The sequence below is a fragment of the Marmota monax genome, unplaced genomic scaffold (assembly GCF_021218885.2).
Source record: "Marmota monax isolate L192 unplaced genomic scaffold, Marmota_monax_Labrador192_F-V1.1 WCK01_AAM20220418_F8-fsc00038, whole genome shotgun sequence".
In the NCBI taxonomy this organism is placed as follows: Eukaryota; Metazoa; Chordata; class Mammalia; order Rodentia; family Sciuridae; genus Marmota; species Marmota monax.
Genome location: NW_026692498.1, coordinates 13,717,460 through 13,789,548, shown reverse-complemented (window position 1 = coordinate 13,789,548; position 72,089 = coordinate 13,717,460). Strand labels below are relative to the sequence as shown.

The window sequence follows — 72,089 nt, the reverse complement described above, 5'->3', positions numbered from 1 at the left end:
CTGAATGTCTCCATCCATGTTGGGGAATCGTTCAGTCTCTCCTTCTGTCAGTCCAATGTGGTGCATCACTTTTTCTGTGATGTTCCAGCAGTCATGGCTCTGTCTTGCTCTGATAGACACGTCAATGAGATGGTTCTTGTTTATGTGGCCAGCTTCAATGTCCTGTTTGCCCTTCTAGTCGTCTTGGTATCCTACTTATTCATATTCATCACCATCCTGAAGATGCGCTCAGTTGCAGGATATCAGAAAGCTTTGTCCACCTGTGCCTCCCACTTCACTGCAGTCTCCATTTTCTATGGGACAATTATCTTCATGTACTTACAGCCCAGCTCCAGTCATTCCATGGATACAGACAAATTTGCCTCTGCCTTTTATACGATGGTCATCCCCATGCTGAATCCAGTGGTCTATAGCCTCAGGAACAAGGAGGTCAAGAGTGCATTCAAAAAAGTTATTGGAAGCACCATTTATTGAAGAGGACGTTCCTTTGGCCATATGATCTTTGCACCTTTGTCAAAAATTGGCTCTGTGTATGCATATGACTTAATTTCAGAGTTCCCAGGTTCTGGCCCATTGGTCTACATGTAATGCCAGGAACATGATAATCTGCTATCACCAAAGTTTTAGTTGTAACTTACATATTTTGAAGTCAGTTATTGTGATAGCTCCAACTTTTTAAACCCCACCACCAAAGCTTAGGATTGTTTTGATTGTTCTGTTTCTTTTGTGGTTCTATCACATTGTTAGTTTTGAAGTCTAATTATTTATGCATATTAATTATGCAAACTTATGTTTTTTACCACGATATTTCAATAAATGCATATTTCGTGCTTTCATCTTACTCCTGCTACTCTTTTATATTCTCCTTACTCACCAGTCCTCTTTCCCTTCCCTAAAAGTCTCTCTACTGCTTTCAGGCTGTCTCCCCCGCCACCTCCCGGGCTTCCACATTAAAAGAAAACAAGTATTTCTTGTTTTCGCTTTCTGATTTATTTTGCTAACATGATAATCTCTTATTCTATCCATTTTTCTGCAAATGGCATGATTTCATTTTTTGGTGGATAACACTCCTGTTTGTGCATGTATGTGTCTATCATATTTTCTTATTCATCTTTGATGGAGCATATATCCTGATTCCATAACTTGGTAATTATGAAATATACACAGGAAACATGGATACGCAGGTACCTCTTTTGCTTGGTGACTTTCCTTTAGGTATATACCGAGATGTTGTACAGCTGCATCATATGGTAGATCTATTTTTAATTTTCTGAGAAACAACTCACTCTACAGTTTTTCACAGTTTTTGTACTGTTTTACATTCTCACCAAAAATGTGTGAGAATTTCTTTTTTCTCTAAAATTTTCTAGAATTTGTTGTTGTTATTATTATTATTTGTTCTAAGATATGCATGACCGTAGAGTGCATTTTGACATATTATACATACATGGAGTATAATATTCTAATTAGGATCCCATTATTGTGGCTCTATATGATGTCACTTGTGGAATATTCATATATGAACACAGGAAAGTTATGTCTGATTCATCCTACTATCTGTTGTATAACCATTCTGACTAGGGTGACATAGAATCACAATGTAGTTTGAATTTGCATTTGATTGATGGCTAAAACTTTTGAGATTTTTTTCACACATTTATTGACCATTTGTACTTTTTTTGAGAAGTGTGTGTCTAGATCATCTATTATTTTGTTGTTTGGATTACTCAATTTTTGTTGCTACATTTTTAAAGTGTTTTTTTAAAGCAGTATTGTTATACATGCATGGAATATAATTTGCTCCATTTCAGTCTTTAGTACTTCAGTCTTTAGTACTTTAGTACTTTAGTACTTTTTTTCCTCAATTTTCTATCGCAATTCCCCCTTCCTTTTCTCACCTCTTCTGGTCTTCCTTCTATATACTTATTTATTTTTTCAAATTAGTACCTTTTAGACATACAAAAGTTGAAAGTCTTATTTTGGTGCAGTTCCTGCATATGAGATAAAAATTTTAACACTTAACTTTCTTTCTTTTTTTTTTCAATCTTAGTTGCTTTTTTATTGATATACATTTACAAAAATGATCTTAAATAAATGTATTACCTACATTTATGTGAGTTATAAAGCTATAAATCTAACAAAAAATCTTATGTTCATATTTCTTAAATATCAGACCATTTCATTAAAAATGTGATATAATCTCACTTCAGTTCAGAAGAATGCAATATATTGTGGAATCTAGAACTAGTGGAGTCCTGTACTTCTTTCTTATTAGGGGACTGTAGTTACACATAATACTGGGGTTCATTTTGACATAATCATACCAGCATGGAATATAATTTTCTCCAATTAAGTCCCCACTACTTTCTCTTTCTTTTCTCTCTGCCCTGTTCATTTCTTCTACTGGTCTTCTATTTATTTATTGTTTTTAAATTTTTTTTACAAATATACATAAAGGTGAAATTCACTGTAGTATATACATATATACACATAGGATAGATGTGTCCCTCCTCTTTCTCCCACAGCCCCCTCCTCTCCTCCACTGATTTCTATTTTCATAGGATTCATCCCTCCATTTTTTATCCTTATTTTGTTTTGGCTTCTACATATGAGAAAACATTTGACCCCTGATTTTTTGGGTCTGGCTTATTTCATGTAACATGATATTCAGCAGTTGTGTACATTTATCAACAAATATCATAATTTAATTATTCTTTATGGCTGAGCAAAACTCCAATGTGTATATATGCCACAATTTCCTTATCTACTCCTCTGTTGACTGGTACATGGGTTGATTCCATAACTTGGCTATTATGAAGTGTGCTTCTATAGACACTGATGTGTCTGAATCACTATACTGTGCTGATTTTAGTTCTGGATATATATCAAAGTGTGGGTTAGCTGGGTCACATGGTGGTTCCATTCCTAGTTTCTCGAGGAATCTTCATAATGCTTCCCAGAGCAGTTGTACTAATTTGTAGTCCCACCAAAAATGTATGAGTGGATATTTTTTCTCCACATCCTCAACAGCATTTATTGTTATTTGTATTCTTGAATGCCTTTTTAAAGTGGAGTGACATGAAATGCCAAGGTAGCTTTGATTTACACTTCCATGATTGTTAGAGACATTGAACATTTTTTCATATTTGTTAGGCATTTGTAATTTTGGAAAAAATACCTGTTTGATTCTTCTGTTCACTTATTAATTGGGTTATTTGTTTCTCTGGTGTTAATTGTTGATAATATTCTTGAATTCTTTATGTGTGTGTGATATTAATCCATTGTCATATGAGTAGCTGTCCCATTCTGTAGATTGTCTCTTCACTCTGTGGACTGCTTCCTTTGCTATGCAGAAGCTTTTTTTGTATTTTATTTATTTATTTTTAGTTTTATTGATTTATTTTTTTAATACATGATAGCAGAATGCATTACAGTTGTTACTACACATATAGAGTACAATTTTTCATATCTTTGTATATAGAGTATGTTCATGCCAATTTATGCCTTTATACATGTACTTTGGTTTTTTTTGCACTATACAATTCTTATTACACATATATACCACAATTTTTCATATCTCTTTATATATAAAGTATGTTGCCACCCAATTTGAGTCTTCATACATGTACTTTGGTTAATGATGTCCGTCACATTCCACTGCCCTTTATGCAGAAGCTCTTTAACTTGGTATAATCTCATTTGTCAGTTCTTGCTTTTATTTCCAGAACTGTTATTCCTGTCCAGGAAATAACGGTCTATGGGTCTTTCCTGTGTGTTTCTTGTCATAATTTCAGAGTTTCAGATCTTACATTAAGGTTTTTGATCTAGTTTGAATTGATTTTTTGTACACGATGAGACCTAGGGATCTAGATTCAAAATTGTGCAAGTGAATATACAATTTTCCCAGCACTAATTTTTGAAGAGGATGTCTTTAATCCAATGTATGTTTTTGTCACCTCAGTTGAGAAACAAATGGCTGTTGATTCATGGGTTTATATCTGTTACTTCTATTCTAGTCTGTTAATCTACGCATCTATTTTATGCCAATGTTATGCTATTTTGTTTATATGCCTCTATAGTATATTTGAAGTCAGGTATTGAGATGCTTCCAGCATTGCTCTCCATCTGTGTGGGATTGCTGTGGTCATTTGGCATCTCTTGTGCATTGGCACGTTTCGAAGACTGTCTTTGGAATTTTGATAGTAATTTCATTGATTTATTTATTCCTGTTGACAATATGATCATATTAGCAATATTAATCCTTCCCATTCATGAACAAAGGGGATCTTTCCATCTTCATTTATTCTTTCATTGTTTTTCAGTTTTTCATAATTTTCATTGTAGTGGTCTCCCGTATCCTTGGTTAGGTTTATTCCTAGGTAGTATTGCTTTTTTGGAACAATTGTGAATGGGATTGTTTTCCCTTCTCATTTCTCAGTCAATTCACAGTTGGCATAGGGACCAGCTTCAAATATTTATATGTTGATATTAACCTGCGACTTCACTGAATTTGTTTATTATCTGCAAGAGTCTTTTGGAGGAGTCTTTAGAGTCCTCTAAACACAGAATCATATTATCTGCAAACAGGGATAATTTAACTACTTACTCTACTATTTATATCCCCTCTATTTCTTTTTCAAGCCGCAGGGGCTCTGTCTAAAATTTCGAGTATTATATTGTATAAGATTGGTGAGAGTGGGGACTTTGTCTTGTCCCTGATATTAGAGGAAATGCTTTCAGTTTTCCTCCATTCAACATGATGACGGTTATAGGGTTTTTCATATCATAGCCTTTATTATGTTAAGGTGTGATACTTCTATACTTAGTTTCTTCAGGGTTTTTCAGTATGGATGGAATTGTCAATAATTATGATAAGTACAATAAACAAAGCACAGAAAGACACATATCACTGGATATACTTGTATTCCATTTATATGTGAAACCCCAAACAGTTGATCTCCTAGAAGTTGATAGTAGAGTGTTAACTACTAGAGTGGGGAGGAGGGAGCGAGAAAGAGAGAGGTTAATCAGTGGGCACTAAGTTGCAGTTAGATGACAGCAAGAAATACTGCTGTGCGGAGCAGGTGACCACACAGAACAGTGATGTGCTGTACATCCCAAGAATCTAGAAGAATGGACTTTGAATGTTTATACTATAAAGAAATGACAAAATGTGAGGAGGTGTGTTTAACCTGATTTAAACATTATACAGTGAATATATGTATCACAGCATCATGGCACTCTATTAATATGTACAGTTTTCATGTTTTTATTCATCATTTAAAAGTACATGTAATTTATAAAAAGATAATCATACTATATACTGTCAATTTGTGCAATTAAAAATAATTAATAATAAAGAAATAAAAAGACAGTTATTACAGCTAGTGAAAGATCACCATACAGATGGTAGTGAATATTCGTGTCATATCACACGGCATAAGAAGTACTAACTTCAGCACTTTAGCACATTCAAATATCATCTTACAAGTACTGAGTAGTGAAAGGCACTAACTGTGTAGAGAATGTAAATTAGACATGAGTGCACATTCCCTTGAATAAGTTTTGTGCTATATAGAGATCTCTGGTGATTAAAAATTACAAATATTGTTCCCTATGTCAGCATATGGAATGTATGTTATTGTTACAGCTGACAGATATTGTTATGCTCTGTTTTTCATGAATATTTAAAATAATTTCACTTGTTTAATTTATATGGATGAAGTAATTTTACAATGTGATCAGGTATTAAACCTTTAATCTTATAATTTATATTTTTTTAAACAGTTATCTAATTGCCATGTTACTTGTCAGTTAATGAGACCATTTCTAAATACGAATTATGAGATAGTTTCAAATGAATTAATTGAGGAGGAGATTTCCAGAAAAATCATCATTTCAAAAAGTGGGAAGGGAAAGAGGGGCTGGAAATGCAAATAACAATATTGATGCAAAGCAGAAAAATCAATGTACCTCCTGAAATTTTCTAGAAGTATACCTACATGGCTTTTCTTATTGCTGATAGCGTATAACCATAAATGATTCAAAGATTCAAAAATATTGATACAATTGAACTCAAAGCTTAATTATTTTATTCATTTAACAGATATTTGTTGAGAATCTACTATGAAACAAACATTCACTTAAGTTTTGAAAATAATGAATATGGAACAAAATAAAACCACTGTACCCATGGGGTTTTAATTGTAGTGGGAGAAATAAACAAGAGAACAAATAAACAGATACAATGTGTGAGGGTTGATAAGGGGTATGAAGATAAACGTAGGGAGAAGGGACAGCTTACATGGTGAACAGAAAGTGACAATTTTATAAAGGTAGTTAGGGAAGGACTCTGTAGTAAGGCAATATTTAAAAAGACCCAAGTGGAATAAGAACATTCTATGTAGTAACTGCAAAAGCCTTGAAGTGGTACATGGTTGGAGTTGTGAAGAAATAGCAAGGTTGGCAGTGAGAATAACATGAGGAAATAGAAGACTGTAGGGATGTCAAAGATATGCAACGCAACTAAAGTATAAATGAATGAGCATCATTACCAAAGTCAAGTCATTTGAAAAGAAAAAAAAATGTCTAGCATTATTGGTACCCGCTGTATATTTTGAATAGTGTGAAAGTTGATGTTTATATGAATATGTTGAAAATATTTTTATTTTCCTCCAATTTTCTGGTACTCTGGCTATTTTGATTTTGAAAATTAAACTTGAGTAGGTTGGTTATATAAAATGACTCAGACAAGACAGAAAAATCAATTCATTTAATATGTAATATTTTTGAATCTCTAGGTAAAATGTCAATTTTATTCTTACACCCAAACTCCTAGAACGCTTACTCAACTAAATGAATAAATAACATTAGTCAAATTAATTCTCTAATATCTCAATTACTTATTTTTTATCAAATTTATTCACATTCCATTTATGTCTGGTAAATTTTCTCCTCATTTAGATGTGCTCATATGGGTATATTTATGAATTAATAAACGTAAATTTATGTTCACAGCCACAAGTTTGTTCTGGTGGAGTAAGTGAATACTGATCAAGTAAATTAACCAAATATCCTTAATAAGATTTTTTTTGATAAGCCAGAAGCAAAATAACTTGTGACTCCTGTCACCATTGTTGTACAGATATTATATTTCTGGATATATTTCCTTGTTCTACACAATAAACTGACTTTTAAGGAGGTAAGTATTTGACTTCAGGAGCTTGACTTTGATATGCACCTTAATATGTGGTTCAACACATGGAGAAGATCTGAGAAGCATGACATTAAGTTATTATTCATCCTACAATTTTTAAATCAAAATTTTAGAAACACTTTTCCCTCTAAAACTATCTTCTTGAATGCCCTCTTGACCTCCTTGTTCCTGAGGCTGTAGACTACAGGGTTCAGCATGGGGATGACCATAGTATAAAAGACAGAGGCAACTTTGTCAGTGTCCATGGAGTGACGGGAGCTGGGCTGTAAGTACATGAAGATAATTGTCCCATAGAAAATGGAGACTGCAGTGAGGTGGGAGGCACAGGTGGACAAAGCTTTCTGGTATCCTGTAGCTGAATGCATCTTTAGGATGGTGATGAATATGAATAGGTAGGACACCAAGATAACTAGAAGAGCAAAAAAGACATTGAAGCTGGCTACATAAACAAGAACCAGCTCATTGACATGTCTATCAGAGCAAGAGAGAGCCATGACTGCTGGAACATCACAGAAAAAGTGATGGACCACATTGGACTTACAGAAGGAGAGACTGAATGTTTCCCCAACATGGATGGAGGCATTCAGGAGACCACAGACATGGCAGCCTATGACCAGACTCGCACACACACTTGTCGTCATGGTGGTGGAATAATGAAGGGGTTTGCACACGGCAGCGAAACGGTCATAGGCCATAGATGCCAAGAGGAAATTTTCCATAGTGGCGAAGACTGCAAAAAAGAACATCTGAGCAGCACAAGCATTGTAGGAGATGACCTTGTGTCCTAGAAGGAGCCCAGCCACGACTGTGGGAGTGACAGCTGAGGAGTAGCCAAAGTCTACCAGAGACAAATTGCTGAGGAAAAAGTACATGGGAGTGTGGAGACGAGAATCAGTGAGAATCAAAACAATCATCCCCAGGTTTCCAACGACATTAATGAAGTAGATGAGGATGATCATGATAAAGAGGGCGACTTGGAGTTCTGGGGCACTGGTGAGTCCTAGGAGGATGAACTCTGTCACTTCTGTCCTGTTCTCCATGTGTGTTATTTGGGAGTCAGGAGACGCTCTTAAGCAAACAGAATTGGAGGACAAAAGAGTGAAGAAGTTTGTGAAATAGATATTGCCCTGAACCTGAACCATATATGTACATCATGTGAATTGTTTTATTAGCATAATAATACACATTTCAAGCTTCACTACATGTAAATGTAAGCTTAACCACAAATTTTAATGCATTGATTATTTATGTAGTTACAAACTTTTGAATTTTAAAATTCAACCCAATTCAAACCCTATTTGTCAAATTTTATATAATTTAAATTAACATTTACTAAATTTTATAAATCTTATGACATGTGGGTAAGCATGTATATAATTTTACATACATAATTATAATACATATAATATAGTATAATATGTATCATGCTTCACACACACATGTGTACAGATACGTATACAATTGTCTGCCAATTCTGTTTTCTTGCTCTAGCTTATACATTTGAATTGATCACTTGATAGGATTGCTCTAGATCCTTTATATTGAATTCTTGGTTTAATAATTTAGTTATGTTTACAATGTGTTAATAACAATTAATAACATGCAATCTTCAAATCCAAGCAGAGTGTTTCCCAAGTAAAATTGTCAAAATCACATATAAATCTAATTTTTTTAGCTGAATTTGTAGTTACTCATTGTCTTCATTAGTGTAACTTAGCATTTGGGGTTTCACAGTGCAGTCACTGAGGTATGTGCACAGTTCATGTCGTCAGGCACCCGGGGCAGTGGGAGCATGCACAACCAGCAGAAGATGTGGCATCTGATAGATGTGTGGGTTCTAGAAAAAGTTACAAATTAGACCTGCCATTTACCACCTATGAGTCAATTTTCCTAATCCAACTCTGCCAAGCTCATCCCTTCAATGTGCAAAATAAAGAAGTGAATGGTATTTAACTCAAAATAGTATTGTGAGAATTAAATGTGAAAATGCACAAAAATAATATCTCAATTCTGGGTGATTATGATTTTGTAAGTGTCAGCTATAATAATATTCAAATACAATGATAGACTTTATATATACAGGCTTAGAAGTAGGTGGTCATATGCCAAGGTTCAGTAGTGTGTGGGCTCTGTAGTCTTGGAGTCTCCCTCTTGATTTGTATTTTCTCTCACAGAGGGTTGCTGAGATTTTTGATGCCTTCTAAGTAACTCTTTCTCTGTTGTTCCCCACCCATATGATTGGCTGCCCTAACACTATGACATAGCTGGTTTTTCTGTTGTTGTTCAATTTCTTCCTTGAAATTCATATTTTAGCTGATGCTGAAAGAATATCCATGTCTTATACCAAGTCTTTATCTCTATGGTATATTCACACAGTTGAATCACTGAGATTGAGGGTTGAAAGTTCATAGTTTTGACTTGATGTTAATCTGCAAAGCTTTTTTTGTAGCAAACTGAGTGTTGTAAATTAAAGCACCACATGTACTCCTTAAGTGTACACAATTATATGTTCATTAAAATAAAATTTTAAAGAATACTCAAACTTTAAAGAATGTTCTTTGAATCTCTTTCTATGTAGGATCAATGCTTTAATTCTTTGTATTTAAATATAAAATCTTTGGAAGGTAACCACCCAATGCTAACTAGTATTCCCTACCATCTTCTTCTTAACCTTCAGCAAACTTACTGCATCAACTAAACACTTGAAGGCATTGTGTTTGTCAGTTTTAACACATGTGACCACTTTTTAGCATAAGTTTTGTTCTATGACAAGTGGGGAGGGTCTTTATACAGGAGTGTGTGTGTGTGTGTGTGTGTGTTATGCATGTGCAAGTACTTTTATTTTACTGGTAAGGCAAATGTATATTTGTGCAATTATGTGATGTGAGGCTATATTATTATACATCTGGAATGAGGAAGATTTAATATTTAACCCAGTTTGGACCTAATCACCAGTCTGTTGTTTTAGTCACATTAATGTCAATGTGTATAGATGTGTTAGAAATAATGACAGTTATGGAGAATATATTAAAACGAAAAACAGAACTTACTTAATTTGTCTGGTTTCTTCTGTAGATAAAATAGGGGCCATTTCACTTGTCTATTTTTTGTTTATCTCCAATAATAAACTTACATACACTGAAAATGAAATTACCACCTAATTATCCAGAGCATCATTCTATACTAATGTTTATGACTCAAATTTCTTAGTACAGAAAAAATAATGATATTTCCCAAGTATCACAAATCTCTACCAATGTGACTTTTGACACATATACCCCACATCCACATCAGTTTTAAAGAAAAGCATTCAAAATCCATTTCTGTGTCAGTAAGTCATAGTGAGTATAGGTGTCCTATGACTTTGTTAGAATTACAGTTTTTACTGAGTCTTTATTGAATATAGAAGCTTACCTTCCTCCTTAGAAACATGCAACAATCTTGAACAGGGAGCTTGAAATCTGAAATTCATCCACAGATTAATGCTTCCATTAAGTTAGAGAAGCTCTCTGTCTCAGGTAATGGTTAATGGTCCCAAGCTGCCTAAGGCAGGAAGGAAACAATGGAAGCAATAGTATTAACAGGGATTCAAGTCCTGAGTCTCCCATGCATTTTTTCTAGGTTTTTGGAGGAGTCCTTTACGTCCTCCTCAATTATAAAATAAATGCACTAAAATGACCTCTTCCACAAAATTCATGTAATTATTCTTTTAAGTAGAAAAGAAGGAGCTGCTTATAAAATAACTTATCATTTCAAGTCATTTAATATAATTTTTATTTTGAGGTATTCCCTTAGTTATGTTGCAGGCTCATAGCGGATCCCCAAATTAGGATAAAGCCTATGTGCATGAGCAACTGTCAACATTCAGATAGATAAATAATGAATGGTCATAGGCAGTAGAATTGAAATCTAGTCCCTCTGAAATGAAGTCACCTGAAGTCATGTTGAATTTCAGAAACTAATATACAGGGACCAAGAGTAAAATATGAACACATGGATGTCTCAGAGGATGCCCCTCAAGGGAGCATTTATAACTCCTTTTTCCTCTTTCCTAGGGAAGAAACAATTAAACTGTCTCTGGGGACCAATTTGGATTTTTGAGTATGCACCTGATTTTTGTATTACACGTTTATATAATAAATGTGATATGCATACATTTTAGCATAGAGTTTGTACTTTTTGTTAAATATATAGTTATGTTACCACTACTCAAATCACCTGAACTAATTTTCCAAGCTTCTTGGTGGCCAACCTCTTCTTTCACCCAGTGTCCTGGAAACCACTCAACAAAATTTCCATCTGATTTTTCTTTTGCAAGAATGTCTTTCACTAGAACACGTGGGTTTTGATTCTGGTATCTTTCACTTAGCATAAATTTGTTTGGAGGTCCATGAATGTTGTTAACTGTATCTTTAATGGCACTTTTAACTTTTATGAACTTATGTTTCATAAGATCAACTGTGCACATTGTTTTTATCGTTTCCTGATGCAGGACCATTTTTGTTGATTCCACCGTTTAGTGATTATGAATGAAGTTGATCTAAACATTGGCTGACCTTTCTTGTGCAAGCATAGGCTTTTATTTCATTAGGGCAAATACCTAGGATTTGGATCTCTTCATCATATGGTAAATATGTTTAATTGAACTATTTCAATTATTAGCATTCAGATAAATGAAGGATGGCCGAAGGGAGGGAAATTGAAATCTAAGTCCTTCTGAAATGAAGTCACCTGGAGTCATGTTGAATTCCAGAAGCTAATACATAGGGACTAAGAATGTTTACAGAAAATCCCAAATAGTTTAACTGGACTGTTTCTATCAGTTTTAATTCTCAAGAGCAATTCACTCCAATTTCATCATATCTTTCTTTGCACTTAATTTAGTTTTTATTTTACTTTCGTGATTTTTGTTTCTCAAAGATGGCTCAAGCTTTCCCAGAAAAATCTTTATTTTGTGCCTTTTTATTTTTTATTTGACAGATCATAGCTGAGTATCATTTGGGGTATGTAGTGTGATGTTTATATTTAGACACTGTGTCTCAAACTTATAACACAAGTTATCCATCATTTAAAATAATTGTTAACTCTTTGTGAAGGGTAGTATGCAAAATATCTTCTACTAATTATTTTTGTATTTTTTATTTGTTCTAATTAGTAATACAGTAGAATGCACTATGATACATCATACATAAATGGAGTGTAATTTCTCATTCTTCTGCTTGTACACAATGTAGACTCACACCAGTCGTGTACTCATATATGTACATAGGGTAATAATGTCTGATTCATTCTACTGTCTTCTACTGCTATACCCTTTCCCCTCTCTTCACTCCCTTTTCCCTCATCTAAAGTAACCCTCTTCTTCCCTAGTCCCCCACCACTTATTGTGAATCAGCAGAAAACATTTGGACTTTGTTTTTGGGGGATTGGCTTATTTCACTTAGCATGCTATTCTCTAGCTCCATCCATTTACCAGCCCTGCCATCATTTCATACTTCTCTCAGGCTGAGTAATATTCCCTTGTGTATATAAATCACATGACATGATTCTGTATTTAGAAGATCGGAAAAATTTCACCAGGAAACTTCTAGAACTAGTAAATGAATTCAGCAAAGTAGCAGGATATAAAATCAACACCCATAAATAAAACGCATTTCTATACATTAGTGAATATCATTCTTCAACTCTACTGGTCTTCCTTCTACATATTTATAGGGTTTTTTAAAAATTAATGCCTTTTAGACATAGTAAAAGGTGAAACTCTCTGTGGTATATTCATATACGTACATAGGATTGTGGGTCAGCGTCATTACACTCTTCCTCCCTCGTCTCTTCCCTCCTCCCTTTTCGCATCTCTCAACCCTCCCCTGGATCCCCTTCCTTGGCTCCACTGGAGTTCCTTCTAGTTTCATGGGAGTCCCTTGCCCTTTTCCCCTTATTTTGGTCTAGTTCCTTATATATGGGAGAAAAAAAATGACCCTTGACTTTCCTTCTTTTTTTTTCAGACAATCTTAGTTGTCTTTTATTGATCTACATTTAAAAAATGATTTTAAGCAAATCTATTAGTTACATTTATGTGAGTTATAAAGCTATAAGTGTAACAAAAAATCTTACGTTCATGTTTCTTAAATATCAGACCATTTCATTAAAAATGTGATATAATCTCACTTCAGTTCAGAAGAGTGTAATATATTGTGGAATCTAGAACCAGTGGAGTCCTGTAATGCTTCTTCTTAGGGGACTGTAGTTAACACATAATACTGGGGTTCATTTTGACATAATCATACCAGCATGGAATATGATTTGCTCCAATTCAGTCCCCACTATTTTCACTTTCTCTCTTCTCTTCTCTATATAGTAAATAATATAGAACATATATAAATAATATAGACCTATATAATAAAAATTATAGAACACTGGAGTGAGATGGATTCTCAGTGTAGTTTTAATTTGCATTTCTCTAATTGTTGGAGATGTTGGACATTTTTTTATATATTTGTTGATCATTCGTTTTTCTTCTTTTTGAGAATGGTCTGTTCAATTCCTTTGCTTATTTATTGGGTGGGTTATATGTCTTTTTTTTTTGGTGTGTGTGTGTGTGTGTGTGTGTGTTAAGCTTTTTGTGTTCTTTGTATATCAACAATTTCTCTGAGGTGCAGGTGGCACAGATTGTCTCTGATTGTGTAGACTCTTTCTTCATGCACTTGATTGTATCTTTTGCTGTGAAGAAGATTTTTAGTTTGATGCCATACCATTTATTGATTTTTTATTTTATCTTTTGCTTTAGGAGTCTTATTCAGGAAGTAATTTCCTGTGTCATATGTTGAAGCATTGGGCCTAGCTGTATTTCTGGTCTAATTCCTAGTCTAATTCACTAATGCCTAAGTGATCCCACCATTATGCCCAATCACAATAATGGTATCCTAATTAATATAAGATATTTCCCATGCTTATATAATTTTATCAAAGTGGATTTGTGTCATACATAACTAAGAAGAACTAATAAAACAAAAATATAGAACTTTAGGGAATAGAAATTGAAGACTACCTTGGAGGATGGAAAGACTGAAAGACTTCTCATGTTCTTGGATAGACATAATTAATTTTTTTCTACTTAGAGTTGATTTTTGTGCAGGGTGAAGGATAAGGGCTAACTTTAATTTGATTACATATGAATTTCCATTGGTTGAGGAGGCTATCTTTTACCATTGGTTGAGGAGGCTATCTTTTATTCAGAGTTTGTTTTTGGCACCTTTGTCTAGTATGAGGTAACTGTATTGGTGTGGATTTGTCTCTGTGTCTTCTATTCTGACTTGTTGGTATTCTTGTCAATTTTGGTGCCAATACCGTGCTGTTTTTGTTACTGTACCTCTGTAGTGCAATATAAAGTTTGGGATTGTGATACCTCCTGGTTCATATTTCTCACTAAGAATTGCTTTGACTATTCAGGGGCTCTTATTTTCCAAATGAATTTCATGATTGCTTTTTCTATTTCTATGAAGCATGTCATTGCAAGTTTGATGGAAGTTGAGCATTGAATCAGCAACCCCTCTGGAAAGCAGCATGGATATTCCTCAAAAAAACTAGGAATGGATCCACCATTTGACCTGGTTATCCCATTCCTTGGCATATATCCAAAAGATTTAAAATCAGTGTAGTACAGTGACAAGCTTGTTTATATCAATGTTTATAGCAGCACAGTTCACAATAACTAAACTATGAAATCAACCTAGATGCCCAGCAACACATGAATGGAAAAAGATATTGTGGTATTTATACAGAATGGAATATTACTTATCCATAAAGGAGAATGACTTTATGACATTTCCAGTAAATGGATGAAACTGGAGACTATCATGCAAGTAAAATTAGCCAATCCCCCCAAACCAAAGGTCAAATACTTTACTGATATGTGGAAGCTGAACCATAGTAAAGGCAGGGAGGGTAAGAGAAGAAGTTCAGTAGGAAAAAAATGAAAGGAAAGGAGTGGTATAAGAATACCAAAGATAGTAAAATAAATCTAACATTGTTTTCCTACGTACACATATGAAAATACCTAAGTGAATCCCACTATCATGCCCAATCACAATAATGGAATCCTAGTTAGTATAAATATTTCCCATGCTTGTATAATTTTATCAAAGTGGATTCTACTGTCATACATAACAAGAAGAACTAATAAAACAAAAAAATAGAACTTTGGGGTATAGAAATTGAAGACATCCTTGGAGGTTGGAAAAAGACTTCTCATATTCTTGGATAGACAGAATTAAATTGTTTAAATGGTATAACTTAAAAGTGATATATAGATTCAAAGCAAATCTCCATCAAAATACCAATGTCATTCTTCAGATTAAGGAAAAAAAGAGTCCTAAAATTCACACAGAAGAATCAAAGACCCAGCAAAGCAATCCTGAGCAATATGAACCAGACATCGCAAGACTTCACCTTGAGTTATACTGCAGAGCTGTAAAACCAAACCAGCATGGAACTGGCATTTCAGCAAACATGAAGACCAATGGAGTAGAGAACACAGAGCAAAGCCTCACAGATATGTTCACTTTGTCACTGATAATGTCGCCAAGAACATAAGGGGGAGAAAAGAACATCTTTTTAACAAATGGTGCTGGAAAAACTGGATAGCTATTTGTGGAAGAATGAATCTGGGAAGCTAGATCCCTATCACCCTGCAGTAATGTCAACGCAAAGTGTGTGAAAGACCTGGTCACAGATACCACAAAACAGAGGTTCCACACTGCAACATAGAGGCACAGTAATCATCTTCATCTTCACCTTCCTCAGTAAGACACCCAAAGAATAAGAACAAAACCAAGAACCAATGAGTGTGATAACATCCAAATGGAAAGCTGCCTATCTCTTGAGTTGTTTTTGTGTTTCCATACCTTTTCTTTCTAAACTGTATTTTGAAAGTTTAAAAATCTAACTTGTATATGATAATTCTAAATTTAGTTTCATCTAGTTTAATATTTATGCTTTCCATCAAGGTATTTTATATATTTTATATAATTGTTAATATGCATATATTAGTTCATGATTTCTCATTTATAACCTTTTAATATATCATGTTTTATGTTGTTCACTAAGAATATATATAAACATATATATTTATATATACATATATATTTATGTGTATATATGTACATATATACATACATATATATTTATGTGGTATATATATATATATATATGTACATATATACACATATATATTTATGTTAGCTTATATACATATATACATATATATTTTGGTTGTACTAAGGATTGAACGTAAGTGTGCTCTAACACTGAGAAACATTGAACTCAGAGGCACTCTACCACATCCTGAGCCCTATTTTGTATTTTATTTAGAGTCAGAGTCTTACTGAATTCTTAGTGCCTCACTTTTGCTGAGGCTGGCTTTGAACTTGCAATCCTCCTGTCTCAGGCTATAAGCTGTTGGGATTACAGAAGTGCACCACTATGCCTGGCTTATTATTATTTTCTGAGACAGGATTTCTTTAAGTTGCTGAGGCAGATCTCAAGTTTGCAATCCTCCTGCATCAGCCTCCTGAGTCTCTGGAATTATAGACATGTGACACCACACCTGGCAATAACAATATATTTTGTTTCATTTATTTTCACAATTTAAGTGAAATTATGTTTTAACCAGCCTTTTCACTGCTGTGACTGAAAGACATGATAATAACAATTGTAGAGGAGGAAACATTTATTTGAGGGCTCATGGTTTTAGAGGTATAAGTCCATATACTTCATTCCATGACTTCATTCCTCTGAGCTCCAGGTGAGTCAGAACATCATGGAAGAAGAATGTGGTAAAGGGATGCAGCTCACAAGATGATCAGAAGAGGAGAAACAGAGACTCCACTTGCTGGATACAAAATATATGCCCCAAAAGCATGCCCCCAATGACCCATCTTTTCCAGCCACATGCTACCCACTTTCAGTTATCACTCAGTTAATCCCATCAGGGAATCAATTCACCGATTGGGTTAAGGCTGTCATGACCCAATAATTTCTCCTCTAAAACTTATTGCATTGTCTCACACATGAGTTTTAGGGGTATACCTCACATCCATCCCATAGCAAGTTAAAACTCACGTAGCATGCTCTAGAATTCACAGTCTTTACCTGTGTCTGTTAATTTTTTGTAACAAATCCACTAGGATAAAGTATATACAGAAAGCTGGTAAAACCAAAGGTCGAATACTTTTACTGATATGTGGAAGCTAAACCACAGTAAAGGCAGGGAGGGGAAAAGGAAAAGTTCAGTAGGATTAGACAAAGGAAAATGAAAGGAAGGGAGTGGTATAAGAATACCAAAGATAGTAAAATAAATCTAACATTGTACACATATGAAAATGTGTACATATGTACACATATGAAAATGCCTAAGTGAATCCCACCATCATGGTAATACAACAAAAGAAAGTGACATCAGAATGTCAGAAACATCTGCACACCTGTGTCCATTGCAGCACAATTCACAACAGCCAAGAAACGGAAACAAAGTGCCCATCAACTGATGAAAAGCCAACGAAATGTGACATACATACACAATGGAACACAATACGTTCATAAAAAAACACGTTTCTGTAATTTGCAACAAATATGGATGGAATTGTAGATAATTATGGTAAGTCAAATAGGCAAAGGCACAGAAAGAGAAATATCACTGGAGACACTTATATTCATATTAGTATATTTATGAATATGGTCATAACCCAAGTTTGTTCTTGTTTTACATGTGTGCTTTTTACTGGTGTGTGCTAGAGAAAATGTATATAGATCAAATGAATCAATCAAATATCCTTAATGAGTTTTTTTTTTGATAAGCCAGAACCAAAACAACTTGTGACTCCTCTCACCATTGTTGTACAGATATTGTATTTCTGGATATGTTTCCTTGTTTCTACACAATAAACTGACTTTTGAGGAGGTAAATATTTGACTTTAGAAACTTGACTTCCGTACGCACCTTAATATGTGATTCAGCACATGGAGAAGATCTGAGAAGCATGACATTAAGTTATTGTGCATCCTACATTTTTTAAATCCAAATTTTAGAAACACTTTCCTTCTAAAACTATCTTCTTGAACGCACTCTTGACCTCCGTGTTCCTGAGGCTGTAGACCACAGGGTTCAGCATGGGGATGACCATGGTGTAGAACACAGCGGCAAATTTGTCTGTGTCCATGGAGTGACTGGAGCTGGACTGTAAGTACATGAAGATAATTGTCCCATAGAAAATGGAGACTGCAGTGAGGTGAGAAGCACAGGTGGACAGAGCTTTCTGGTATCCTGCAACCGAGCGCATCTTTAGGATGGTGATAAATATGAATAGGTAGGATATGAAGATAACCAAAAGAGCAAAAAAGATATTCAAGCTGGCTACATAAAAAAGAACCAGCTCATTGTCATGCCTATCAGAGCAAGAGAGAGCCATCATTGCTGGAACATCACAGAAAAAGTGATGGACCACATTGGACTTACAGAAGGAGAGACTGAATATTTCTCCAACATGGATGGAGCCACTCAGAAGACCACAGACATGGCAGCCTATGACCAGACGGGCACACACACCTGTAGTCATGGTGGTAGAGTAATGTAAGGGTTTGCACACAGCGGCAAAGCGGTCATAAGCCATAGATGCCAAGAGGAAATTTTCCACAGTGGCAAAGGTTATAAAAATGAACATCTGAGCAGCACAGGCATTGTAGGAGATGACCTTGTCTCCTAGAAGGAGCCCAGCCATGGCTGTGGGAGTGACAGCAGAAGAGTAGCCTAAATCCGCCAGAGACAAGCTACCAAGAAAAAAGTACATGGGAGTGTGTAGACGAGAATCAGTGAGAATGAGAACAATCATCCCAAGGTTTCCAAGAACATTAATGAAGTAGATGAGGGTGATCATGATAAAGAGGGCCACCTGTAGTCCTGGGGCATTGGTGAGTCCTAGTAGGATGAACTCTGTCACTTCTGTCCTGTTCTCTATCCATGTTATTCGGGAATCAGGAGATGCTCTTTAGCAAAGAGAAATGAAGCACAAGAGTGTCAATAGGTGTTATGAAATAGATATTTTCCCCAAAATGAAACATTTATACAACAGGTGAATTATTTTCTTACAGCAATAATGTAGATTTTAAGCTCAAGAATGTGTAAATATGAGCTTAACCACAGAAGTTAGTGCATTAATTATTTTTGTAGATACAAACTTCTGAATTTGAAAATTCAATCCAAGTGAAACAGTATTTGTTAAATTTTATGTAATTTAAATTAATATTTGACAAATTTTATGAACATACAACAAGACATGCTGAGAAACATGTATATAATTATATATGTGTGTATAATTATATCGTATGTTATTGTGTGTGTGTGTATATATATCTCCTACATCACACACAAAAAATGAAGAAAGTGATGGTATCTAACTCAAAATATTATTGTGAGAATTTAATGTGAAAATACATAGAAAATAACATCTAAATTCCTGGTGATTAAGACCTTGTAAGTGTCAGCTATGATGATGTTATCCAAATGCAATGATGGACTGCATTGGTATTGGCTTAGAAGTAGGTGGCTGTATGCCAAGCTTCAGGGGTGGGTGATCTTAGTTTAGCAAAATAATGATAATTTCCAAGTATCACGAAACTCAACTGATGTAAACTTTGACACACACATCCCAGATCTATTTCAGTTTTAAAGAAAAATATTCAAAACCCATTTCTGTGGTCAGTAAGTCATAGTGAGTATAGCTGTCCTACTATTTTGCTAGAATTTCAGTTTTTTTTTAACTGAGTTTTATTGAAAATAGAAGCTTACTTACCTCCTTGGAAACATAACAATCTTGAACAGGAAGCTTGAAATCTGAAATTCAACCATAGATTAATGGTTCCATTATGTTAGAGAAGTTGTCTGTCTCCCGTAGTAGTTAATGGTCCCAACCTGTCTAAGGCAGGCAGGAAACAATCAAAACAGTCCTATTCTCAGGGATTCAAGTCCTGAGTCTTTCATGCATTCTTCTTGGTCTTTGGAGGAGTTAACTAACCTCCTTCTCAATTGTAAAATAAACACAATAAAACTATCTATTCCACAATATTTGCAGAATTGTGCTCTTAAATAGCAAATAAGGGAATGGCCATGAAACAGCAAGCTAACAGGGGGTTATCATTTTCAAGTCACCTAATAAAAATTTTATTTTCAGGTATTCCTTTAGCCATGTTGCAGCCTCAGAGAGAATCCCCAAATCAAGAGAATTCCTGTGCGCACAAGGAACTATCAAAAATAAGATGAATAAAGGATGGTGGAAGGGAGTGGAATTGAAATCTTGCCCCTCTGAAATAAAGTAACCCGGAGTCATGTTGATTTTCAGAAGCTAATACAGAGGGACCAGGAGTAAATTATAAAGACATGGATGTCTCAGAGGATGCCCCTCAAGGGAGCATCTGTAACTCTTCTTTCCTCTTTCCTAAGGAAGAAACAATTAAAGTGCCTGTGGGGACCAATTTGGAAATTTTGAGTATGTACAAGTGTTTTGTATCACATGTTAATATATCAATAACAGTGATATGCACACTTTTTAGCATACAGTTTTGACTTTTTGTTAAATACATAGCTATGCAACCATTACCAAAATCACTTGAACTAATTTTCCAAGCTTCTTGGTGGCCAACCTCTTCTTTTACCTAGTGTCCTGGAAACCACTCAGCAGATTTTCCATCTAATTTTTCTTTTGCAAGAATGTCTTTCACTAGAACACGTGGGTTTTGATTCTGGCATCTTTCACTTAGCAGAAATTCATTTGGAGGTCCATGTGTGTTGTTAACTGTATCTTTAATGGAACTTTTAATTTTTTGTACTTATGTTTTATAAGATCAACTGTATACATTGTCTTTGTCATTTCCTAGTGCAGGACCATTTTTGTTGATTCTGGTATTTTGGTGATTATGAATAAGGTTGATATAAAAATTGGGTGACCTTTCTTGTTCAAGCAGAGGCTTGTATTTCATTAGGGCAAATACCCAGGAATTGGATCACTTTATCATATGGTACGTATATTTATTTGAACTGTTTGATTTATCAACGTTCATATAAATAAAAAATGGTCAAAGCGAGTAGAATTGAATTCTAGTCTCTCTGAAATGAAGTCACCTGGAGTCATGTTAAATTTCAGAAGCTAATACATAGGGACTAAGAATGTTTACAGAAAATCCCAAACAGTTTATAGAAGTGGTTCTATCAGTTTTAATTCCCAAAAGTACTTCTTTCTAATTTCATCATATCTTTTTTTGCGCTCAATTTGGTTTTCATTTTACTAAAATAAATTAATTTCCTATTTGCGGTTTCTGAAAGATGGCTCAAGTTTTCCCAACAAAATCTTTATTTTGTGTCAAGTTATTTTTATTTTTTAATGTTTCTTTTTATTTTTTAACTGAGCGATCATAGATGAATATCTTTTGGTATATATAGTGTGATTTTTATATCTTGACCTTGTTTCTCAATCTTAGAACACAAGTTATCCATCATTTAAAATATTATTATTTCTTTGTGATGGCAATATGCAAAGTCTTTTCTTCTATTTTTTGTATTTTTAATTTGTTCTAATTAGTTATACCTGACAGTTGAATGCACTATGATACATCATACATAAATGGAGTATAATTTCTCATTCTTGTGGTTGTATATGTTATAGAATCATACTAGTCTTGTAGTCATATATGAATATAAAGTAATGATGTCTGTTTCATTCTACTATGCTTCTCACCTCTATATGCCCTCCCCTCCCTTCACTTACCTCTACTTAATCTAAAGTAACTCTATTCTCTAGACCCCATTGTTGTGAATTAGCATCTGCATAGCAGAGAAACATTTGGGTTTTGTTTTTTGGGGGATTGGCTTATTTCACTTAGCATGATATTTCTCAGCTACATACATTTATAGGCAAATGCCATCATTTCATTTTTCTTTAAGGTGAGTAATATTCCATGACATATATACACCACATCATGTGATTCTTTATTTAGAAGATCCAAAAATTCCACCAAAAATCTTCTAGAACTAATAAATGAATTCAGCAAATAGCAGGATATAAAATCAACACCTATGAATAAAACCCATTATTATTCATCAATAATGAATCTACTGAAAGAGAAATTTGGAAAATGATCTCATTCACAATAGCCTCAATGAAAATAAAATACTCAGGAATAAATCTAACAAAAGAGATGAAAGACCTCTACAATGAAATCTTCTAGATATTTTTAATGATATAATATTGTTAATTATTAGCTATAATTATCCCCAGGGTAATATATTTTCCATTTTTCTCAAAGATATCTCAAGAGTCTTTTCATCAAAATATAAAATCAAACAGACTTACCATATCATCCCATAAAAGATCTGGGAGTATTTTTATTTTATCATATATTTTTACCATATAGAAAATTGATCTATTTTCTCTTTTACAGTGTACTCTGAGCCTTTAATTCCAGGCATGTGCCATGGTTACATGTTTGTCCTGTTTGTTAGATTGCCTGAATTCATACCAAGTAATTCCACTTTATCAAATTTCAGTGTCTTATCGATAATGAAACTTATAATGTCATATCTCATAGGATGGTGAAGAAGATTATCAGATCACATATATATCAACTGCAGAACAATTTCTTACATGTATCAGGTATTCCATAAATTTCAATATATTAATATTTTATTTTTTATAAAAATTGAGGTATCAGGGGTCATAAAAATAGTGTTGCCCAAGACTTTCAGCTACCTCTCTGCATGTTCTTGCCCTCTGCAGTATGACAGAGACAGGTACTAGCTGTGTCATTTCTGGGTAGGTTGGAGCACATGCATTACCTCCAGGTGTCTCTCTTCTGTCATGGATATTGAAAAGGCTTCATAGTCCAGCAGGTGTAATTGCAGATGATGAAGCCCTTATCAGCCTAATGACTACATAGGGAGAGCCTTTATTTCACTACAAAACCTGTGTTCAAATTCTAATAAATTTTTTTCCATCAGTGGAAAAGTTAACAATAAAATTTACATGTAAGGGCCAAGGATCCTGAAGAACCAAGATAATCATGAAAAAGATTTCTTGATTTCAAAGCTGAACACAAATAAAAACAAATTAAAGCAATTTAGTATTGTCTTAAGAATATAGGTCTAAGTCAATGAAATACAATTGATGCTCTTAAACCTATATGACTGTAGACAATTGATTTTTCTTATATGGCTGGATTTCTATTTAATAGGAAAAGAATAATTTTCAACAAATAGTTCTGGGGCAACTGGATAATTGTGTACAAAAGTATGAAGTTGGTTATTGTATATTGAATATTTCACAAGAGAGTAGACTTTGAGTAGCCTTAACACACACACAAAGGAAAAACGACAGTATCAAATGATGAATAGGTTAATTTTCTTGATTATAATAATCACTTCACAATGTGCTTATACATTGTACATATAAATCACATTGTATGATTATATCATATACATCATATTATATACCTTAATGAAATAAAAACAGTGAAGCTTCATTCCTACTTCATATCATTTACCAAAATCAACTCAAAATGAACAAAACTTATATTTGAAAGCCACAGACCTAAAACATTTACAAAATTTTGGTAAATATTCTAGACTTTAGGCTTGGCAATGATTTCTTGTGTATGACACCAAAACCCAAAAGAAAAAAAATACATAAACTTAACATTACATGTTTGTGCCTCAAAGTATACTATCAAAAATGTGAAGATGAAACTATGGAATAGTAAAAGAGATATTTGTAAATCATACATCTAATAAGGGTTTATCATAGAGAATATATAAAGGATTTATACACCTCAGCAGCAGCAATGACAAAAGAAACTTCAATTTAAAAATGGGCAAAGCACTTAAATAGACATTTTTGCAAAGATTTGAAAAAGACCAATAAGTACTAGAAAAGATTTTCAAACTCATTGGTCAAGAGGTAAATGCAAATCAAAACTACAGTCTGATACCTCTACACACCCATTAGAATAACTATTTATATGTATAAGCCCCAACAGAACAGAAACTAAAAGTGTTGGCAAGAATGTAGAGAAATTAAAATACTTTGACATTACGGATGGAAATACAAAGTTTTCCCATTGCTTTGGAAAACAGGATTGACTGTAATTGTCTTCAAAACAAACAGAATTACCACATTCATGAGCCATTCTACCCCTAATTATATATCCCCAAAATGGGAGCAAGTTCATAAACAATATTTGTATGTAAATGTTCATAGCAACATTGTTAACTATTGACAAAATATAAAATGACCCAAACATCCATCAAGTAAGAATACATGTAGAAAATGCATCACAACACAAATCAAAAGAAATCAGAGCAATTTGGTATTGCTTTAAGACTAGAGATACAGTAATGAAACATATTAAAAGTCCAGAAACACATGCATTTATCTGTGGACTATTGATTTTTCCTAAGTGTGGCATGTTTCAATAATGGGAAAGGAACAGGAACCCAATACAATGGAACATTGACACCCACTATAATACAGATGAACCTTGAAAGCATTATGCTTGGCTGTGATGTGGCTCAGGGGTACAGCACTTGCCTAGTATGTGTGAGGCCCTGGGTTTGACCCTCAGCGTGACTAAATAAATAAATAATAGGAATAAAAAGGAAGAAAACATTGTGTTAAGTAAATGACATAAAAGTTTACATACTGTATGATTTCTTACATATGGCATATCCAAAATAAGTAAATCCACAGAGATTGAAAGTAGATTATTTGTTCACAAGATTAGGTGGAAGAGGGAGTGAGAAGGTATGATATATTTGTGAGTGAAAAAACAACTTTTGGAATTAGAAACATGTGATGGTTAAAGGACATTATGAATGCAACAGAAACTACTAAGTTGCAAACTAGTAAATTTTATTTTATGTAAATTCCATATAGGCCATTGCAGTCAAAAGGTAACTTTCCAAAGTGGCAAAGAGTACAAAAAAGAAATCTGAGCAGCACAAGCATTGCAGGAGATGACCTTATCAAGTGAAGATTATGGAGAGGGGAAGCTGCAGTTCTGGGGTGCTGGTCAGTAACCCAGGAGGATAAACTCACTCATTTCTGTGTTATTTTCCATGGATGGTATGTTAGAACCACCAGGTGCTGTGTAGCAAGAGGAAAATTTTGATTTTGAAGAGAAAAACTCATTTGAACAGAAATAGAAAAGTGTAAGCATTACTTTTTATGATAATCATATTTTTCAGTAGTCTCTGTTTTCTCTGCACTTTAGTAAAAGCATTATCCTTTCAGCAGGAAAGGACATAATTTTTATTTCGGCATGTTTCTCCTGCCTACAGTTGCTGAATCACTCAAAATACTCCATTTAGGGAAAGGCCAGGGTGTGTACTTGAAGTTTCAGCAATTCACTTGGGTAAATGATGGACAAAAGGGCTCTAATTAGAGTTTTCTCTCTTTAAAATAATGTCATGTGGGACTATGACATGATTTCAGAGCCGAATGGATACAACTAGGAAAATTTTTGCAACCATGGTCTTCTCTGGGGAACAGACTCCCTTTTTAACATTTTCATCTCCTTATCATTACTTATATGTGTGAAGCTTTTGAGCTTTTGAGCTAGTTCTTGGTGGGACACACGATGGGTTATTATGAACTATACTCATGCCACAGTTCTGTAGGACATTAGACCTTATGACTTCTACTTAACATGTTGTGGCAATACTGATGCTCAAAATCATCAAACCCAATTGAAAGACATTAAATAAAATCTAAATTAGGAAAGACATCTTTTGTTCATGGCTCAAAGTCCTAAAGTTGGAAATACTCTTCAATGTGTCTTCAGTGTTGATGTCTTCTCTTTCCACCTTCAGCTGGCTTTGCAGAATATAGTAAATGGATCATAAAATTCATATTGGAAAATTGGGGTTACAGGTGTGCTCCTCTGTGTCTGAACACTTTTTTGTTTGTTTGTTTGTTTTTTGGGGGGCTTTTCTTCTTAAGTATTTCAAGTGTTTTCAAAACAAGCCTCTTGGGACCTCTAGATTCAAGTATGCTCCCGGACACTGTCACAGTTGCAAGAGTCTTAGGGAGCATTATATATGTGCTTGGGTTATTTATTCACCAACATTAAACCCCAGGACCAAAGATGTGAGAAAGCAGGACTCCTTTCTCTATGTTGATTGTAGAGGCAAAGGTGGTCAATGTGAAAAGCAATGGAATTTTCCTTGGAACTGGGCTGTGATGAGAGGTGCCTACCATGATCATAACCTATTGTTTCCTCCCCAGTCCCTTCCTTCCAGTTTCTGCAGGCAGGAAATAATCTTCTCTGAAGACACTTGATAACAGTCCCATCAAATGAAAATACATCCTTCCAATGCACTGCTTTCAGATATTCTGGGTTTAGTTTAGCTGCTAGATATGCTGATTGATGCCTTCACCCCAATATCCAGGCAAGCCCATCTTCTTAAGGAAGCCCACTCTATTTCTGGTAACATCATGGGCCACAGAGAGGTGGAAAGGGGCCAAGAACATAGTGATCTCCCAGAAATACTCCTCCAGGAAAGCAATTTTATGAATGAGGTCTTCCAGACAAATGACATCAAACCCCTGGAGCCGCTCAATCAATGTGCTGTCTCTCAGCGGGATATTTGTCCATGTTTTGTCTTTGCTTGTCCTTGTTCAAGATGAGTTCCAGGGCAGATCTCAGACCAGATCTCAGATTTGGAAATCCCCAGGTCACATAAGTCTCTACTAAGCATTTTTAGGCTTTGAGAGGTGACTTTTAAGAAAGACACCACTAAAGATTTCCTTCAGATGAAGTCTTGCAATGGTCTTCTGCACCAGTGAACTCATCCCATCAATCCTTTGGATGCTTACAACAAAGGCCAACAAGTGTCTATCAGGCATTTCCAAAGCACAAGATTTTACTTCTAGTCATGTGATATGCACTTGGTCGCGTTTCTGATGCCAGGAATCATGTAGGAATGATTCCAGTCACTTAAATCTGAAGCCTTTTCCTTCTCTCTCCTTCTTTATCCAATGTGCCTACTTTGCCTGGGTAGCTTTAAGGGCCTGCTAATTGTTCCTCTTTTTCAGGAGATTTTCTGGAACCAGGGAGATCTTTTTACTTCGCTTTTCTTCCACCATCTTCCCAGGGCTGTGATTACTGCTCATGTGCCCTGAACACTTTTTTAATGTAAAAAAGCCATAGAGGAGTCTTCTAAAGGCACAAAAGAAGTATTGGCTCATCTGCCATATGAAGTAGACTTTCAAGCTATGATCCAAGTACTTCCTATAGGAAAAAAGTAATTGGAAAATGGGAAGGGTCAAGAGAAATGGAAGATGGCCAAGTAGAGGACAGCTGCCTTCCAAGTTTTTCTGAGTCTCAGGACCAAAGCAGGAGGGTGCAATTTTTCAATGAGATGATTGAAAGATGGATTTTACTACAATTCAATATTGGACATTCAAAGTGGCTTAGGGACTCAGATATTTGGGTACAATAAACATGGGAACCAACCCAGATTTCACATCAGCACTGAACAGTGGACGTTCACCACAGACAGAGGGAGGGAGAATACAGATTTCCTATGGAAAAACCTGAGATAAAAAAATGCTGTGTAATCTTAGCTGATCCTGCAGCTTCACTGTGCACTCCCTTCATGGAGCTGAGGTGGAAGCCATCTTAGGGCAAGTGGGCTGCTGAGAGCCATAGCCGAGTAGGATGGCATTTTTGGTTGAAAGGTGACACCAGCAAGCCATTGAGATGATAATGATTATGTTAAAATGTGTATTCAATTGGATATTAGACCCCTGCTGTCCGCCTTGGCCTGCTACTTTGGAGCTCTTGCGGGGATTCCCGGAGAGTTCCCATTGGTTGGGGATGTGCGGTAAGAGGGATTTCCGGAGGAGGGATTTCCTGTTGGTGTGGTGTGTCCCGGGAGAAGGCCGCATGCATGGCATTTGCGGGAGTTTTGGAAATAAAGTTCGTTCCTGCTTGAGTGGCTTGTGATTTTGTGCCCAGCCAGACTGCGGCAGTGGGCCACAGAGGTGGCTCTGGGAGATGGGAGATCAGAGAAAACACTACTGCGAATCCAACCAGGTGACTATCACATGACCTAGGGTGTGCCTGGTGGGATGTGAGTGAAACAGGTGCCAAATGGACTCTGCCCTGGGATGTGAGTTGGAAGAGGGAAGGGAGCTTGATTCACTTCCCCTTTGGGTCTGCATCTCTCATGAGCAGCTGAAGCAGGCCAGAGGTCTGAGTGGGCAGGATGATACACTCAGGGACTAAGCCAGGAAAGGGTGTGCTTGTGGGCAGCAGTGAGTGGAGGATTGGCCCCACCCTGCCCCACAGTGGAATCCTTGGAAGCTCCTGAGTTCCAAACCCACCTAAGAGATTGGTTACTGTCTTGGGATGGGTCAATCTTGTCTCTCCAAAGAAGGAACCGCCCAACAATGTTCCTGAGAGCTGTCTAAGCCTCACTCACAGAACTCAGAAGCTGTACCCTGGGAGCTCATTGAACTGGTCTCAATGGACAAAATAACAACTCATACTGGTGAGAAGGGAAGTTGGGTCTTATATCAAACAGCTTCAATTTTAGGCCACTCCAACTGACAACTCAGAGAGCAGCAGAGAAATGGAAATGGGTTAAGAACTCCCACTGCTTGCTCTCTTAATGGTACAGAACTGAAGAAGAATTGGAAAGAAAACCTGTTGGATAGAGACAGTGCCACCCAAACTGGCCTTCTTGGAGGGTTTTTTTCATTCTTTATTAAAAAATTTTTTTCTCTCTCTCTGTATGTTTGTGTGTATACATGTGAATTCTTGCTGTGCTGATTACTTCAGGGACATAAATACACACATTTATTTGTTTCATTTTTAGAGTATTTAAAATGTAGTCAATTTTCCTTGCCTTGTTTTTGAGGATTCAGGATTTGGGGATTTGGTTTTGTATTATTTTCCTTAGTTTATGTCTCTTGTTTTTCTTCTCCTGCTAATGGCCAAATTCTATTGTTCTCTCTTCCTCTCTCGCAATACTTGATTCTCCTGTTTGTCCCCCATTTTCCATGTAAACATCACCTGCTACATCTCTTTATCATTCTGTTTACTTTTTGAAATCATGTACTCCTTTTTAACTTCCTAACACATTTTCTTTTTTCCTAATTAACCGTACTTTTACCATGTTTTAGAACTAATTGGTTTATATAACTCTGCCCCCATCATCAATGCTGATGAAATCATTACTGCTATGGATGAACATAATTGACACCTGCTGTTTCCTTTAAAGTCTGATCTAGCTCATGGTTATTAATTTTACTGTTGACAATTGCTGAATCCACAATTCTTGTTTAGTGATGGTAATTATTATTGAGGGTGTCATAGTAGGGGCTGGGTATTTACTGTAATGCTGTGTATTGTTTGCAATGGTTCTTTCTATTCTTTATTTATCCCCATTATGTGAGGTGCTGGAAACCTACAGGGACAGTAAAAGTTCACATATCACATATGCACTAAACTCAACCGAAAGACAGCACACCTTCACACACAAATTAATGACACCCAATTTCCAGCTATACTTTAATAAAATAAATACAAGAGACAAAAACCCAAACTACTTCCTAGACTATACAATTCCCACCCCATTCAAGTTGAGGAGATCATTAATACACTAGACATCTTCTTAGACACCTATTGCTGAATTCATGTTCTAGTTCCCAGCTTTTTGTTGTTGTTGTTGGTAATGTTGTCAAATGCTGACCCCACCATTCTTATATGGGTGACAAATAGTATCACAGACATCAAAGTAGACACCAGACCTTTAACACAGAGTTGTATATTTGTTGACAGCATTAGCACCACTCCTGGCTCCCCCTCCCTCTACAGGGGCTGGAAAAGAGATTGGACACTTAAGGATCCCAGAGTAGAGACCTTGCAGCTAAGATATACATCTCAGTGAAACCACAGTGAATGTCACCCCTACCTAGTCTTATTCCAAATAAAAGAAGTGAGGAGATAAAAACGTCAAACCAACAACAAAGAACCAAAGAGGAAGAACCAGAGAGGGAACTCAGGTCATATCCCTTGGCATCACATATGTCAAAAGCAGAAGCCCCAGAACAAATGAAATAAGTACACACATAAGGACAAGTGTAAAAAATTGGTGGGGGGATGCAGCTCCATTGATGCCCAAGTCTAAAACCTCTGAAAACATGAGGAAATGGGCAAATAAATCTCCTCCCCCAAATCCACAATTCTCCCACAAAGGATCCCACTGATAGAGAGTTAGATGAAATACTAGAGAAAGATTATAAAAACTGATTACCAAAATGTTCAATGAATTAAGAGAAAATCTCAAAAAGGAATTAAGATAACAATTACATGAGATTAAAGGCCACTTTCATAAAATACTAAACATAGTGAAAAGAAACCAAGCAGAACTCCTAGAAATGAAAGACACCATCAATGAAATGAAAATCTCTCTGGAAGGCATCACCAGCAGATTAAAATGTGTAGAAAATAGACCCTGAGCCCTTAAAGATGGAACTTCAGGCCTTGAAGACAGGTTGGTTATATGATCTTCAGAACACAGAAGGCAATAAAGAAACAAAAAAATTATAGAACCTGACCAGAACATACAAGAATTCTGAAACCACATTAAAAGATCAAATTTAAGAATCACTGGGATAGAAAAGAACAGGGAGATACAAATTAGAAGCATAAGGAACAATTTCAAAGACACCCACAGGCTAAAGGTACAAGGATGGAAAAATATTTTCATGCATTCAGACCATGAAAATAAACAGGATTGGCTACTTTCATATCTGAAGAAGAAAATTTGAAGGAAAAATTAATCAGAAGAAACAAAAAAAATGCCACTACATGCTAATAAAGGAAAAATTAAACAAGGACATACAGTGATAGTAAGGATTTATGCCCCAAATGTCAGTGCAACCAAATACATAAAAAATTATATTCCATGACGTTAAGTCCCACATAAACACCAACACAATATTGGGGTATTTTAATACCCTCTTATCACCAATAGACAGGTCATCAAAACATAAAATCAATAAAGCTATTTCCAACCTAAAGAACACTATAAATCAAATTGACCTAATGGGCATCTACACAATACTGCATCCCCAAAAAGCTGAATTTATCTTCTTCTGAGATGTGCATGGGACTTTATCCAAATTAGGTCATATTCTAGGCTACAAAGTAAATCTTATCAAATATTTAAAAAATCAATATAATTTCATTTATCCTATCAGATCATAATGAAATTAAACTGAAAATCAACAGCAGAAAGATAATAGAAATTGTATAAAGACAATGTGGGTATGTTAAATATTAACATATTTACAGGGTCTGGAAAGAGACTGGACACTTTAGGATCCAAGAGTAGAGACCCTGCAGCTAAGATATACATCTCAGTGAAACCACAGTGAATCTCACCCCTACACAGTCCTATTCCAAATAAAAGAAGGGAGGAGACAAAAACTTCAAACCAACAACAAAGAACCAAAGAGGAAGAACCAGATGGGGAACTCAGATCACATCCCTTGGCATCAACACATATGTCAACATATGAACAGTACACTTAAAATTGTTTAGATGATGTTTACTGTGTTTATCATACCAAAATCAAAATAAGCAAATGAAATACAGACACACACAGACACACACACTCATATACACACAATTCAATTTGAATTCATTCTAGTCCAACTTCCTCAAGGGAGTTCTGAGGGCCAGATGTCCAAAATCAGTATCATTGAGCTGAAATCAAAAAAGAGGGCTATGTTCCTTCCAGAAGCCTCTGGGCAAATTGGTCCTTGTCACCATCTTGAGGTGGCTGCCCTCATTCCTTAGCTTCTGCCAGTGCAGATCCTATCTGTCTCCACTGCCACCTTGCTTTCTTCACTTTGTCTTCTTTAACTTCCCTTTTCCTTGATCTTTTTAAATGCCCTGAAATTCACAAAACATATGAATTACTCCCTTTGAATGTACAACGTGATGACAGTTAGCACATTCACACTGAGGTGCAGCTACCTCTATCGATCAAATTGCAAACATTTTCATTATCTATACAGTGCACACAGAGTTGCACATTTAAACACATTAGTATATAACTGTTTTATCCTATGTCCTCTGTCCAAGGTGATCACTAATCTGCTTTTGTATGGATTCATCTATTCTGAGCATTTTGTTTTTTTTTTTTTAATTATCAAATAGGTGACTTTTATCTAACTAATTTCAATTATCATGATTTCAAGGGTCACCATTACTTCAGCATTTTATGGATACTTTACTTTTTTATGACTGAAAAATATTCATTGTATTGATATACCATATTTGTTTTTCCATTCCTCAGATGACAAGTATTTGATATAACAATTGTGAATAATTCTACTATGAAAATCATGTACAAATATTTGTCTAACTACTTTCAAATCTTTGAGCGCATAGTTAGGATCTTAATGGTTGAGTCATGGTAATTTAGCTTTTTGTGGAACTGCCAAACTGTTTTCCACAGAGGGTGCACCATTGTATACCCCCATCAGCAATACACGAGGTTTGTTTTTTCTCCACATTTTTAACAACACATGTGCCTCATTTTTAAAAAAATAAGTCATGCTAGCAATGGTAAAGTACTATTTCATTGAGCTTTTGATTAGAAATTTCATAGTGACTACTTATATTGCTCATTGGCCATTTGCATATATTCTCTTCCTTTTTTGTTGTTGTTTGTGTTTTATTTATTTATTTATTTTTGTTCTGAGTTTTTTTTTGTTTGTTTGTTTGTTTGTGTTGTTGTTGTAGTTTTGGGCTGGGGCCTCTGGCCTTCTAGCCAGGTTCTCAGGTACCACAGAGCTCCATCCCCAGCCTGGTCATTTGTATGTAGTCTTTAAAGAAATGTTCATTCAAGTCTTTTGCCTATTTTTTAGTAGGGTTGCAAGTCTTTTTGTTGTTAATTTGTGGAGGTTCTTTATATAATCCAGACATTAAAACCTATCAGACATAAAATTTGTAAGGAGTTTATTCCTTATTTTGTAGGCTGCCTTTGCAATGCTTGATACCCAGTGATGAACAGAAGTTTTAAGTTTGGATGAAGTCCAAGTCATCAAATTTTTTCTTTCGGTTCTTACTCTTTAAAAATGTTTTTATGGGTGCATTATAGTTATACATGACAGTGGGACTCATTGGGACGTACTCATAAATGCATATAACATAGCTTCATTTCACTCCCAGTACTTCCCCTCTTCTTCCCTTCTCCACCCTGCTTCCTCTACTCTATTGGTCTTTCTTCTATCTATTTTTTAATTGGTTAATTATATTTGTGTATGAAATCAGAATACACTGTGATATATCCATACATGAACATAGAATAATTTGGTCAAATTCATTCCCCAGTTCTTTCCTTACTTCCCTCCTCCCTCCCTCCCCCTTGCTTTGTGGGAAAGTGCTAGCCTCCAGCAAGTAAAAACTGGATTTCCACACATTCAGGAGCCTCTTAAACTTTTCTGTTTAGCACAGACCGACAGCTCACCTCCTGCAAATCTGAAGCTATAATAAAGTAAATAAGTGTATTCAGTGAAACTCCAGCAACAATGCTCTGACAGTCCATCTCTGACGCTCAGCACAACCACATCTCCCACACAGAGGTCATTATGATACACTGTTGGGGTTGGTTCTCATCATTTAGTTTGTATCCTAGAATCCATTACGAAATCCAAAGTCATGAATTTTACCCATGGTTTCTTCTAACAATTTTATGGTTTTTCACTCTTGTTTCAGTTCCTGATATATTTTGAGTTGATCTGGTATTTCCACTTGTCCTAATGTTATTTGTTGATGAGAATGTTTTTCTCCATTGAGTAAAATCGTCACCCTTGTCAAAATTCAGTTGACCATGGACACATGATGTTTTCCTGAACTGTTAATTCCATTCCATGGGTTTGCATAAGCCAGTGCCACATTGCAATGACTGAGGGTTGAGGAGTGCATTTTGAATTTGGAATGAGTGTGTGCTTCTACTTTGTTCTCCTGCAAGATTACTTTGGCTATTGAGCGTCCTTTGAAAGTCAATACGACTTTTTGTATTGGCTTTTACATTTCTGAAAACAAGGCATTAGCATCTTGGTAGAGATTTCATTTAATCTACAGATTACTTTGGAAATTATTGCCATTTAAAATACTCACTCTTAAAATCAATGAAAATTTAAAGTGTAGGGGTTTTGCACTTCAGCAACTTTTTTTTTGTACATTCAAGATATATGTGTGTAGCTTTTTGGTAAAATCCATTTCTGAATATTTGATTGACTTAGATGCTGCTATCAGTGGAATTATTTTGTATATTTTCTTTTAAGATTACTTATGGCCAGTATGTAGAAGTGCAGTAGAATTTGGTCAATAAATCTTAAATCCTGTGATATTACTGATTAAAATTATTAGGTAATACTTTTTAAATACATATTTAAGATTTTTATTGCAGAATTTCATGTCATCAGAAAATAGATATAGTTTGCTTCTTTCCAATTTAGTTTCTTTTATTTCCCTTGCCTATCGTCTGGCCTGAACTTCTGGTACAAATTTGAGTATAAGTGATGAAAGCAGAAATACTTGCATCTGATGTTTTTGGGAAATCTTCAGTCTTTCACTTTGGATTATGATCTTAGCTATGGTTTGTGTATGTTCTTGTTAGCTTCTATATGTTCACTTCAGTTTCTATCTTCCTGAATATTCTTTATGAAAAGAAGTGGAACATTGGCAAATGCTTATTCTGGATTACAGAAATGATCTTGTTGCTCTCTTCATTATAATAATATGGTTTATTACATGGATTACTTTTTGTATACTGAAGAAGCTTTACATTTTTGGAGTAAATTCAACTCAATCATATTCATAGTTATGTTTATTCAGGATGGATTTGTCCTGTGAGTGTTTTTTTTAACATTGCTTCACTATATTAAACAAGAGTATAGTTTTATTTCACTAATGTTCTTGTCTAGATTGGTTATGAAGTTATGCTGACTTTGAAGAATGAGTGAGGCAGTATTTCCAATATATATACCCAGAAGATATAAAACATACATTAAAATAAAAAAATAGTGAAATGAAGAGTTAGGTTAGCTTTATTTGTAATCTCCAAAACTGAAAACAGCATAAATGTCCCTCAATGAGGAAATGTAAAACTCAATATGCATAATAGAGATTACTGGTATGCATAACTTGGTATGAATGGACCTTAGTTACATTACACTAGTTGAATGAAACAAATGTGTAATATCCTAGGGGCATCGTCAAGGATATTATAGGCAAATGTAAAACCAAAAGGAAAAAGTTGATGGTGTTTTCCAGGAGATACAATTGACCATCATGGTTAAGAAAATTTATTATGGGTGATTGTGATAGTGGTTCCATGAATATACAATTGAAAAACAAAAATTTAAAGCTCTATACTAACAAATATGCATATTGGGGTTTCAGTTATATATTAAAGATTAAAAATGAGAAATAATAACACAATTATATTTGTGCACACTTAAACTATCCAGCTTAATCCCATAGGTAGTTTAATTCTTCTTTCCTTACAAAGTGAGATGAAACACTAAAGATTCCCTCATGGGAGAACATCCCAGGAGAGCTCTGTGTATTCATCATTCCCTGCTGATGTACATGCATCTGTCTCTGAAGTCTGACAGAATTCCAGGTGTTTATTTTAGAGGCTGGCATGCAGTGCCCCTGTTGTCATTATTAATTCATCTGAATATTATTATCTGGGAGTACAGGCAGGTTTTCTTCCAGCCACAAGCCTTGCTGTGAGTGCACATGGTCAAGAAAAATACCCCAAGATTGAAATTATATTGATTGATTATGACACAATAACCACTAAGCTAACTGTGTTTAAATTTTATTATTTGCAAACATACTACTGTGGATGATATTGAAGATGTAACATTATAATGTTTCTTTTACAGAAAAGGAGGAGGTGAGTCCTCCACAGACACAGTAAGAATGCATTGTAGATTCAAGACTCACATGCTTACTAGTCTTTTCTCCATGTGTCCCTTCCTGCCTTAGGGACCTCAGAATCTTTTGACCATTATCCACCAGAGAGATGCTCCCACCGTGTGTTTTTCCATGGAAGAATTTCTGGCTTCAAACTCTGTTCAGGACTATCATTTGTGTTTGAGGAGGGAAGTAAGCTTCTATAATCAATATGAACGTTTTGAAAATTGATGTTCATGAGAGGTAGTGGGGCAGCTGGACCTTCTATGAGTTACGTGAGCACAGAAGTTGGGAGAGTGACCATTTTTCTAAAACACTGAGGTGTGGCTGGAATATACATATCAAAAGGTCAGCAGGAAAGAGTATAGTGATATTTATCAAAGGTCATCTTGCTGCTTCCTAAAAATATTTGTTATAGATCAAACTCTGAATGAATATATCATCATCTCAATTTGTTTACAACCTGGTGGTCTCTCACTAGAGAGTAAAGGGCACAGAGAGTGCAGTGGCCCTTCTTTAAACAGGAAGGGACTTAATGAGTTAGCAATATCTTAACTTCATTGTAACATTCTGACCATAATCCATACTCAGTCTTATTATTTTTGGCAAGTCTACAAATACTGATGTGATGCAGCTAAAGTTACAGGCTTTTGATTAAGATTCAACTCAGTTTAAATGTCGATTCTTATATCTCTCTCAATCTACTTTTGGAATGTTAGAATATCACTAAACTTCACAAATTCTCAGTTGCCTTAATAGTAAAATAATAATAATAAGAATACCTATGTATACAGAGGTGCAAATAGAATCACACAGGTACTTACATGTAAAGCTCCCATCATGCATTGCAGAAACTCTGTATCAAAAGTGTTATGCATGTTAAGGTCAGTAGTCATAAAGCCCGCATGGGCTGGACTTGTAAAGTTGCAAAGAACAGGATGCGAATGATAGGGAATCATTGTTAGCAGGAGTATTTTCAAATGTCTCAAATGGAAGGAGATCCTCATGGTTTCACAAAATACATATACGATGGTGTGAGAGGGAAGGGAAGAAAAAAAAGAGAGAGAGAGATAAGTGTCACAGTTGAATGGGTAGAGAGGTGATGGGAGGGGAAGGGAGGGGAGGGGGGAATAGGGAGGGCAGCAGAATACAACTGACACTAGGATTGCTGTATGTATACACATAGATGTATAACCAATGTGATCCTGCAAGCTGTACACGTGGAAAAATGAGAATTCCTACCCTATTGGAATCAAATGTACGATATGTCAAGATCATTGTATTGTCTTGAGCAACTAATTAAAAAAAACAGAAAAAAAAAGATTTGTGTGCATGAATAAAAGTTTTAAAATATGGGGTCAATGTACTGAAAAATAAAAGATTTTAAAGTTGGAGCTTTCTGCTGAATGTTTTCTCTGATATAAGGAGGCTGATTCATAGTGGGGTTGGGAGGGAGAGTAAGGGAGGATTAGACAAACTTTAGATAGGGCAAAGAGGTGGCAGGGGAAGGGAGGGGCATGGGGGTAAGAAAGACGGTGGAATGAGATGGACATCATCACCCTAAGTACATGTATGAAGACATGAATGGTGTGAATATACTTTGTATACAACCAGAGATATGAAAAATTTTGCTCTATATGTGTAATATGAACTATAATGTATTCTGCTGTCATATATAAAAAATTAGAATAAAAGAATTTAAAAAAGAAAAAAGAAAGCAGGAGCTTTCCACCAAAACAGATTTGAAGGCTAAAGAAACCCCCCAAAATATGAATATTTGACCATTTATATGTGTGATTAATTATAGGTTTATAGTAAGGAGAAAATAAACACTCTTTCAACTCAAGAGAAAATACGGACTTCAAAGAAATTAAACAGAAGGTGAACTCACATGGAATGCCCAAAGCCTTCAACTCTATGGGCGGATCATGGACAGAGTGTAAACAGAAGGCACATAAAATCTCAGTGGAATTGGTGGACTAGTAAGAAAAGCATCTTGAGGATAAGGTTTTCAGATGGATGACCTCACCCACCTGTAAAGACCTCCATGTTGGCACCCACCTTTCTCAAACCACAGAAGGACCCTAAGTCCATCCTTGTAATGACAGTATAGATAGAACTTTTTAGGTAAACATTCAGAATTTACTTGTGTTTCATGTATCACCTCAATTTTCACAATAGTGTGCTGAGGATGTAGAGTCAATAGTATCTTCATTTTCAGATAAAGAAAATCTGGTTCAGGGAAGTTAGATTATAGCAGTGATTTGTAGCTTGTAGATGTAGGGTTGATGTGCACCTCTGCCCAGAGACCAGCCCTGCACTGAGGCTGTGCTCTCTCCTACCAGAACTGTCTCCATGGTCCCCGTTATCTCACCACCTCCACCATGCATACATCTCAGGAGACTGCTGCAAAATCCCAAATACTGAGCTTGGACCAATGGAGACAATGAGTAATTGTAAATTGCAACTCACTTCTAGTTTAATTTAGGCCATCGGTCATGGTAACTAAAATGTATGGGACAAAAGCTTTCCAATTAATACTTCTATAAACATACATACATTACTCAGGCTCTGGTGTCACACAATCTAAATTAAATTAACAACTGTCCAACTTCATAAACTTGTTGAGAAATCAGGGACTATAGATACAGTGTCCAGAATCCAGACAAGTTTCTGGCACATGAGGTATACAGAAGGAATTTATGCCTTCACCAAGACAGGAAAACAGAAACTGACTGACTTAAAAATTCCAGAACTGTCATGTATAATCTAATAAATTTTTAAAATCTCAGCTCACACAGATATCAAATTCATAAATCATGAACATGATCCATGTAGACTCCTCATTCAACATTCTGGAGCTGTAGAGATAAGTAATACACTCAGTTATATTGTTAAGCTCATTTTTAGTTATGAGAAATTTGAAGTACATAGTGTGGCTACAGTAATAAAATAATGCACATGGTACATAAACATTCCGATCTCACTGCAGTCTCTACTATGTTCAGTGCCCCATTTTTATTTCTCTTTGTTACAGGGCACCTCCTAATTCCCCAGCAACATTGATGGAGAATAGAACAGAAATAACAGAGTTCATCCTCCTAGGACTCACCAGTGCCCCAGAACTACAGGTGGCCCTCTTTATCATGATCACCCTCATCTACCTCATCTATGTGGTTGGGAACCTGAGGATGATCATACTGATCCTCTTGGACTCCCGTCTCCACACTCCCATGTACTTTTTCCTGGGTGACCTGTTTCTGGTGGACTTTTGCTACTCTTCAGCTGTCACTCCCACAGTCATGGCTGGGCTCCTTCTAGGAAACTGCAAAATTTCCTACAATGCCTGTGTTGCTCAGGCCTTCTTGTTTGGAGGATTTGCCAGTGTGGAAAATTTATTCTTGGCCGCGATGGCCTATGATCGCTATGCTGCAGTGTGTAAGCCCTTGCACTACACCACCACCATGACAGCATGTGTGTGTGCGTGTCTGGCTGCAGGCTGCTACCTGGGAGGTTTCCTGAATGCCTCCATCCATGTTGGGGAATCGTTCATTCTCTCCTTCTGTCAGTCCAATGTGGTGCATCACTTTTTCTGTGATGTTCCAGCAGTCATGGCTCTGTCTTGCTCTGATAGACACGTTAGTGAGCTGATTCTTGTTTATGCAACCAGCTTTAATGTCCTGTTTGCCCTTCTAGTCGCCTTGGTGTCCTACCTATTCATATTCATCACCATCCTGAAGATGAGCTCAGTTGTAGGATATCAGAAAGCTTTGTCCACCTGTGCCTCCCACTTCCCTGCAGTCTCCATCTTCTATGGGACTGTTATCTTCATGTATCTATGACCTAGCTCCAGTCACTCCATGGACACAGACAAAATTGCCTCTGTCTTTTATGCTAAGGTCATCCCCATGCTGAACCCAGTGGTCTACAGCCTCAGGAACAAGGAAGTGAAAAGCACATTCAAAAGAGTTACTGGAAGCACTATTTCTTGAAGACAATGTGCTTTTTGCAATATGTTCTTTGCTCGTTGTCAAAAATTGGCTCTGTGTATGCATGACTTAATTTCAGAGTTCTCTGTTCTGGTCCATTGGTCTATGTGTTATGCCAGGAGCACGATAATTTGGTAACTATCACCAAATTTAAAGATGTAACGTATATTCTGAAGTCAGATATTGTGATTTCTCTAGCTTTTTTTTTTCTTTCCCTCCTCTACATCTCAGGGTTTTTTTTTTTTTTTTAACTTTTCTCTGTCTTTCGTGGTCCCATCATGTTGGTAGTTTTGAAGTATAATAATTTATGCATATTAATTATGCAAACTAATGGTTTCACTATAACGTTTCCATAAATTCATATTTCATGCTTTGATCTTACTCGTACTCCTCTCTGACAGTCTCCTTACTCACCAGTTCTCTGTCCCTTCCCTAGTAGTTCCTCTATTGCTTTCAGACCATCTTCTTTTTTCCCCTTAGCTTCCACATTAAGAGAGAACAAGTAATAGTCTTTTTCTGTGTATGACTTATTTTGCTAACATGATGAGCACCTATCCTGATTCCATACTTCTCTTGACATACCTGCATGTGGTGACCTCCCTTCGGATATATACACAGGAATTGCATAGCTGTATCCTATGGTAGATCTATTTTTAATTTTATGAGAAAGAATTCTACAGTTTTCTCTAGTTTTTGTGCTGATTTATATTCTCACCAAAAATGTGTGAAAAAATTCTTTTTTTTTTTCGTGGTGCTGGTGATTGAACCCAGGGCCTTGTGCCTGCAAGACAAGCACTCTACCAACTGAGCCATATCCCCAGCCCGAGAAATTATTTTTTTCTATGTTCTTGCTAGCATGTGTTGCTGTCATTATTATTATTTTATTATTTATTTGATCTACTTAGATACACATGACTATAGAGTGTTTTTTGATGTATTATACATACATCAAGTATAACCTATTCTAATTAGGTCCCCTTTATTGTCGTTATAGATGAAGTTTAGTGTCATTGGTGGTGAATTCATATATGAAGATAGGAAAGTTATGTCTGATTCATGTGACTGTCTTTCCTATAAACATTCTGACTAGGTTGATATGGAATCACAATGTAGTCTGGATTTCATTTCACTGATGGCTAAAACTTTTGAGCATTTTCTCACATATTTATTGATAATTTGTCCTTTTTCCAGAGGTGTCTGTTTAGATCATTTTTAGATCATTTATTCTTTTTTGATTGGAATACTCAATCTTTTATTTATATCTTTAAAAAATATTTTATTAGAGCATTATTGTTATACATGCATGAAATATAATTTGCTCCATTTCAGTATCCAGTGCTTTCTCTTTTCCTCAATTTTCTTTCTCAATTTTCCCCTTCCCCTTCCTCAATTCTACTGGTCTTACTTCTATATATTTATATATATTTTTTTTAAAAAAATTAGTCCAATTTAGACATACAAAAAGGTGAAACCCTTTGTGATATATTCGTATATGCACACAGGATTGCTTGGCCACTTTCATTACACTGTTCCTCCCTTTTCCCATCCCTCATCCATCCAAATATTTCCCCTTCCTCTGCTCCACTGTTGTTTCTTCTATTTTCATGGATTCCCTTCCCCCTTTCCTCATTATTTCGGTCTAGTTCCTGCATATGACAGGAAAAATTTGATACTTGACTTTCTTTCTTTTTTCAATCTTAGTTCCCTTTTTTATGGATTTACATTTACAAAAATAATCTTAAGTAAATCTATTAGCTACATTTATGTGTGAATTATAAAACTCTAAATCTAACAACAAATCTTATATTCATGTTTCTTGAAATAAATATCAGACAGTTTCATTAAAAATATGACACAATCTCAATTCAGTTCAGGAGAATGGAATATACTATGAACTCCAGAACTAGTCGGTCCTGTACTTCTTCTTATTAGAGGATTGTAGTTACATACAATACTGGGGTTCATCTTTTTTTAATGTTCTTTATTTGTAGATGGACACAATACCTTTATTTATTTATTTATTTATATGTGGTGTTGAGGATTGAACCCAGTGCCTCATACCCACTAGGTGAGCGCTCTAATCCTGAGCCACAACCCCATTTTGACATAATCATACCAACATGCAGTATGATTTGCTTCAATTCAGTCCCCAGTATTTCTCTTTCTCTCTCCCCCCCATTCATTTTCCTCTACTTTACTGGTCTTCCGTATAGTTATTGTTTTTAAAATTGGTGTTTTATAAATATACATTCACTGTGAAATTCACTGTGGTATAATAAAGGTGAAATTCACTGTGGTATATTCATATACACACATAGGATAGATTGATTAATTTCATCCCACTGTCCCTCCTTCCTCTTCCACAACCCCCTCCTTCTCATCCACTGATTTCTATTTTCATGGGATTCGTCCCTCCATTATTTTATCCTTATTTTGTTCTGGCTTCTACATATGAGAAAACATTTGACCCCTGACTTCTAGGTCTGGCTTATTTCATGTAACATAATATTTGGCAATTGTGTACATTTGTCAGCAAATTTCATTATTCTTCATGGCTGAGCAAAACTCCAATGTGTGTATATATATGCCACAATTTCCTTATCCACTCCTCTGTTGACCAGTACATGGTTGATGCCATTACTTGGCTACTGCAAAGTGTGCTTCTATAAACACCGGTGTGTTTGAATCACTATACTATGCTGATTTTAGTTCTTTTAGATATATACCAAAGTGGGGGTTAGCTGTGTCATATGGTGGTTCCATTCCTAGTTTTTTGAGGAATCTTCATAATGCTTCCCAACGTGGTTGTAATCACACCAAAAAATGCTTGAGTGTACCTTTTTCTCCACATCCTCAACAGCATTTATTGTTATTTGAATTCCTGACTGCCTTTCTAAATGGAGTGACATGAAACATCAAGGTAGTTTTGATTTACACATCCATGATCGTCAGAGATGTTGAACATTTTTTTTTCATATTTGTTAGGTATTTGTATTTTTGGAAAAAATACCTGTTTGGTTCTTCTGTCCATTTATTAATTAGGTTATTTTTTGGTGTTAATTGTAGATAACATTCTTGAATTCTTTATGTGTGTTGGATATTAATCCACTGCCTATCATATAGGCAACTGGCAAAGATTTGGTCTCTTTCTGTAGGTTATCTCTTCACTCTGTGGATTGTTTCCTTTACTATGCAGAAGCTTTTTAATCTGGTGTAATCTCCTTTGTCAGTTCTTGCTTTTATTTCCAAAACTGTTAAAGTCCTGTCCAGGAAATAATGGCCTATGTCAATATCTTGAGATCTTTCCCCTGTGTTTTTCTCGTCATAATTTCAGATCTTACATTAAGATTTTTGATCTATTTTGAACTGATTTTTTTTTTTTTTGTACAGGATGAGACCTAGGGATCTGTCATGACACACGACTAAACCGGTCAGGGACACTCCAGGTGAATTTGGGATGACTAAATAAAGATACAGACACAGAAAGCATCTTTTCTTTAGGTTCAGTGGCTGCTCCTCAGCCACAGCTCCCACAAGGGGGGCCAGGCAGGCAAGAAAGAGGAGGAGCACGCCTCAAACCTGGGTTTCATTGGGGAGAAGCCATTCAAATAAGCAAGGGGTAGGGTTACAACAAACAAGTGGGTATGATCCAACTCCATCCGGTGATGCCCACTCCTGGAGCTGGACCTCTCTTATCCCAGTGGAGGTAAGGTCCAATTGCAGTGCAATGGGTACAATACCAGTTCAGTACCTCTTGACTCAGGACTTAAAGGTGTGTACATAGCTCCTGTCCAGAGCAGCTCCTGACAGGGGTCTAGTTTCAAAATTGTGCTAGTGAATATAAAATTTTCCCAGCACTGTTTTCTTTGAAGAGGATGCCTTTAATCCAATGTATGTTTTTGGCACCTCAGTTGAGAAGCAAATGGCTGTAGATGCATGGGTTTATGTCTGTGCCCTATTTTCTAGTTCATTGATCTACATGTCAGTTTCCATGCCAATATTAAGTTATTTTGTTAATGTGCCTCTATAGTATATTTGAAGCCAGGTATTAAGATGCCTCCAGCATTGCTCTGTCTGTGTGAGATTTCTGTGGTTATTTGGCAATTTTGGTGCTTTGGCATCTTTTGAAGAACGTCATTGGTATTTTGATGGTAATTTTACTGACTTTATTGATCCATATGGACAATATGACCATATTAGCAATATTAATTCTACCAATCCATGAACACAGGAGGTCTTTTCATCTTCTAGTGTCATCTTTAATATTGTTTTTGAGTTTCTTTTAATAATTTTTATTGTAGTGGTCTCTCACATCCTTGGTTAGGTTTATTCCTAAGTATTGCTTTTTGGGACAATTGTAAATTGGATTGTTTTCCTTATTTATTTCTCAGTCAATTCATTGTTGGTATATGAACCAGCTTCAAAAATTTGTATGTTGATATTACCCTGTAACTTTGCTGAACTTGTTTATTATCTTTGAGAGTCTTTTGGAAGTGACATAGAGTACTCTAAACACAGAATTATATTATCGGCAAACAGGGATAATTTAACTTACTTCTTTAGTATTAATATCCCTTTTATTTCTTTCTCAAGCATGACTGCTCTGTGTAAAATTTCAGGTATTGTATTGTATGAGAGTGGGGAGAGTGGGAACTTTGTCTTGTCTCTGATATTAAAGGAAATGCTTTCAGTTTTTCTCCATTCAGTATGATGAGGGCTATAGGGTTTCTCATATCACAGCTTCTATTATGTTAAGGTGTGATCTTTCTATACTTAGTTTCTTTAGATTTTTTTCATGAAGGGATATTGAAATTTGTCAACATCTATTTAGATCATCATGTTGTTTACATCCTTGATTCTACTTATATGCTATATTACATATACCTTTCCCTGTTATGAAACAGTTTGAGGAGCCTTAACACTAGATATTCTTTAAAAGTATGGTAAAATTCAGGCCTTTCTTGTAGGGAGACTGTTTATTACTGCTTCAATAATATTGCTTGATATTGATCATTTATGTTTTCTAAATCTTGGCTCAATTATGGCAGTTCATACATACCCAGGAATTTGTACTTCTTTTTTTTAGGTTTTCTGATTTATTGGCATATAATTTTTCAATGTATTCCCTTATGATTTCGTGGATTTCAGTGATACCTGTTGTAATATGCCCTTTTGCCACCACCACTCAAATTTTGTACATTTGGGTCTTCTCCCACTTTCGTTTGGTGATGTTTTCTAAGGACTTGTCAAGTTTGTTATCTTTTGGAAGGAACAACTCTTCATTTAATTGATCTTTGTATTTTTAGTGTCTATTTCATTTGTTTTTTCTCTATTGTCTTTCAAAAATTCTACTGTTTGGGTTTGGATATTTCTTGTTTTCTAAGACCTGGAGATGCATCATTAGTTTTTTGTTTTTTTTGTTTTTATTGGAGATCTTTCTGATTTTTAAAATCTAGGCAATCATAACTGTAAACTTCCCTCTTAGTACTGCTTTAACTATCCCATAGGTTATGTTTCTATTTGCATTTGTTTCTAGAAATTCAAAACTTTCTACCTTGTTTTCTTTAATAGCCCACTGGTCATTCAAAGTCATTATTCAAAGACAGAAGGATGTCCGTTCTCACCCCTCTTATTCAACATATTTCTTGAAACTCTAGCCACATCAATCAGGCAACATAAGTAATTTAATGGAATACAAATAGGAAAAAAATAAGTCAAATTATCTCTGTTTTCTGATGACAGGGTGCTATATTTAGAAGATCCGAAAAACTCCACCAGATTCCTACCCTGATGAATTTAGCAAAATAGCACGGTACAAGCTCAAACTGCAACATCTTTTCTACACACCAACAGAGAACCCAATGAAAAGAAATCAGGAGAACAATTCCATTCATAATAACATTAAAATAAATACAAAGCCTTGGGAATAAATAAACAGGACCAAAGAGGAGGGAGACTTCTACAATTAAAATACATAGAATACTGAGGAGTAGAAATCGAAGAAACCTTGGAAGATGGAAAGACCTCCCAGGTTCTTGAATAGGCAGACCCATTTTGTCAAAATGGTATTGTACAAAATGTGATATACAGATTCAATGCAATCTCCATCAAAATGCCAATGTCATTCCTCACATATCCATGAAAAAAAGTCCTAAAACTTCACACAGAGGAATCAAAGACCCAGAATAGACAAAGCAACTCTGAGCAATAAGAACAAGGCTGGAGGCTTCATAACTTCCAACCTCAAGTTATACTGCAGAGCTATAATAACAAAACCAGCATGGGACTGGCATATAAACAAACACGAAGACCAGTGAAATAGAGGACACCAAGACAAAGCCTCATAGACATGTTCAGCTTGTCTTTGATAAAGTTTCCAAGAAGGAAAAAAGACAGTCTTTTTAACAAACGGTGCTTGGAAAACTGGATAGCCATTATTTATAAAATAATGAAGGTCGATCCCTCTCACCCTGAACTAAATTCAACTCAAAGTGCCTGAAAGTCCTGGGTGACTGACCAGAGATTACAACTGATACAACAAAACAGAGGTTCCACACTCCTACCTACCTATAGGTGCAGCAAATATCTTCCTTAATAAGAGACCCACAGCCTAAGAAATAAAACCAAGAATCTATAGCATCAAAATGCTCTTGTGATAACATCAAATGGGAAAGCAGTCTTTCTCTTTATCGTCTTTTGTATTTCCATCTCTAAACTGTGTTTTGAAAATTAAAAAAATCTAACTTGTATATGTTAATTCTAAGTTCAGTTTTGTATAGTCAATATTTATACTATCCATCAAAGCATTTTATATAATTTTTATATATATTAGTTTCATGATTTTTCATTTATTCCCTTTTAATATTTCATATTTCATGTTATTCATTAAGAATATATATTTTTATGTGTGTATACACACACACACACACACATATATACTTATGATGGTACTAAGCATTGAAACATATGCACTCCTATGTCCATTGCAGCACTATTCACAATAGTTAAGAAGTGGAAGCAAAGTACCTATCAACTGATGAAAAGATAAAGAAAATGTGGCATATATAATATACTTTATTCAGCCATAAAGAGCATGTTTCCAAAATTTTGGTGCAATATGGATGGCACTGTAGATCATTAGGCCAAGTAAAATAAGCAAAACACAGAAAGACAAATACCACTGGATGCACTGGTATTCCATTTATATGTGAAACCCAAACAGCTGTTCTCATACAAGTCCAGAGAGCAGTAGGTCCAGATGCTGGGGTGAGTGGGGAGGATGGAGAGATAGAGAAAGGTTGGTCAGTGGGAACTAAGTTGTAGTTAGTTGAGAGCAAGAAATTCTGCCGTGCAGAGCAGGTGATCACACAGAACAGTGAGTGATGTGCTGTAAATGCCAAGAATCTAAAAGAATGGACTTTGAATATTTATACCATAAAGAAATGACAAAATGTGGGGCTGGGGTTGTGGCTCAGTGGTAGAGCTCTCGCCTAGCATGCAAGAGGCACTGGGTTCGATCCTCAGCACCACATAAATGTAACATGAAGATACTGTGTCCACCTAAAACTTAAGAATAAATATTAAAAAAAAGAAATGACAAAATGTGAGGAGGTGTGTTTAATTATGATATAAACACTATACAGTGTGTATATGTATAAAAGCATCATGTTACTCTATTAATATGTACAGTTATGTACCTTTTAAAAATTCATGTAATATATAAAAAGATAATCATACTGTACAAGATAAATTTGTGCAATTAAATAATGATTTATAATTTAAAAAGACAGTTATTACAGCTTGAGAAAGATCACCATATAGACAGTAGTGAATATTTGTGCCATATCACATGGCCTCAGAAGTACCAACCTCTACACTTTAGCACATTCAAATATCATCTTACAAGTACTGAGCTGTAGAAGGCACTTACTGTGTAGAGAATGTAAATTAGACATGAGTGCACATTCCCTTGAATAGGTTTTGTGCTATATAGAGCTCTCTGATAATTAAAAATTACGAATATTGTTCCCTATGTTAGCATATAGAAAGTACTTTATCTTTGTGGCTGATGGAAACTGTCATGCTCTGATTTTCATGAATATTTAAAATAATTTCACTTGTATAATTTATATGATGGAAGTAATTTTCCAAATGTGATCAGGTATTAAAACTTTTAATCTTATAACTTATGTTTTTCTAAAGAGTTACCTAATTGCCATGTTACTTGCCAGTTAATGAGAGCATTTCTAAATACAAATTATGAGATAGTTTCAAATGATCTAATTGAGGAGGATATTTCCAAAAAATCATCATTTCAAAAAGTGGGAAGGGAAAGAGGGGCTGGAAATGTAAATAACAATATTGCTACAAAGCAGAAAAATCAATGTGCCTCCTGAATTTTTCTAGAAGTATATCTAAATGGCTTTTCTTACTGCTGATAAAAGTATTACCATAAATGGCTCAAAGATTCAAAATATTGATACAATTGAACTCAAAGATCAATTATTTTATTCATTTAACAGATATTTATTGAGGACCTACTATGAAACAAATATTCATTTAAGTTTTACACTAACACTCTTAGAACACTTACTCAACTAAATAAATAAATAATATTAGTCAAATTAATTATCTAATACCTCAATTACTTAATTTTTTTTCACCAAAATTAGTCACATTCTATTTATGTCTGGCAAATTTTCTACTCATTTATATGTACTCATGTGGGTATATTCATGAAAATGTTCACAGTCACAAGTTTTTTCTAACTTTACATGTGTGTTTCTACTAATGTGTGATAGAAAAAGGGCATATAGATGAAATGAATTAATCAAATATCCTTAATACATTCGTTTGATAAGCCAGAAGCAAAATATCTTGTGACTCCTCTCACCATTGTTATACAGAATATTATATTTCTGGATATGTTTCCTTGTTTCTACACAATAAACTGATTTTTGAGGAGATAAGTATTTGACTTCAGGAACTTGACTTCGATATGCACCTTAATATGTGGTTCAGCACATGGAGAAGATCTGAGAAGCATGACATTAAGTTATTGAGCATCCTACAATTTTTAAATCAAAATTTTAGAAACACTTTTCCCTCTAAAACTATCTTCTTGAATGCCCTCTTGACCTCCGTGTTCCTGAGGCTGTAGACCACAGGGTTCAGCATGGGGATGACCATGGTGTAGAACACAGAGGCAAATTTGTCAGTGTCCATGGAGTGACTGGAGCTGGGCTGCAAGTACATGAAGATAATTGTCCCATAGAAAATGGAGACTGCAGTGAGATGGGAGGCACAGGTGGACAGAGCTTTCTGGTATCCTGTAGCTGAGCGCATCTTCAGGATGGTGATAAATATGAATAGGTAGGACACCAAGATAATTAGAAGAGCAAAAAAGGCATTGAAGCTGGCTACATAAACAAGAACCAGCTCATTGACGTGTCTATCAGAGCAAGAGAGAGCCATGACTGCTGGAATATCACAGAAGAAGTGATGAACCACGTTGGACTTACAGAAGGAGAGACTGAATATTTCTCCAATGTGGATGGAGGCATTCAGGAAACCACAGACATGGCAGCCTATGACCAGACGGGCACACACACCTGTAGTCATGGTGGTAGAGTAATGTAAGGGTTTGCACACAGCGGCAAAGCGGTCATAAGCCATAGATGCCAAGAGGAAATTTTCCACAGTGGCAAAGGCTATAAAAATGAACATCTGAGCAGCACAGACATTGTAGGAGATGACCTTGTCTCCTAGAAGGAGCCCAGCCATGGCTGAGGGAGTGACAGCAGAAGAGTAGCCTAAATCCGCCAGAGACAAGCTACCAAGAAAAAAGTACATGGGAGTGTGGAGACGAGAATCAGTGAGAATGAGAACAATCATCCCAAGGTTTCCAAGAACATTAATGAAATAGATAAGTGTGATCATGATAAAGAGGGCCACCTGTAGTCCTGGGGCATTGGTGAGTCCTAGTAGGAGGAACTCTGTCACTTCTGTCCTGTTCTGCATCTGTGCTATTTGGGAGTCAGGAGATGCTCTTTAGCAGAGAGAAATAAAGTACAAGAATGTAACTAGGTGTTATGAAATAAATATTTCCCTGAAAATAAAACATTTATACAAAACAGGTGAATTATTTCATTGCGGCAATAATACACATTTCAAACTCTTCCAATGTGTGAATTTCAACTTAGCTGCAAAATTTAGTGCATTAATTATTTATTGAGTTAGAAACTCTTAAATCTGAAAATTCAATTTAAGTCAAATACTATTTGTCAAATTTTAAATGATTCAAATTAATGCATGCTAAATTTTATGAATCAAACAACATGTCAGGTAATGTGTATATAATTATATACGTATAATTATAACATATAATGTAGTATTTTATATATATATATATATATGTATATCATGCATCACATACACAAAATGAAGAAAGTAATGGTATCTAAAGCAAAATATTATTGTAAGAATTCAATGTGAAAATAACATCTAAATTCTGGGGGATTGTGACTTTGTGTCAGTTATAGTAATATTATCTATGTACAATGATGGATTGTATTGGTGTTGGCTTAGAAGTAGGTGGCCTTATATGAAGCTTCAGGAATGGGTGAGCTCTGCAGTCTTGTAGTTTCCCTCTTGATTTGCATTTTCTCTCACTTAGGGTTACTAAGATTTTCTATGTCTTCTCTTTGTTGTTCCTCCATCCATGATTGGCTGCTCTAGCACTACCAAGTGGCTGTTTTTTCTTTTGCTATTCTTGTTCAATTTCTTCCTCGAAATCCATATTTTGGCTTACACTGAAGAATATCCATTTCTTATACCAATTCTTTCCTTCTATGGTATATTCATCTATTTAAATCACTGAGATTTAGGGCTGAAAGTTCCTAGTTGTGCTTTACTGTAGCCTGCAGATCTTGCATCTCATGTAGTCCATAAATGTACACAATTATTAAATTAAAATGAAAATGTTAAAAATATGCAAGCTTAATTGTTTTTAAGTACGAATTGTTTAGTAGTAGTGCTACAAATTGGTAACCCATCTTTTCCACTTAACAATAGATAATGAATATCCATGTTAATAAACATTTACCTACAACATCAAAAAAAATGCAAACTTAAAAAATGTTCCTTTGAATCTGTTTCTGTGTAGAAGCAATGTTTTAATTCTTTTTATTTGAATATGAAGTCTTTGAAGGTAAGCACCAAAGGCTAACTAGAATTCCCTACCATCTTATTCTTAACTTTCAGCAATCTTACTGCATAAACTAAACCCTTGGAGGCATTACATTTGCCAGTCTTCACACACATGAGCACTTTTTGGTATATGATCTATTCTATGACAATTGAGGGGGTCTTTATACAGAAGTGTGAGTGCATGTGTTATGCATGTGCAGGTATTTTTATTTTACCAGGAAGATAAATTAATATTTGTGCAGTTTTGTTATGCTCTATTATTATATATCTAGGATGAAGAAGATTCAAGATTTAACCTAGTTTGGTCTTAATCACCAGCCTATTATTTTATTCACATAAAAGTCAATATATATAAATGTGGTAGAAATAATTACAGTTATGGAGAAAATATTAAAATAAAAGTTAGAACTTTATTCTTAATTCTTTATAACTTAATTTTGTGTGCTTTCCTCTCTGGCTTAAATGAGAGCCATTTTACTTGTTCATTTTTTGTTTATCTCCAATAATAAGCATACATACAGAGAACGTGAAATTACCACCTAATTATCAGAACGTCATCTATACTCTTGTTTTTGACTGAAATTTCTTAGTTTAGCAAAACAATGATATTTTGTAAATATCATGGAACTCTGCTGATATGACTGTTGACACTACACCCCATATCCGCCTCAGTTTTAAAGAAAAACATTCAAACTATTGAGTATAGCTATCCTACTATTTTGCTAGAATTTCAGATTTTACTGAGTCTTTATTGAATGTAGAAACTTACCTTCCTCTTGGGAGCATGCAACAATCTTGAACAGGGAGCTTGAAATAGGAAATTCAACAACAGATTAATGCATCCATTATCTTAGAGAAGCTGTCTGTCTCAGGTAGTGGTTAATGGTCCCAAGCTGCCTAAGGCAGGAAAGAAAATGGAAAGAGTGGTATTAACATGTGTTCAAGTCCTGAGTCTATAATGCATTTTTTTCTAGGTCTTTGGCAGAGATGGTCTCCTCCTTCTTAATTGTAAAATGAAGACAATATAAAGATCTCTTCCACAAAATTTGCAGAATTGTGCTTTTAGATAGCAAATAAGGGACTGCCTATACAACAACAAGTTAAAGGTGGGTTATATTTTCATGTCATTTAATATAAATTTTATTTTTAGGTATTCCTTTAACTCTGTTGCAGGATTCTAGCAAATCCCCAAATCAGGACAAGGCCTATATGCATGAGCAACTATCAACATTCAGATAAATAAAATGGAAAGAGTCGAAGGGAGTAGAATTGAAATCTTGTGCCTCTGAAATGAAGTCATCTGGGGTCATGTTGAATTTCAGAAACTAATATATGGGGACCAAGAGTCAATTATGAAGACATGAATCTCTCAGAGGATGCCCTGCAAGAGAGCATCTGTAACTCCTCTTTCCTAAAGAAGAACAATTAAACTGCCTGTGGGGACCAATTTGGAAATTTTGAGTATGCACATGTGTTTTGTATTACAGGTTAATGTATCAATAACAATGATATGCATACTTTTTAGCATACAGTTTTTGACTTTTTGTTAAATATGTAGCTATGCAACCACTACCAAAATCACCTGAACTAATTTTCTAAGCTTCTTGGTGGCCAAACTCTTTTTTCACCCAGTGTCCTGAAAACCACTCAACAAAATTTTTAATTTTTCTTTTGCAAGAATATCTTTCACTAGAACATGTGGGTTTTGATTCTGACATCTTTTACTTAGCAAAACTCATTTGGGGGGTCCATCTATTTTGTTAACTGTATCTTCAATGGAACTTTTATGGACTTATGTTCCATAAGTCAACTGTAGACATTATTTTTGTCATATCCTGATGCAGGACCATTTTTGTGGACTCCAGTGTTTAGGTGATTATTAATAAAGTTGATCTACACATATTATGTCACAGGGCAACTCTTAGACAATATAAAGGAGTAGAGATAGTACCATGCATCTTATCTGATCATAATGGAATGAAAATGAAAATCAACGATAAAAGAAGGAAGGAAAACGCATACATCACTTGGAGAATGAACAATAGGTTACTGAATGATCAATGGGTTATAGAAGACATCAAGGAGGAAATTCAAAAATTCTTAGAGATAAATGAAAACCACAGACACAACATATCGGAATCTATGGGACACATTGAAAGCAGTTCTAAGAGGAAAATTCATTGCTTGGAGTTCATTCCTTATAAAAAGAAAAAACCAACAAATAAATGATCTCATACTTCATCTCAAAATCCTAGAAAAAGAAGAGCAAAACAACAGCAAAAGAAGTAGAAGGCAAGAAATAATGAAAATCAGAGCTGAAATTAATGAAATCAGAACAAAAGAAACAATTGAAAAAATTGACAAAACTAAAAGTTGGTTCTTTGAAAAAATAAACAAAATCGACAGACCCTAAGCCATGCTAGCAAAGAGAAGAAGAGAGAGAACTCAAATTACTAACATACGGGATGAAAAAGGCAATATCATAACAGACACTTCAGAAATACAGAAGATAATCAAAAATTATTTTGAATCCTTATACTCCAATACATTAGAAGATAGTGAAGGCATAGATAAATTTCTTAAGTCATATGATCTGCCCAGATTGAGTCAGGAGGATATAGAAAACCTAAACAGACAACCTAGCTGCCAGCACAATATCAATTGAGGAAATAGAAGAAACCATCAAAAGACTACCAACTAAGAAAAGCCCAGGACCAGATGGGTATACAGCAGAGTTTTACAAAACCTTTAAAGAGGAACTAATACCAATACTTTTCAAGCTACTTCAGGAAATAGAAAAAGAGGGACAACTTCCAAATTCATTCTATGAGGCCAACATCACCCTGATACCTAAACCAGACAAAGACACTTCAAAGAAAGAAAACTACAGACCAATATCTCTAATGAACCTAGATGCAAAAATCCTCAATAAAATTCTGGCGAATCGGATACAAAAAATATATCAAAAAAATTGTGCACCATGATCAAGTAGGATTCATCCCTGGGATGCAAGGCTGGTTCAATATACGGAAATCAATAAATGTTATTCACCACATCAATAGACTTAAAAATAAGAACCATATGATCATCTCGATAGATGCGGAAAAAGCATTCGACAAAGTACAGCATCCCTTTATGTTCAAAACTCTAGAAAAACTAGGGATAACAGGAACATACCTCAATATTGTAAAAGCAATCTATGCTAAGCCTCAGGCTAGCATCATTCTGAATGGAGAAAAATTGAAGGCATTCCCTCTAAAATCTGGAACAAGACAGGGATGCCCTCTCTCACCACTTCTGTTCAACATAGTTCTCAAAACACTGGCCAGAGCAATTAGACAGATGAAAGAAATTAAAGGCATCAAAATAGGAAAAGAAGAACTTAAATTATCACTATTTGCAGGTGACATGATTCTATACCTAGCAGACCCAAAAGGCTCTACAAAGAAACTATTAGAGCTAATAAATGAATTCAGCAAAGTGGCAGGATATAAAATCAACACACATAAATCAAAGGCATTCCTGTATATCAGTGACAAATCCTCTGAAATGGAAATGAGGACAACCACTCCATTCAAAATATCTTCAAAAAAATAAAATACTTGGGAATCAACCTAACAAAAGAGGTGAAAGACTTATACAATGAAAACTACAGAACCCTAAAGAGAGAAATAGAAGAAGATCTTAGAAGATGGAAGAATATACCCTGTTCATGGATAGGCAGAACTAACATCATCAAAATGGCGATATTACCAAAAGTTCTCTATAGGTTTAATGCAATGCCAATCAAAATCCCAACGGCATTTCTTGTAGAAATAGAGAAAGCAATCATGAAATTCATATGGAAAAATAAACGACCCAGAATAGCAAAAACAATGCTAAGCAGGAAGTGTGAATCAGGCGGTATAGCGATACCAGACTTCAAACTATACTACAGAGCAATAGTAACAAAAACAGCATGGTACTGGTACCAAAACAGGTGGGTGGACCAATGGTACAGAATAGAGGACACAGAAACAAATCCACAAAACTACAAGTATCTTATATTTGATAAAGGGGCTAAAAGCATGCAATGGAGGAAGGATAGCATCTTCAACAAATGGTGCTGGGAAAACTGGAAATCCATATGCAACAAAATGAAACTGAATCCCTTTCTCTCGCCATGCACAAAAGTGAATTCAAAATGGATCAAGGAGCTTGATATCAAATCAGAGACACGCCGTCTGATAGAAGAAAAAGTTGGCTACGATCTACATACTGTGGGGTCGGGCTCCAAATTCCTCAATAGGACACCCATAGCACAAAAGTTAATAACTAGAATCAACAAATGGGACTTACTCAAACTAAAAAGTTTTTTCTCAGCAAAAGATACAATAAGAGAGGTAAATAGAGAGCCTACATCCTGGGAACAAATCTTTACTCCTCACACTTCAGATAGAGCCCTAATATCCAGAGTATACAAAGAACTCAAAAAATTAGACAATAAGAGAACAAACAACCCAATCAACAAATGGGCCAAGGACCTGAACAGACACTTCTCAGAGGAGGACATACAATCAATCAACAAGTACATGAAAAAATGCTCACCATCTCTAGCAGTCAGAGAAATGCAAATCAAAACCACCCTAAGATACCATCTCACTCCAGTTAGATTGGCAGCCATTATGAAGTCAAACAACAACAAGTGCTGGCGAGGATGTGGGGAAAAGGGTACACTTGTACATTGCTGGTGGGACTGCAAATTGGTGCAGCCAATTTGGAAAGCAGTATGGAGATTTCTTGGAAAGCTGGGAATGGAGCCACCATTTGACCCAGCTATTCCCCTTCTCGTTCTATTCCCTAAAGACCTCAAAAGAGCATGCTACAGGGACACTGCTACATCGATGTTCATAGCAGCACAATTCACAATAGCAAGACTGTGGAACCAAACTAGATGCCCTTCGATAGATGAATGGATAAAAAAATGTGGCACTTATACACAATGGCGTATTACTCTGCATTAAAAAATGACAAAATCATAGAATTTGCAGGGAAATGGATGGCATTAGAGCAGATTATGCTAAGTGAAGCTAGCCAATCCCTAAAAAACAAATGCCAAATGTCTTCTTTGATATAAGGAGAGTAACTAAGAACAGAGTAGGGTTGAAGACCATGAGAAGAAGATTAACATTAAACAGGGATGAGAGGTGGGAGGGAAAGGGAGAAGGGAAATTGCATGGAAATGGAAGGAGACCCTCATGGTTATACAAAAGTACATACAAGAGGAAGTGAGGGGAAAGAGAAAAATAATACAAGGGGGAGAAATGAATGTCAGTAGAGGGGGCAGAAAGAGAAGAGGGGAGGGGAGGGGAGGGGAGGGGGGATAGTAGAGGATAGGAAAGGCAGCAGAACACAACAGACACTAGTATGGCAATATGTAAATCAATGGATGTGTAATTGATGTGATTCTGCAATCTGTATATGGGGTAAAAATGGGAGCTCATAACCCACTTGAATCAAAGTGTGAAATATGATATATCAAGAACTATGTAATGTTTTGAACAACCAACAATAAAAAATTAAAAAAAATTCTAATAAATAAAAAGCAAGACTTAATCCTTCAAAAAAAAAATAAAGTTGATCTAAATATTGGTGACTTTTCTTGTGCGAGCAGGGGGTTTTATTTAATTAGGTCAAATAGATAGGAATTGGATTGCATCATCATATGGTAAATATGTTTATTTGAACTGTTTCAACTATCAACATTGAGATAAATAAAGATGGTCAAAGGAAGTAGAATTGAAATCTAGTCCCTCTGAAATGAAGCACTGGGAATCATGTGGAACTTCAGAAGCTAATACACAAGTACCAGGAACATTTACAGAAAATCCCAAACTGTTTATGGAAGTGTTTCTATCAGTTTTCATTCTCAAGAGCAATTCATTCCAATTTCATCATGTCTTTTTTTGCACTTAGTTTTTATCTGACCTCCTGTTTGCTATTTCTCAACGATGGCTCAAGTTTTCCCAGCAAAATCTTTATATTGTGTCATTTTATTTTTATTTATTTAGTGTTTCTTTTTATTTTTTTAATTGTCAGATCATAGCTGAATATCCTTTGAGGTATGATGTTTAAGCATAGTTAGTCATTATGTATCAAACTTAGAATACTTAAGTTATCCATCATTTTAAATATTTATCATTTCTTTGTGATGAAAATATGCAAAATTCTTTCTTCTCGATATTTTAAATTATATAACACAACATTGTTAGCTATAATCATCCTCAGGGCCATTCATTTTTCTTGTTTTTTAAAGATATATCAAGGGTCTTTTCCTCAAAATCTAAAAACACACAGAGACTTATATATCATCACATTTAAAGTCTGGGAGTGTTTTTATTTTATAATAATTTTTTTTCCTATAAAGAAAATAGATCCATTTTCTTTTCTACAGTCTACTCTGAGCCTTCAATTCCCAAAAGACTCATCACACCTTTCTCATTGCAACCATGTGTAGTAGTATTTAAATGTTTATTCTGTTTACTAAGATGGCCTGGTTTCATATCAAGCAAATTAACTCTATCAAATTTCAGTGCCTCATCTGTGAATGAAAGTTATAATAACATCATCTCTTCCTTATAGGATGGTCAAGAAGATTATCATATCACTTATATACAAGCTGGAGAACAATTTCTAGCATGCATAAAGTTAGATATATTAATATTATACTGTTTATAAAAATTGAGGTAGCATGGGTAGCATGGGTCACAAAAATAGTGTCGTTCAAGCCTTCCATCTACTTTCTTGCATGTGCCTGCCCCATTGCAGTGTGACTGAGACATGAGCTACCCGTAGAAAATGAACCATAGGAGGGCTGAGTACGTGTCATTTCTGGGCAGGTAGATTGGAGCATATGCATTGCCCTCTAGGTATCTCTCACCTGTCATGGAGATTGAAGAGAGTTCATGTTCCAGAAGGTGCAGGTAAATATGGTGAATTCTTTATCAGCCTATATCTTTAAATGACTACACAGGGAAAGCCTTCATTTTGCCAGAAAACCTGTGTTCAAATTCTAATAGATTTTTTTCCATAAGTTGAAAATAATTTATATGTAAGGACAACAGATCCTGAAGAGCCAAAACAATCTTGATGAAGAACAGAGTAAGACTCACACTTCTTGATTTCAAAGCTGAATACAAATCAAAAGGAATCAAAGCATTTTGGTATTGGCTTAAGAATACAGGTCTAAGCCAATGAAATAGAGTTGATGCTTCCAAAATAATCCCATATATGTATGGATAATTGTTTTTTCATGCAGCTGAATTGTCTATTTAATGGGAAAAGAACAATCTTCAACAAATGGTTCTAGGACAAATGGATAATAATATATAAAAGAGTGAATTTGGGTATTTTATATTGAATATTTGCCAACAAAGTAGACTTTGAGTAGCTTTAACACACACAAAAGAAAAATGATGGTATAAGATGATGAATAAGTTAATTTGCTTGACTTTAGTAATCACTTCACAATGTACATACACATAAAACATCATATTGTATACCTTAAATGCAATATATGCAGTGAAGCTGCATTCTTACTTCATATTATTTACAAAAATCAAAATGATTGATAACCTAAATGTGAAAGCCACAGCCATAAAATTGTTGGAAATATGGGCAAATCTTTTAGACTTTAGGCTTGGCAATGATTTAAACAAAGTCATTCAACATTACACTTTTGTGCCTTAAAGTATGTTATCAAGAAAGTGAAAAGGAAACCCATGGAATAGTAAAAGAGATATTTGTAAATCATACATCTAATAAGGGTTTACCATAGAGAATATATAAAGGATTTATACACCTCAGGCAGCAATGAAAAAAGAAACTTCTATTTAAAAATGGGCAAAGCCTTTGAATAGACATTTTTGCAAAGATTTGTAAAAGACCAATAAGTACCATGAAAGATTTTCAAAATCATTGGTCAAGGAGAAAATGCAAATCAAAACTACATAATTAAAAAACTAAACCTAGAGAATATTTTGCCTTCTCAACAACTTTTTTGAAAGCACTCTTGACCTCCTTGTTCCTCAGGCTGTAGACCATAGGGTTCAGCATAGGGATGACCATAGTGTAGAACACAGATGAAATTTTGTCAGTGTCCATGGAGCGGTTGGAACTTGGTTGCAAGTACATAATAATAACAGTCCCATAAAATATAGAAACTGCCATGAGGTGTGAGGCACAGGTGAATAAAGCCTTCTGGTATCCCTCACCTGAGAGCGTCTTTAAAATGGTGGTAAATATGAACAGGTAAGAAACCAAGATAACAAGAAGTGCCAAAAAGATATTAAAGCTTGAAATAAGAAAAATGATCAATTCATTAAGGTGTTTATCAGAGCAAGCCAGAGTCATGATGGCTGGAATATCACAGAAAAAGTGATGGATCACATTCACACAGAAAGAGAGACAGAACATGTCTCCAATGTCAATAGCAGCAGTCAGAAAACCAAGGATGTAACAGCATATGGCCAAATAAGCACACACCCTTGTGGTCATGATGGTAGAGTAGTGTAGGGGTTGGCACACTGCTGCATAGCGGTCATAGGCCATTGCAGTCAAGAGGTAACTTTCCACAGTGGCTAAAAGTACAAAAAAGAACATCTGAGCAGCACAAGCATTGTAGGAGATGACCTTGTCTTCCATAAGCAACCCAGCCATGACCTTGGGAGTGACTGTTGAAGAGTAACAAAAATCCACCAGAGACAAGTTATTAAGGAAAAAGTACATGGGGGTGTGGAGGCGGGAGTCCAGCAGGATCAACGTGATCATCCCCAGGTTCCCCACCAGAGTGATGAGGTAGACGACAGTGACCAGTATGAAGAGGGGAAGCTGCAGTTGTGGGGCGCTGGTCAGTCCCAGCAGGATGAACTCCCTCATCTCCGTGTTATTCTCCATGGGTGGTACATTAGGACCACCAGGTGCTGTGTAGCAAAGAGAGCTAAAAGAATACATTGATGAACAAAAGTCAGTCGAACAAAAATTGAAATGTATAAGCATAGTTTTATTATATAAATAAAACTATAAGCATAATTTTATTATAACAAAAATTTTCTTTCAATATTCTGGCATCTATGGTACGGAATGACAATGCAATTTAGTGGATAACTTATCTGTGCAGCAATAGACTTATGAAGAAGCAGTATCTACTTGTTAAATTTCTGAATGGATTAACTAAATTGCAGGAAAGAAATGGGAGCTATCCAAGGTCACATGCTTAGAAGAAGTCTTTCTCTAGTTTAAGATCTTTTTAGTCTAACTGCTTGCACTTATGAAGTTCTCACACATAAAGAACTGTGTACATATATGTGTATGTTCACTTAATCCTTTCATCAATCCCATTGGATTGATTAGTTATGCCTATGTATACATGAAGTAACTTAGTAGCAAAGAAGATGAATAAATTATTCATGATTACGCACATATTAAAGGACAGACAGATCCAAGATTTGAAACATCATAGTGGTTCCTAACTTATATGCTATTGGTGAATTTGAACTGATTTTTTTTAAAATTTAAATTAATGTTTAAGTGATATATAAATATGTAGAATTATTACATATTGATGGGATAACATGATGTTTTGATACATTTTGTAATTTTGATACATTGAATATATCTATCTCATCAGTTTTAAAGTGAATTTATTTTAATTTTATTAAGTTTACACTTAATCATTGTTTCTGTTGTAAGAAGCCTAATTATTGCATGGAAGAGAGATTCTCAAATTAATTCATGGTGAATGCAGTAGGGTAAATGCAGCATTAGAGATATGCACAGCCAGAAAAATTCTTTCTGAAGCTTGGTGTGGTGATGCATGCCTGTACTCCAAGCAGCTTGGGAAACTGAGGCAGGAGGATTGCCAGTTCAAAGCCAGCCTCAGCAACTTAGCGAGGACCTAAGCAACTCAGCAAGATCTTGTCTCAAAATAAAATATAAAAAGGGCTGGGGATGTGACTCAGTGGTTAAGCATCCCTGGGTTCAATCTTGAGCTACAAAAAAACCAATTAATTCTGAAGGAAAAATATAGTATCGTGGAAAATCCAGGGCTCTGAGAAAAGTGTATTTGCATCACATATCAGCTCTGTCCTCTATCCCTGGGAGACATTGGTTCTTCAAGTGATCCTCAAAACCTCTCTTATTTAGTATCTTCCTGGAGACCCACATTTTGGCTTATGTTAAAAGAGTCCTCCTTGGATTCATCCTCATCCACATTGCTGTCAGTCTAAGCTGGATAACAGATGTTGGGGGTTACAGGCTCACTGTTGGGGAGTCAACACTCTCACATTAGTTCTTGCGCAGGCATGATATTTAAATCTCTTTATTTGGAACTTCGAGAAGGATATCCATTCTTTTGTAACCACTATTTACTGCCTGCTTACTGGCTCCAAAACCCATCATTTTACATTTTGAGATTAAATTGTTTGCCAGTGACACAATTACACTTGTAATACACACAAAAATGTAAGCTAAGATTGTATCATATGCATATGTGTGTGTGTGTACATACACATTTCCTGTGATTATTAATGTGTTCCCTTTAGGCCCCACTCTATAATCTAGAAAAGCTTACCATCTCAAAATATTTAACTTAATCACATGTAAACAATCTCTTTTACCATGTAGGGCAACATACTTATATGTTTCAACAGTTGTAATGTAAATATTTCAATGGTCATTATTCAGGCTACAACAGTCTAATGAAATCAACATGTGGTAGGTAAATTATCTCAGCATTAAAGATTTGGGGGTGAGGGGTACACTTGGGATTGAACTCAGGGACACTCAACCACTAAGCCATATCCCAGCCCTATTTTATATTTTATTTAGAGACAGGGTCTCATTGAGTCACTTAGTGTCTCACTATTCCTGAGGCTGGCTTTGAATTTATGATCCTCCTGTCTCAGCTTTCCGAGTCACTGGAATTACAGGTATGCATCACCATGTCCAGCCATGTTAAAGATTTTGAAGCTGAGACATTGTTACAGATCACAGAACCAATTTCTTTGCATATCTGCAAAGGAGATTCAGAAAGAAGTCTAAACCTTTCCCTGTTCACATACCTAAAATGAATTCATCTTCCAAAGCAGATCTACCAAGTTTAGTAACAGTTTAGACTTAAATGCTTATTTGAAATTTGTCTCATATAGATGATAATAGGCATATAAGTGATAAATAATAGATACAGTTCGATAGCAGTGAGAGAGAAGGTAGTGTTTATGAAGAATACTCTCACAAACATATGAATGTAACTTTATTTACGGTTAAGGAAAACAGAAGATTTAAGAAGTTATATGCTTCTCTAAAATTCCAAACCTAGTACAAGCTATTCAAGATATAAATCCATGTCTGGCTGATTGCTTTGGTGTGCCTTAAGTCTCTGCCTGCCAGATTTACTAAGTGCACAAGCAATGATAGGGTGAGATTTCACTTAAAATGAAAAGGAGTATGGATCTGGTAGTTTCATGATGAATTTTCTGGTGTTTAAGAATGTGCTACTTCAGTGTACTGATGAGTTATCCCTTCAATGATAAGGAAAATATATTTAAGCAGAATGAATTTACCACCTGCTCAAGAAGAACATCATCTATCCTAGGTTCTGCTCTTCCTGTTAAGGATGGTAGTGTGCCATTTTATAAATATCAATTGTATTATTTGTTGGGTAAAATATTCATTTTATTTGAATTCTCAGTTTATGTCAAGGTTTGAAATATAGTGTTCAGCTATATTTGAACTAAAACAACTCAATAATAGTTGTTCCATTATTTGCTTCAATTTACATTTTTCACTAAAAATGTTTATTGAACATAAGTGCTTAGCTTACCTTGCAGGTTGATAAGAAGGGAAAAGCAAGCTTGTGCATCTGAAATCAGAAACTCATCCCTGGAAGAATAAATAAATAATATTGAAGAAACTCTTCCTCTCTCATGTATTGGTCAAAAGGATCTAAATTCACAAATAGCATTATAAAGGCAGTACTAGGAAACCCATCTTTAAGTTTCATATCTACCATGGATTTGTTTACTCAGAAGAGTGAAATACCTTGTGCTGAGCTCAGTTTCCCTATTTGTGATTTAGAAATAATAAAATTACTCTCCCATGTACATCACAGAATTGTCTCTGTATAGCAAATGAGGATGGGGTGTATGGTCTTAGGAACCACCCTTTCCACATGAACCAATACAGTTTTAATCTTAAGGCCACTTTCCCTGCCTGTGGTTGCAGATTAACTATGGATACTCAGTTTGGGGAGAGACTGCTCTATAATAAGAAAATAGCATTTATTTCAATAAATTATGTCCATAGGCTGTGTTCTGCTGGGAGCCATTAGCCAAGTAGGTATGACAATTTCCTTGCCAGCGTACCCCATGTTGCAGTGACATTGAATGTACGTGACCTTGCTCAAGGACCAAGGCAGATTAGGGTGTTCCCGGTTTTAAGATAATCGTGTTTAGGGCGTTCCCAGTTTAGGTTCCAGGTTTAAGGTTTAAGATTATTCCTGCTGGGAATAGGGCGTATCCTGCTGCCTGAGTTCCCCTTGAGTTCTCACGGGATTCAGACTGTATATTTTGGAGATAGAAGCCCAGTGGAGGAGAATTTGGGCAGAGAACGTGGATTTGGGAAGAGAACGTGGATTTCCCCAGAACGTGATTGTAGACGGCTGGTGTGAGTTCGGGAATAAAGAGTTGCTGTTTGAATCTACAAGCTGTGTGGTGGCTCGTGATTGTGTGCCCAGCCAGACTGCGGCATTTGTGCCCAGCCAGACTGTGGCATTTGGTGGCCCGTATGGGGAACTTCTGAAGATTAGAGGTAAGTGAAATTTCTCACCCTTGAGGAAGAGAGAAAGAATGGGTGAACATTTCAAAAAACAATGTGTTCTCATTTTGATTTATTTTGTTTTTATTTCAAGTTGCCTGTTCCTAGAACTTTCTCAGGCAAACTGGGGAAAATGGTTGACTCAAGGTTTGAAGTTGTTTGCCTCTGAGCAAGAGAAATTGTTAGAGGAAGGAGGCACCCCAGTGAGACCAAGAACAATTAGGGCATATGTTGATACAATACAAAAATGTAGCCAATGGCTTTTTAAAGATGAGTTATTAAGTATATTAATGAGACCATCATGGTATCCTGTAGAAGGATTTTTCTTCAACAAGAAAGAGATGGCTAGTTCTGTTTACTACATTTGTCTAAGATCTTGGTTTTTACAGACATCTGATTAATTTACAAAGCTAAAGTGTTAAAATATCAACCACTAAATATGAAATCAAGTACTCTTTACTTATTAAGTTCCATAAGGTAATATATTTAAACATTATGTGTGTTTTCATAAATTGGTAAATGGAAAAATGTTTAATATTGCTTTGGTCTGTGTCTTTGCTAAAACAAGGTTACTAAGTGTTAAGATTCTATCATGTGTAATTTATATACAAAGAGTAGAAAAATTTTCAGTTAGGTTTCAATTATAGTATTATAGTATCATAAAAAAACATGAAAGTCTTTCATCTTATTAAAGTGGAGTAATTTGTCTAAATCAGAAATTTTATAAGAGTTGTTTCAAAATGTGAATTTATAAAAAGGGTTAACGGTTAAAAAAGAGAGAAAAAGATTCAAGATGTGGAAATATATTTTAATATAAAAGGTTAAAGGAAAAAGAAATGTTATCTAGATGAGATAATCTCTGTGTGGTAAAGTAAAAAGTTGTAAAATGCCGTTTAAAAAGATTTTGAGGAAACTAGACTTACTTTAAAAGCTTGAGAAAGGAAGAAAGAAGAAAAAAGTATTTGTACATGGCAGATTGAGACAAAGCTTCTCAATGGAGTTTAAAAAAAAAAAGCCTTTGGTTGAAGGGCAGCCATGTAAACTAACATTAAAGCGATTTAAACAGAATCTAAGCCTCGTTTAAAAGAGTGAAGTTGTAGGTGGTGAAAAAGTACATTTAAAAGTACAGTATAGATGATAATTAAAAGGCTTTAAAAGGTTAAATTGAAGGTGGTCGAGATACCTTCATGGCGGAAAAAAGATTGCTTTATTGCATCATTCGAAGCCTAATTAATCTTAAAGGCATTACTTAAAAAAAATGGGAAGATAATAGGATAAAAGATTTAGATAAAGAAGATTAAAAATTTAAAGTGAAAAACTTTAAAGACAGAAGTACAGAAAGGTAAAAAAAGAGAAAAGATGTAGAAAGATAGATTAAAAATTTGAAGTGAAAAACTTTAAAGACAGAAGTATAGAAAGTTAAAAGAATAAAGATAAAGAAGATGTAGAAAGATAAAAAAAATGTAGGAAGACAAGAATTTTATACCCACAAAATAGGAAAAAAAAAAAAAACTAGGAGGAAAATAAGCAACTAAGGGTAAAAATACAAACCTTAGGGAAAAAAACTAGAAGATAGAAATAAGATAGAAAATGGTTGAAAATGTCAAGTAAGGTATTACACAGATAGAAAATGCAAAAAGCTAAGACAACTATTAGATACAGACATATACTTATTAAAGCAAAAAGAGGGAATTGGAAGGGGGTATATATCCCCCAAAGATAAACTTAAAATAACGCTTTTTACTCTAAACTTTTTAAATTTGGATTCATCAGGACTTAGTGCTGCGGAAAGGCATATGTATCCAAAAAATGTACATAAGCCTAAAGTACTTTGGAAAGATATTCTAACAGGACAATGGAAAGGTCCTGACCCAGTGATTGTCTGGAGTCGGGGGTCTGTTTGTGTTTTTCCACAGGGAGAACAGCAGCCCATTTGGATTCCAGAGAGATTAACTAAAACAGTTTCTACAGATCGAAAAGAAGATGATTTGACTCAAATCCATAACAGCTGATATCCAGAACTCCAGCTTGGCCATTCTTACATCTGCGACAGTGATTAACCAGGATGCTTTTTTCAATAGCTATTTTATTATTGCATTTTTCCACATCATAAGGTTCTATTTTTATTTTTTGAGCTCATACAAACCTAGGTTAATGTTTTTCTGATCAGTTTTATTTTTTGACTGTGGAGTTTTTAAACATTGCAATGGAGATTTCACCTAGGTAAAGCTACAAGGCCTTTACTATTCTTATGTGTTGTACGTTTGTGTACACTCTTGTGTTTTGTGTTGTATGTCTGTATGTGCGTATGTCCATATTTCTTGTATGAGGAGCGCTCATGAAAAAATGGATCCGAATTATTATTATTTTTTTATTCACGTGATTTAAATGGTTTAATTTAAATTAGGTAAACAGCTGTTAAGGATTGTTTTTAAAGGTGGTTAACAGATCTGTTTGTTTACTAATTTAAATTAGGTAAAAAGCTGTTAAGGATTGTTTTTAAAGTAGGTTAACAGATCTGTTTGTTTACTTTCACCTTTCCTTTTCATTATATTTAATAATTCTTTTCAGGATAATGTCTCTTTAGCATCATTGCCAGAATTCCTATCTCCATCCCAGTGCCGGTGAAGAACTCAACAAGTAATGCTCAATCAAAGAGTCAACTTACTTTGGGAGGAAACGGATTTTGGGAGGAAATGGACATATTGATAGATTCCTCTGCTTTGAACTGCTTGCAGAACTTGCCTGGACTATGTAACTATCGTTTGGTGCAGCGAATTGTGGTATTGCTGGCATATCTTTGCTGATGGTGTCACCAGTGATGCAATTTTTCCCAAGGAGCCGTCAATTGGCTTGGTGTCGTGGCATTTCTGTATCCTCCTCCCTTTTGCTAGTGATGGTCTAAAATTTGGGGGCCAATGGCTTATGCTGGACCGGTAGTCAGTGACGGGTATGATCCAATTGCAGTGGTATCAACCTAAGACAGGAGGCTGACGCCTAAAGGTCAGTTTTCCGATGACGGGTAAGAACCATATGTTGAATTGGACAACCTACCAGGCACGGTCCTTAAGCCACATTGCTTGTTGTTTAATTAATCAGAAGGGGGGAGATGCTGGGAGCCATTAGCCAAGTAGGTATGACAATTTCCTTGCCAGCGTACCCCATGTTGCAGTGACATTGAATGTAAGTGACCTTGCTCAAGGACCAAGGCAGATTAGGGTGTTCCCGGTTTTAAGATAATCTTGTTTAGGGCGTTCCCAGTTTAGGTTCCAGGTTTAAGGTTTAAGATTATTCCTGCTGGGAATAGGGCGTATCCTGCTGCCTGAGTTCCCCTTGAGTTCTCATGGGATTCAGACAGTATATTTTGGAGATAGAAGCCCAGTGGAGGTGAATTTGGGCAGAGAACGTGGATTTGGGAAGAGAACGTGGATTTCCCCAGAACGTGATTGTAGACGGCTGGTGTGAGTTCGGGAATAAAGAGTTGCTGTTTGAATCTACAAGCTGTGTGGTGGCTCGTGATTGTGTGCCCAGCCAGACTGCGGCATTTGTGCCCAGCCAGACTGTGGCAGTGTTCAGAGTCTCGTCTCTTTAAAATAATGTCATGTGGGGTCACTGTGGGATCTCAGGGCGTGACAAAAGGGAACCAGGTGATCCTGGTACAGCTGTGGCTCTCTCAGGAGAACCTCCCTCTGAGGTCCACCACTTCTCAACCTACGTGTGGAGGGAAGAAGCCACTAAACTATGTGCAGGGACATGGTATCCTCTGTGGAATAGCACACACGTGGATTTGCATTACTGATTATTACTGGTTTTTTTTCTCCCACTTTTTATCATGGTGCCATTTGATTATACCAGGAGTGGACTTGTTGAAACCATGTACATTCATTGTGACTAATAACATTTAAAATATCCCAAACTTTATGTTATTTTCTATCACCATGACTTTTTAACTTTGTCTGCATCCTTTTTACTCTTTTAGGTGTTATAACTAAATATTAGACTACTTGAAATTTTAGGAGATTGATAAATAATATCCTCATTTTCCTTTTCTGAGTATACAATGACCAGGCAAATATAACCGAACTGTCAGGGAGATGAGGATTAAAATTCGCCCCAATCTTGATAAATCTATTCAAAAATTTTCTTCATATGTATTTTTGGCAAGTGAGCTTCTTCTTTATTTTTTAATACTGAAGACTGGATCCAGGGGTTATTGACCACTAAGCCCCAAACCCAGCCCTTTTTATTTTTTTTTAATTTTGAGACAGGTTCTTGCTAAGTTGCTTAGGGCCTCACTAAGTTTCTGAGACTGGCTTTGAACTGGTGATCCTTCTGCCTCAGCCTCCCGAGCTGCTAGAATTACAGATGGGTGCTACCGCATTGGGGAGGCAAGTAAGTTCTTTTCTGAGTTATCCTCCTGCATCCAAGACTATTGGTTCTCTATTCGTAGACACTTAGCAAATGGTCTCCTTGTACCTGCCAATGCACATTTTGAATAAAATACTAAGAGTCTGTAGCTCCTAAATTGAAGGCTTATTTTGATTCAAGAATGTGATCAGCCCATGTGTGGACCATCTCATTGCTCTGAAGGCAAGTGTCAATACATGTCAGAAGAAGTGGTGCTTACTTCCTCCTTTATGACTTTCATACCTTTTATTTATTTTTTCTTATCTCATTTACCTGGTAAGAACTTCCAGCACTATCTTCTGTGTTGAATAGAATTGGTAAGAAAGGAATCTTTATCTGATCTTAGAAGAAAAAACTTTCAACTTTTCACCAGTGAGTATGATGTTACCTAATGGCTTTTTATATATGGGTTTTATTAGGTTGAGGTACAATTCTGTTAAGATTTTGATCATAAAGTATTTGAATTTTGTCAAATGCTTTTGCTGCATTTATTGAGATGAGGTGATCATGGAGTTTTTATCCTCTATTCTGTTCATATGACATATAATATCTATTAATTTGAGGGTGATTAATTATCTTGCATCTCTGGGATGAATGTCACTTGATCATGGTGAATGATCCTTTAATGAGATGATGAATTCAGTATGCTAGTACCTTGTTAAGAATTTTTGCCAGTGTTTTCATCATTTTCTATTCTTATGAAGTCCTTTCTGCCTTGGATGTCAGTGCAATTACAATAGCCTGATGTACACACACACACACACACAAAAATAAAGAGTTAGTTGTAGTAAAGCAAATGAACCTATCTATCGTTCCACGTGACTATTTTATTCTTGTATGAAGAGACTGTCTAAAATCTACTCTTTTAGCAACAATTCCAAATACATTATTACAAACTATAGTCTTCATGTTGTACATTATATCACTAGAATTCTTCATTCCAATTATCTAAAAGTACATAGGTCCCTGTGGCTGTGAAACTCAGGTATCATCCACCTTACTTTTAGCCTGTGCCTCCAAAGGAATGCCACCACATTTCTTTTGGAAAGTGAACATAGGAAACACAGGACTGTGCCCTGAAACTTGGTGTTGGGATGGTAAAACACTGGGCAGGTCCTAATGGTCCCTATCACTAAGATCATATCCACAAAACTCCTGGACTGAACCCAATACAGGTGAAAAGCTGTGCACCGGTCTATTGAATTCTCGCTGCAGTCAGCATCAAACATGCTGGTTGCAGTAGTCTTAGTCCACAAGCCTACCTCTGCTTCTTGGTACTGACTCTATGCTCTACTGATCTCAATGGGCTGTGGGCTTTTAGTGTAAACCCATGATGTTGCAATAGTGGTCAGGAGACTGCCCACTCCATTTCTTATTTAAACCTATGCAGTACAACTGCATATGGAGAGAGCAATTGTTTTCTGGAGAGAAGAAAAGGGAGGTGGGGCCCAAGACTGAAATATATATATTTACTCATTCAATTTTCAGACAACTTCGCATGTCATTCAGCATCAAGAATTTTTGGAGAACCATGACCTCGTTTAGCACAAAATAAGTTGCTAAACCCAAACTTATAGCAACTAAGAACTGCAGACTCTGGTGGAAAATTCAAAAGTCCTCTTTTAAGGAAACTGAAGACAGAAGTGATTCAAGAAAATAGAGAAGTGATTCAATGTTCTAAAAGAGAAATTTAACAGAGAGATAAAGTGAAAACCCAAATGGAAACCTCTGAGCTGAAAAGTACCCTAAGCAAAATGAATATTGCAATAGAAGGTAACAATAACAGAATGTAGCAAACAGAAGAAAGGTTTAGTGGTCTTGAAAACAGACTGTGAAGATACATAGTCGAAACAAAGTGAAATAAAAGCACAAAGAGGAATGAAGAAAACTTATGGGAATATGGGAAAACATTAAAAGAACAAATATTCAGGTTATTGGTGTTCAAGAAGGGCTGGAGAAGGCCAAAGGGGGTAAATAGCTCATTGAAAAAAAATTATAACAAAAGTTTCACAAACCTTAGAGAATTAAACAAATATCCTGTCACCAGAAGTTCAATGATCACCAATAGATTTATCCCAACCAAGTCTACTTCCAAATATAATATAATTAAGCCCTCAAAGTTTAAAGATAGTGTTCTCAAAGCAGCAAGAAAAAAACGAACATATAATACATAAATTTGTTCCATTTTGTTTGACAGCAAGCTTCTCAGGAGAAAACTTACAGACCAGGAGAGAATAACATGGGATTTTCATGCACTGAAGGAAAAATCCTGCTAGCTGGAAATACTTTGTATCTCTATGGAGAGATACAAAATTGGCCAAATTATGCTACATACATATATGAATATACCACAATAAAGTAAAGCACTGATTAGAAAAACAATAAATAAAGAGAAGGAAGACCAGTAGAAGAAGGTCAAGAGGGGGAGGGACAAGGAGAGGGAAAGAGGAAGCACTGGGTACTGAAGTGGGACAAATTATACTCCATGCAATTATGATTTTATCCAAATGAAACCCATTACTATGTGTAACTATAATGCACCAAAAAAAAAAAAAAAACCCATAAAAGTGGAGTGATAAAGACATTTCCAGACAAACAAGAGCTTTGATAATTTATAACCATCAGATCTGTTCCACAAAAAACTGCTTAAAGAAATTCTTCAAGCTAAAAGAAAGGGATGTTAATAAGTAAGAAGAAATTATTAGATGGTCTAAAACTTACTAGGAACATATCATAATGATCCCCACTAATATGTGTAATTAGAATGCATCAATAAAACATGTAAAAAGAAATTTATTTCTACAAAAGAAAAACTCACTAGAAAGATTCAGAATGATCTAATAGTTTAAACACCATATATAAACATGCATATCTTAAGAATGAAGTTTAAAGAACAAAATTAAAAATAATAAAACACCATGATTATATTTATAGAAGACAACATAGGAAGAGGTAGAACAGGGCATCAAAAATTCAAAATGTGAGTAATGGAGCACAAATGTGAAGCTTTTATTTTATTTTATTTAAAAAAAATTAAATTTATTTTTTAAAGTATATTTTTAGTTGGACACATTACCTTTATTTTATTTATCTATTTTTATGTGGTGCTGAGGACTGAACCCAGCACCTTGCACATGTCAGGCAAGTGCTCTACCGCTGAGCTACAAACCTCATTAATAAAGCTTTTATTAGTAATTTTAATTTTTTTCTTCTTTTTATGTCTAATGCTAAACTTCTATTATTTCAAAATACTTTGTGTATCAAAAAATATTTAATGTAAGCCTCATGGTGGGAAAATCTATGATAGACACATCAAAAATAAAAAGCCAGCAATCCAAATATCCTTAGAGAAAATTACTGAATCACAA

The 72,089-nt window shown here is 35.4% G+C and overlaps 5 protein-coding genes and 2 pseudogenes across 5 annotated transcripts in view; 2 read left to right on the top strand and 5 right to left on the bottom strand.

Annotated features, from left to right (window-relative positions):
• Positions 1 to 474, top strand: part of LOC124092735 (olfactory receptor 5B3-like) — a 927-nt gene extending 453 nt beyond the window's left edge. The window contains exon 1 of the mRNA XM_046444540.1: positions 1 to 474. This exon is cut by the window's left edge and continues 453 nt beyond it. Coding sequence (XP_046300496.1) covers positions 1 to 474 — 474 coding nt within the window.
• Positions 475 to 7,317: 6,843 nt separating this feature from the next.
• LOC124092734 (olfactory receptor 5B3-like) lies at positions 7,318 to 8,256 on the bottom strand. Its single transcript, XM_046444539.1, has one exon. The coding sequence runs from the start codon at positions 8,254 to 8,256 to the stop codon at positions 7,318 to 7,320; it is 939 nt and encodes a 312-aa protein (XP_046300495.1).
• A 10,041-nt stretch (positions 8,257 to 18,297) lies between these two features.
• On the bottom strand, positions 18,298 to 20,117 carry LOC124092733 (olfactory receptor 5B2-like). Its single transcript, XM_046444538.1, has 2 exons — positions 20,062 to 20,117; positions 18,298 to 19,255 (listed from the first exon to the last, which is right to left on the bottom strand). Exons 1-2 carry the CDS (start codon positions 20,115 to 20,117, stop codon positions 18,298 to 18,300), a joined length of 1,014 nt encoding a protein of 337 aa, XP_046300494.1.
• Positions 20,118 to 26,652: 6,535 nt separating this feature from the next.
• LOC124092659 (large ribosomal subunit protein uL30-like 1) lies at positions 26,653 to 27,426 on the bottom strand (annotated as a pseudogene).
• Positions 27,427 to 39,330: 11,904 nt separating this feature from the next.
• Positions 39,331 to 40,257, top strand: LOC124092732 (olfactory receptor 5B2-like; annotated as a pseudogene).
• An 8,642-nt stretch (positions 40,258 to 48,899) lies between these two features.
• Positions 48,900 to 50,369, bottom strand: LOC124092799 (olfactory receptor 5B3-like). Its single transcript, XM_046444607.2, has one exon. The coding sequence runs from the start codon at positions 50,272 to 50,274 to the stop codon at positions 49,336 to 49,338; it is 939 nt and encodes a 312-aa protein (XP_046300563.1). The 5' UTR covers positions 50,275 to 50,369; the 3' UTR covers positions 48,900 to 49,335.
• Positions 50,370 to 59,312: 8,943 nt separating this feature from the next.
• Positions 59,313 to 60,445, bottom strand: LOC124093360 (olfactory receptor 5B17-like). The gene has a single exon (XM_046445799.2). It carries the CDS (start codon positions 60,394 to 60,396, stop codon positions 59,455 to 59,457), a length of 942 nt encoding a protein of 313 aa, XP_046301755.1. The 5' UTR covers positions 60,397 to 60,445; the 3' UTR covers positions 59,313 to 59,454.
• Between the last annotated feature and the right edge of the window lie 11,644 nt (positions 60,446 to 72,089).

Excerpts from the sequence above, each read along its gene's own strand:
- LOC124092734 (XM_046444539.1), bottom strand. The coding sequence starts at position 8,256 with ATGGAGAACAGGACAGAAGTGACAGAGTTCATCCTCCTAGGACTCACC.
- LOC124092733 (XM_046444538.1), bottom strand. The coding sequence starts at position 20,117 with ATGGTTGAATTTCAGATTTCAAGCTTCCTGTTCAAGATTGTTATGTTT. Across the intron at positions 19,256-20,061 it reads ATTGTTATGTTTCCAAGGAG|AGCATCTCCTGATTCCCGAA; the intron begins GTAAGTAAGCTT and ends TCTTTGCTAAAG.
- LOC124092799 (XM_046444607.2), bottom strand. The coding sequence starts at position 50,274 with ATGCAGAACAGGACAGAAGTGACAGAGTTCCTCCTACTAGGACTCACC.
- LOC124093360 (XM_046445799.2), bottom strand. The coding sequence starts at position 60,396 with ATGGAGAATAACACGGAGATGAGGGAGTTCATCCTGCTGGGACTGACC.